This window comes from Lactuca serriola, chromosome 8 (assembly GCF_051521515.1).
Source record: "Lactuca serriola cultivar US96UC23 chromosome 8, Lser_US96UC23_V15, whole genome shotgun sequence".
Classification (NCBI taxonomy): domain Eukaryota; kingdom Viridiplantae; phylum Streptophyta; class Magnoliopsida; order Asterales; family Asteraceae; genus Lactuca; species Lactuca serriola.
The window spans coordinates 131,240,341-131,312,429 of NC_136415.1; the positions used below are offsets into that span (position 1 = coordinate 131,240,341).

General features: G+C 35.0%; 4 protein-coding genes across 8 annotated transcripts; 2 read left to right on the forward strand and 2 right to left on the reverse strand.

Annotated features, from left to right (window-relative positions):
- The first annotated feature begins 15,543 nt into the window (after nt 1-15,543).
- On the forward strand, nt 15,544-18,541 carry LOC145065756 (protein FIP1-like). Of its 2 annotated transcripts, none has more exons than XM_079012825.1 (13): nt 15,544-15,922; nt 16,276-16,363; nt 16,465-16,573; nt 16,653-16,702; nt 16,871-16,937; nt 17,132-17,204; nt 17,325-17,380; nt 17,462-17,558; nt 17,630-17,717; nt 17,795-17,857; nt 17,925-17,984; nt 18,062-18,154; nt 18,253-18,541. In XM_079012825.1, the coding sequence occupies exons 1-13, from the start codon at nt 15,867-15,869 to the stop codon at nt 18,415-18,417; spliced, it is 1,065 nt and encodes a 354-aa protein (XP_078868951.1). In that variant the 5' UTR covers nt 15,544-15,866; the 3' UTR covers nt 18,418-18,541. The 2 variants fall into 2 exon arrangements, with proteins under 2 accessions (XP_078868951.1, XP_078868950.1); XM_079012824.1 differs by having other exon boundaries at nt 15,862-15,922; nt 16,276-16,337.
- Nucleotides 18,410-22,563, reverse strand: LOC145065755 (tubulin-tyrosine ligase). The gene is made up of 15 exons (XM_079012823.1): nt 22,229-22,563; nt 21,792-22,034; nt 21,563-21,687; nt 21,264-21,480; nt 21,059-21,184; nt 20,699-20,955; nt 20,505-20,612; nt 20,287-20,428; nt 20,035-20,197; nt 19,797-19,954; nt 19,397-19,720; nt 19,257-19,331; nt 19,092-19,161; nt 18,751-18,908; nt 18,410-18,685 (listed from the first exon to the last, which is right to left on the reverse strand). Exons 1-15 carry the CDS (start codon nt 22,505-22,507, stop codon nt 18,536-18,538), a joined length of 2,595 nt encoding a protein of 864 aa, XP_078868949.1. The 5' UTR covers nt 22,508-22,563; the 3' UTR covers nt 18,410-18,535.
- A 39,123-nt stretch (nt 22,564-61,686) lies between these two features.
- LOC145070333 (uncharacterized) lies at nt 61,687-63,090 on the forward strand. Of its 3 annotated transcripts, none has more exons than XR_013689899.1 (2): nt 61,687-62,194; nt 62,257-62,590. XR_013689899.1 is itself a non-coding variant. In XM_079017272.1 (2 exons), exons 1-2 carry the CDS (start codon nt 61,905-61,907, stop codon nt 62,872-62,874), a joined length of 717 nt encoding a protein of 238 aa, XP_078873398.1. In that variant the 5' UTR covers nt 61,692-61,904; the 3' UTR covers nt 62,875-63,090. The 3 variants fall into 3 exon arrangements, 1 of the variants encoding a protein (XP_078873398.1); XM_079017272.1 differs by having other exon boundaries at nt 61,692-62,194; nt 62,448-63,090; XR_013689900.1 differs by having other exon boundaries at nt 62,185-62,324; nt 62,448-62,585.
- Nucleotides 63,091-65,062: 1,972 nt separating this feature from the next.
- LOC145070223 (MOB kinase activator-like 1A) lies at nt 65,063-67,317 on the reverse strand. Of its 2 annotated transcripts, none has more exons than XM_079017162.1 (7): nt 67,170-67,317; nt 66,216-66,264; nt 66,012-66,120; nt 65,837-65,930; nt 65,611-65,744; nt 65,356-65,519; nt 65,063-65,251 (listed from the first exon to the last, which is right to left on the reverse strand). In XM_079017162.1, the coding sequence occupies exons 1-7, from the start codon at nt 67,193-67,195 to the stop codon at nt 65,180-65,182; spliced, it is 648 nt and encodes a 215-aa protein (XP_078873288.1). In that variant the 5' UTR covers nt 67,196-67,317; the 3' UTR covers nt 65,063-65,179. The 2 variants fall into 2 exon arrangements, with proteins under 2 accessions (XP_078873288.1, XP_078873289.1); XM_079017163.1 differs by having other exon boundaries at nt 66,221-66,264; nt 67,170-67,276.
- Between the last annotated feature and the right edge of the window lie 4,772 nt (nt 67,318-72,089).

Genomic DNA, 72,089 nt, shown 5'->3' on the forward strand with positions numbered 1-72,089 from the left:
TAAGTTGTGAATTTGGTGTATTAAAATGTGAGTTGATTGTACTAAGATTTTTAAGTTGATAATATGGTTGTGAATTTATACTTTCTGTGTATTAACTGTGAATTTATGTATTAAATTGTGATTTTTGTGTATTAAACTATGAATTAAAAACATTAAGCTGTGATTTTTCTTTTTAAACAATGAATTGACTATATTATGCTTTGAATTTTTGTGTATTAAACTGTGATTGTTGTGTTTTAAAATGTGAATTGATTGCATTAAACTGTGAATTTTATGTTTAAACTGTGAATTGACTGTATTAAACTTTAAATTTTTAATGAATTTTGTATTATAATATGAATGATTTATTTATGAATGTTTGTATTAATTTTATTGTGAATATATTTATTTTTTGTGTTGTATAAATATATAATAATGTATTAGTTTTTATAGTTATTTTGTATTAAACTATGAATAAGTGAATTAATTGGTTTATTAAACTGTGAATATAATTTTTAAGCAGTCAATTAGTGATTTTATATACATATTGGAAGAAATGATGATTACGACGATGACACATGTGGTTGGTGGTGGTCTGTGGTAATTGGTGGTAGAGCTTGGGTTTGCTTTCTCTAAATATATGAATTAGTGTATAATGGATTGTATTATGTTATGTTGTAAATTTTTTGTATTAAACTAAAAATGGACCGTATTAAATTGCATATTTTATATAATTTTGTGTTAAAATATAAATGAAGGTAAAAACGAAAATATTAAACTATGTATTATTAAATTAATATATTTATTTACTATAAATATGGTATTTTAAACCGTGAATACAACTTAGAAAAAAATTGTAACATCCCGATGACAAGGTAATTTCAATTTCAACCCTAAGTTTGGATAATATTGTATTTTAGCCCATGGGATTAAAAAGGATTTCAAAATGGCCAATAGTGGCAATATGGTAATTTTTCCCAAGTATAGTACGTTGAGCGTACGTTGTGTACACTTTGAGCGTACGTTGTGTACACTAGGCGTACTAGGGTACGCCTTAGTATGTTGGGCGTACACCTCGTACGCGGGGCGTACGTGAGGATCAGCAGTCCAAGCATTTATCTGGTTGTTTCTTCAGTTTTAGGTGAGTCTCTTCCTAGTTTTTAGCGGGTCGAAGGGACCAATGTCGGCCCATGATTAATGCTTATTGGTTTGCTAGCTATCTGTGTGACCTTGCATGTGTTGTATGTGTACTGGGCAGAGCCCGATGCCAGGTAGGGCCTGATGAGTGTGTTATAGTATGATAGTTGTCACTGTACTTGTGGGTCGAAGACACCAATGTCGGTCCAGTGGATTATATTATAGTATGCTAGTTGTCTTTGTGACTCTTGCATGTCTTGTATGTGTTTGTATGTATATCGGGCGAGGCCTGATGTGTAACGACCCAAATTTTCACGACCAAAAATTTTGTTTAAAAACATTACTTTAGAAAATATTAATAGCTAAAAACATCGTTTGATCAACCATAACATAAAGTGAACCATGTCTGAAAACCAAAACATACAACCAATCAAAATATCAGAGTACAAATCCTAGTGAAGCTCGTAAATGCGGAAACCAGAGAGTGTGTGTGTGACATGCTGCTACCGCGCCGACTCCTTTCCCCTAGCTGAGGAGGTACCTGAAACCAAAACTGAAAACTGTAAGCACAAAGCTTAGTGAGTTCCCCCATCATACCACATATCATACGAACACATAACATACATACTGCCAAGCTATTCTGGGGTGCCTGACTACCCGGTACGGCCGTTCTAGGGTACCGTCCTACCCGTGTCAAGCCATTCTGGGGTGCTGACTACCCGTGTCAAGCCATTCTGGGGTGCTGACTACCCATGTCAAGCCATTCTGGGGTGTTGACTACCCATCGGTCCTAACAACCGATCCTCGGGGACTAGTCCCCTCTTACTACCTTTATCTCATATAACATAACAAAACCAGCATGCAATCATATCATCACGTACTGTCAGACATATCTGGGGTGTCCGACCTACCCTTCGGTCCTAACAATCGAACTCTACAACTATCACATATACATATCATGCCAGCATACAACATATCAGGTAGTAGCAAACCTAGATGATATCACAAAGACAATCATCTAACATACAACTCCTACTGGTGGGCCGGCATTGTGGCCGTAGACCCACCGCTACTGGAAGGTAACTCACCTCGAAGTAGCTGCTGATCTGATCGGGAACTGACTGCCTACTGCTGCTGCTGCTGCTCCGGAAATCCTCCGGCTGCAATTCCCACAACATACTAAATCAAACACTGCTCACTGACCTTTGGGTAAAATGACCATTTTACCCCTGACCATGCCCTAAGTCAAAGTCAGAGTCAACTTTCAGTTGACCCAACTCGCCGAGTCACCACCCAAACGATTGACCTAGATCCCGATCCTACTCGTCGAGTTAGGCGACGACTCGACGAGTTCTCCTTCTAAACCGATATTCAAGTCCTTCATCCTACTCGTCGGGTTGTATGAAAACTCGCCAAGTTCATCTTCATCCGACGGACACTTATGCTAAGACTCGCCGAGTTGTATGAACAACTCGTCGAGTCCATCTTCATCTGAAGAACACTTATGCTACGACTCGCCGAGTTGTATGAACAACTCGCCGAGTCTGTTCTTGATCTAAGGAGATTGCCTTGAACTCGCCGAGTCAGGGCATTGACTCGCCGAGTACCTCCATAGATGAGTTCAGCTTCCGACTCACTGAGTCACACCCCGTGACTCACTGCTCACTCGACACAACGAAAAGGGGACAAATTCGGAGACTCGCGAACAGACTCGCCGAGTCATATGAACGACTCGCCGAGTCGTTGCCATGCACCCACTAAATACACAGATTTGCTCGATTCCAGTCCATGTCATTCACAGATCTGGACTCCTAGAACACGAATCACACGTAAAGTTTCCAACTTTACGTGTAGATATTCACCAATACGGATTTTTAGGGTTCTAAATGCCTCAAAAGGGTAGATCTAGGGTGAACAAGCAACATGGGTCCATAAAGGTAACAGATCTGAGCTCCTGGAGCTCAATCTTGCCTAGATCCAGAGGCCAAACATCTTATTACGACATATAATGCACATACAAGCTTGGGGATTTGTCCAAGAAAGACCTAAATGAAGTACTAAGCATAAAATCATGGGGAAAACGGGTTATACCTCAAAGGAACTGCTGGAAGAACACAATAATGCCTAGATGGCTTCCCTTCTTCTGGATCTACTTCCTTCCTCCTTCAAAACCTTCAAAAGCACACAACAAAGCTTCAATTCTTCAAAGAACAAGCATAAACGAGGGTTGGGAGCTCTGGGGAGAGAATGGGGGATGGCCTGGGGCGGATAAGTCGCTTAAATAGGGTGCAAACCCCTGAGACTTAGGGTTTCATCCAACAGTTGTGACTCGCCGAGTCCAGGATATGGACTCGCCGAGTCGCCAACTTAAACGTGTCCCGGGTCCCGCATCCACTCGGCGAGTCGGACCTATGACTCGCCGATTCCAAGGCTAAAAGAAAGGAAATACTCAAATAACATTTACGTACCAGGAACCGGGTGCTACATGATGAGTGTGTTGGGTGGGGGCCCATCGCATGTTACTAACAGATCTGTTTCAGGCGGGGCCCGATGGTTGTGAGGTATGGCCCATTATATGTTTGATATGTATGGTATGAGGTATTTTGGGGAACTCACTAAGCTTCGTGCTTACAGTTTTTCAGTCTATGTTTCACGTACTTTCGGATCAAAAGGGAAGAGCTCAGGGTGATCGCATTGCACACACACCATTATTTCCGCCTTATATGACTTTGATGTATTGAGATGATTGATTGACTTACTTTGATTTTCCTTTATGTTTTTATGAACATGTCTGGTTAGTGGATTTAGTATTATGAAAAATGAAATTTTTGGTCTTGAATTTTGAGAAGTTACAGTTAATCAATATTACACTTAAATGGGAGAGGTTTGTTGGTGAATTTTTTCACTAATTGTTTTTAAGTGTAATGGATTGACTTGTTGACCAAAATCGATTTTAATGAATATTAAACAAGTAAGGAAAGTCTGGAGTACACACTTGTTAAGTTTATACAAGATTTAAAGGAAGGGAAAAATTGTTGGAATAGTGTCTAAGGCTGCAACTATATTTGGTAAGTATTTGACCCGGTTGTGCATGGTCCTTTTGGGTTGCCTTCACCATAGCAACTTGACAGGATGATTTATAATGAGAGAAGAAATATTATTAATATATTATGAGAATAATATAAGGAATAATAATATTGTTATTTGATTAATATAAGTCATAAATTAATTGGGAATTAATTTGGTGACTTAAAGAGATTAATTAAATAAACGGGCATAAACTGTCAATTGTATGATACTTGTACTTTGGGCTATAATTCCTTATGACTAAGGGGGTGGACGATTTTAGGGTTTAGAAGGACCTTGAAATCGTCCAAGGCTTATCAATAAGGAGATTGGATTGCTTAGGGCCTAAGTTATCCAATTAGGGTTTTAAGGGTGAAACCCTAGGAGGCTCACTAGTATAAATAGACCCATGGGGTCAAGGAAATCGGCACACTTGCAATAGAAGAAACCCTGGCCGATTTCTTGCCCTCCCCCCTCTCTCTCTCTCTAATCATCCTCTTGCTAAGTTGGTGTTTGTAAGCCATTAGAGGAGTGACATTTGTGACTCTAAGCTCCAAGGACAAGAAGATTCAAGCAAGCAATTCAAGGTAATCTTTCAGATCTGATCTCATGTGTTATTATATGAATGTTTACATTAGATCTATCAATCAAAGTCTTGGATACATTTCATGTTCAATTAGAGAAACCTAGATCCAAGCATTAGGGTTTGCATGTGCACATAGGAAAGTTCTTATGGCTCAAACTCATCAGTGGTATCAGAGCCTTGATTGGTTTCTATTGAATTGATGCATTGGTTGCTTGATTGTTGATTGCTAAATTCATTTTTGTCCTTCTGTCTGATGAACTCGGCGAGTACCACTGTGTACTCGGCGAGTAGGCCTCAACTCGGCGAGTACATTGTGGTACTCGGCGAGTTCGAGCGTCAGAAGGAGCTAGTTTCGGGATTTCTTGCTATTTATCTTATGGAAACTTGCCTTTATCTTAATGGGTCAATATAAATCCGATTTTAACATATATTTGAGTATATCCTTGACCTAATTGAAGATATTTACCAATAAATTGAATAATAATTTCCTTATGTGATAATTAATTGATTATTTTAATTAAATTGGTAAATTGTTTTGCAAGAAACAATTAAATAAATCAAATATGGATAATTAAGTGATTAAATGTTAATTTAGATTATTTGTTATTTGATCCCTTATGTTTTGAAAAGTTTAAAACTTGTCCTCAAGTTTTGAAATTTACGTTTTGTGATTAAAAGTTTAATTTAGACAATTTAAATTTCAAACCCTAGAATTTTACAAGTTTAAAATTCAACCCTATACTAATATAATATTACAAGATTAATATATATATATATATATATATATATATATATATATATATATATATATATGTATGTATAACTAAAATGCTAGTCTTACCATTAGTAGGTCTCATTCACGAAGCCGATCTATAAGGTGGGTATAAGGTTGCGGCCTATAAAATGGCGCTTAATGGGTGTACACTCACACCCACCGCTTGCTTGATCGGTGGAGGGTCGTTAGCCGAACGGGTAGGATAGGGCAACTCTATCTCCTTATTAAAAGTATAATATTAAATACAAAGTAACTACATGTTTTTCAAATTCCCAATCCTAGTTACTTTAGGAAAAGTGAATTGATGCAATCCCATGAAATTATACTTTGCACCCTTGCTAAGAAGTTAGTGGAGCGTGTGTGGTTTACTGACACACTAATTGGTTCTAAGAAAAGGTGGCAAAGGGTGATTCATTGTTTATCATAGTTCGATGGAGCGTGTGTGGTTTACCGGCACATCGAATAGGTGATTGTTACAATGAAGGCACCGTGTAGATTTGCATGGTTATTCACACCCACTTTGTGATCCTCGGTATCCCAGTCACAAACGAGAGGGGCATATCGAGATTTAAACATGCCATTGAAAAGTTCAATGAATCTCATCAAAACCTAGGAATTCTCAATACATTTAGAACTTAAAGTTAGGTTTTCATGGTGGAGAATTAGTGAATCGTCATTCACTTACCTTCAAATTGTTTGCATGTTGGATTACGGTATCCCTTTTCTAATATGTAAATAATGTTGTTGGATCCTAACCCTAATTTTTCTTATTGGGTGATAATTAGGGATTTTAAATTCTAATCAATCTTTGTCCTTTCTATTTGTAGATGTCGAACGCAAACAACGCTGCTGCTAGCTCGTTCACATTGATGAGCCTTTGCCAAAAGGTGACTTTCGATGGAACAAACTTTAGCGAATGGATAAGATACATTCGCACGATTGCTCGCTACGAGGACAAGGAGTATGTCCTTGATGAGAAGCTCGAGAAAATCAATCCAGAAATCGCTACTCCGGCTGAAATGACTGCTTTTGAGACTCATGAACGTGATGCGACGAAGGTTCATTGCATCATGATAGCCACAATGAACGCTGAATTCCAAAAGTCCTATGAGGACATGTATCCGTACGAAATGCACCAAGACTTGTTTGAGAGATACCACCAAAACGCGAGGTAGGAACATTATGAGATCTTCACTAACATGATATCTACTAAAATGGGACATGGAGAATCTCTAACCGTACACTTGCAAAAGATGCAAAGGTATGTCGATCGTCTTCGCAAGTTGAATGTCGACTTTGGGGAAGACTTGGCTATCGAAATGGTCCTTCACTTGTTGCCTCCGTGTTACAACCAATTTAGGATGACCTACCACATGAACAAGGAAGAGGTCACCCTAAGTAAGCTCCAAGGTCTCCTTAGGGTTGCTGAGAGCAACCTCAAGGACAAGTCTGTTGCACCTACTCCCAATCCACCCGCTGCTCCTGTTTTGGCCATTGGGCAAGGAAGGGGATGGAAGAGGAAGGCTCCGTCTAAGAGCCACCGCAAGGGAAAGTCCCGAGATGGTTCCTTTTCTAGTGGGACCAAAGTTGATCCTGCTAAGCCTAACCCTAACCCAAAGGAGGCAGAGTGCCACCATTGCCACAAAATAGGGCATTAGAAGAGAAGCTGCCCAGAATACATGCAAGCCATCAGGGAAGGAAAGATCAAGCCGTCTTTCGCAGGTATATACACAATTAAATCTAATGATTCATCTCATGCTATTTCTTGGGTCCTCGATACCGGGTGTGGTTACCATATTTGTTCTAAATTGCAGGGACTAAGAAGAAATAGGGATGTGGAGCGTGGAAGAATAAATCTAATCATGGGGAACAGAAGATCGTCGCCTGTGACCAAGATTGGAGTGTATTCTCTAGTGCTTAGTAATGGATTATGTTTAGATTTGAATAATTGTTGCTACTCGCCAGAAATGGCAAGAAACGTCATTTCTTTTCATGGTTTGTTTAGACAAGGATTTAGATTTTCTTTTAATAATGAGAATGGTTCAATTTATGCTTATCTAAATGGTGTCTTATACTTTGAAGCAATGCCATGTAATGGAATTTATGAAACTGTTACGATTGTAGATAACCTAGGAAATGATGTTTTATGCATGGATTCTTCCAATAGTATGGTCAGAGCATCCTTGTGGCATTGTCGTCTTGGACATGTCAATAAGAAGCGCATAGCCCAACTCCAAAAGGATGGAGTGTTGGAGTCATTCGACCTTAGGGAAGATGACACATGCGAATCTTGTTTACTTGGAAAGATGACCAAGTCACCCTTCACTAGCACATGTGAAAGGGGTGAGGGTTTATTGGACCTCATACATACCGATGTATGTGGACCCTTTAGATCAACCACAAATGATGGGAACCGCTTCTATGTGACTTTTACCGATGACTATAGTAGATATGGGTATATCTACTTAATCAAGCAAAAGTCAGAAACGTTTGAAAAGTTCAAAGAGTTCAAGAATGAAGTGGAGAATCAATTGGGCAGGAAAATCAAGATGCTTCGATCCGATCGAGGAGGAGAGTACCTAAGTCTTGAATTCCACGACTATCTCAAAGAGTGTGGAATAGTTTCACAATTGACGCCACCTAGGACACCGCAGTTGAATGGTGCGGCAGAAAGGCGTAATCAAACCTTGTTAGACATGGTCCACTCTATGATGAGTCGTGCTTCACTACCTATCTAATTCTGGGGGTATGCCTTAGAGACTGCCGCCCATATCCTTAACCGAGTCCCTACTAAGAAGGTTACCAAAACACCTCACGAGATGTGGACAGGGAAAGCTCCCTCGTTAGCACATATCAAGGTTTGGGGTTGCGAGGCTTTCGTAAGACGAGATACTCACGACAAGATCGAACCTCATAGTGAGCGATGTATTTTCATCGGCTACCCGCAGAAATCCTTTGGATATCTCTTCTATAGAACGAAGGACAATGTTGTCTTCATTGCGAGGAGAGGAGTTTTCCGAGAGCGAGAACTTATAAGCCAAGGAGACAGTGGGAGGCAAATCGAGCTTGAAGAGATTCAAGAATAATTGATGAAGGAACCTCTACCGTTGGCACTCAACCCGAGGAGGAAACTCCGATTGAACCGATTGACAAATCCTTACCTCTTAGACGTTCTGAAAGAGTTAGAGTTCAACCCCAGTTTTATGGTTTTCATATTACTACCGAAGGGGACACGTATATTAGTGATGGTACACTAATAAACATTGATGAACCTAATAGTTATAAGGAAGCCATGGCAGGCCCGGAGTCTGCGAAATGGAAAGAGGAAATGGACAGCAAGATCTAATCCATGTATGACAACCAAGTTTGGAATTTGGTTGATAATGTGCCCGGATGTAAGACCGTTGGGTGCAAATGGATCTTCAAGAAGAAGACCGACATGGATGGAAATGTACACACATATAAAGCGCGATTGGTTGCGAAGGGCTTTACTCAAACTCCCGGAGTTGACTATGATGAGAACTTCTCACCAGTTGCGAAGATAAAGTCTATTAGAGTGATGCTAGCTATTGCCGCATTTCATGATTATGAGATTTGGCAAATGGATGTCAAGACTGATTTCCTTAATGGAAAGTTGGCTGAGGATGTTTACATGGCTCAGCCAGAGGGTTTTGTTGATCCAAAGCATCCAAATAGAGTGTGTAAGCTTGAGAAGTCCATTTATGGACTTAAGCAAGCGTCTCGCAGATGGAATCTTTGCTTCGATGAGAAAGTCAAAGAGTTTGGATTTGTACGAAGCGAAGATGAATCATGTGTATATGTCAAAGCCAGTGGGAGTATAGTCAGCTTCCTCGTTCTATAAGTTGACGACATACTACTCATAGGAAACGACATCCCGACACTGCAGGAGGTTAAGTCCTGGCTCGGGAAGTGCTTCGCTATGAAGGACCTCGGAGAGGCTTCCTATATTTTGGGAATAAGGATAGTGAGAGAACGAAGTAAGAGACTAATAGGACTTAGTCAGAACACTTACTTGGATAAGGTACTAAAACGTTTTAGTATGGAAAATTCGAAGAAGGGAGAATTACCGATACAAAGTAATGCCAAGTTGAGTAAGACTCAAAGTCCGAGTACCGAAGTCGAAATAGCATAAATGAGTTGAGTACCATACGCTTCCGCAGTTGGCTCAATCATGCATGCTATGACTTGTACTCGTCCTGATGTAGCCTTTGCTTTGAGCATGGTTAGTAGATATCAAGGGAACCCTGGCAAAGCCCATTGGATTGCAGTCAAGAATATCCTTAAGTACCTTCGGAGGACCAAGGAATGGTTTTTAGTCCTCGGAGGGAGTGATAACTTGAAGGTGCGAGGGTATAGTGACGCCAGCTTTCAGACCGACAGGGACAACTACCGTTCACAGTCAGGCTGGGTCTTTACCCTGAATGGAGGAGCAGTAACTTGGAAAAGTTCCAAGCAGGAAACCATAGTTGATTCAACGTGCGAATCAGAGTACATTGCAGCGAGCGAAGCGTCGAAGGAGGCAATATGGTTAAAGAACTTCATTGGTGATCTTGGAGTTGTGCCTGCCATAAAGGAGCCTATGGAAATTTTCTCTGATAATGAAGGAGCGGTTGCCTTGACCAAGGAACCGAGGGATCATGGTAGATCTCGTCATATCGACAGAAAGTATCATTTCATTAGACATCGAGTAGAAGAAGGACACCTCGTGGTTAGGAGGATATCATCAGAAGATAACCCAGCAGATCCGCTTACGAAGGGACTGAGTAGGGTCAAGCATTTGCAGCATGCTAGGAGTATTGGACTGAGAGATGATATTAGATTAGATTAGATAGTTTTAGAAACTTGTAATAGATAAATGTAATTAACATTTGATGATTAAATAAAGGAGTATTATTTATAAGTAAAGCTACTGTCTTATGTTAATTGTTTAACTATTGTTTCACTTTGCATGTTTTGACTTCCTGAATAATTGAGTTATTTAGAATAATCGAATTATTCAAACAATCCACAATCGTTCATATGTTGGAAGTAGGTATGAATGAAGATTGTCATGAATTGGTGTGTAGATTGTCTAAATGGTATTAGACATAGCAAAAGTTTGTTGCAACGTTCATGAGTGCTTATGAACTAGTTTTGAGCATTGGAACAAACCCGCACTTGCTGGAATCACCTTATGGAATGTGACGAAAAGGTTGATCGCAAGATGATAATATCATATGGTCTTAAAACCTAGATATATGGTTTGTTATTTGTTGATTGGTTGTACATTGATAATGCGAAACCGCATCAGTAAATTGATGTTATAAAATGCATTGTTGTGTATAATTGATTAATGAATAAGTAAATGCATATAAGTCGAAGTTTATCTGTTACTTTTATCCTAAGAGGGTAAAAGCAATATCTCGGCCGCTCGATGATTTGATTTGACTTATGTGTCGGGCCCGGTCAGAACTAAATTGATGTGTTCGATTAAGTTCTATGTCAAATAAATCTGAGATCGAGAAACCAACTGTTGGACAATTGGTTCCATAGAATTGTCCGCATGATATCTAAACAGAGGATTGTACGATCCCTTATCTAAAGGACAAGATTGATAAGATCAGAGTTTGACAGCGTCTTTGAGAGCTACGATTGCTAATCGGATTATGCTTGTATATATAGTTACTAGAATTATCCAAGTGGGAGACTGTTGGAATAGTGTCTAAGGCTGCAACTATATTTGGTAAGTATTTGACCCGGTTGTGCATGGTCCTTTTGGGTTGCCTTCACCATAGCAACTTGACATGATGATTTATAATGAGAGAAGAAATATCATTAATATATTATGAGAATAATATAAGGAATAATAATATTGTTATTTGATTAATATAAGTCATAAATTAATTGGGAATTAATTTGGTGACTTAAAGAGATTAATTAAATAAAAGGGCATAAACTGTCAATTGTATGATAGTTGTACTTTGGGCTATAATTCCTTATGACTAAGGGGGTGGACGATTTTAGGGTTTAGAAGGACCTATAAATCGCCCAAGGCTTATCAATAAGGAGATTGGATTGCTTAGGGCCTAAGTTATCCAATTAGGGTTTTAAGGGTGAAACCCTAGGAGGCTCACTAGTATAAATAGACCCATGGGGTCAAGGAAATCGGCACACTTGCAATAGAAGAAACCCTGGCCGATTTCTTGCCCTCCCCTCTCTCTCTCTCTAATCATCCTCTTGCTAAGTTGGTGTTTGTAAGCCATTAGAGGACTGACATTTGTGACTCTAAGCTCCAAGGACAAGAAGATTCAAGCAAGCAATTCAAGGTAATCTTTCAGATCTAATCTCATGTGTTATTATATGAACGTTTACATTAGATCTATCAATCAAAGTCTTGGATACATTGCATGTTCAATTAGAGAAACCTAGATCCAAGCATTAGGGTTTGCATGTGCATATAGGAAAGTTCTTATGGCTCAAACCCATCAAAAATGATTTCAGAATGGAATTGATATCAGAAATGAAAATGATTTTGGAATGGAATTTATATTTGGAAGTAAAATGATTTCAGAATGGAAATGATATCGGGAACCGAAGATGATTTCGAACCTGGAACTGATTTTGGATAGAAATAGCTTCAGATGAATCGGAACTCATTGGAACGGTGTTGTTCATTTCGATGGATCGGATTTGGAACGGGTACTCTTCACTTCCTTAGAATCAAAACACATTGGGACGGTATTGTTCACTTCCGATGGATTGGAACGCATCGGAACGTATCACATTGGAACGCGTTGGAATAGTTCACATTAATTTTGTAGTTTGATGTTTTACTTGTTGGATTACTCTATTATCCAGTGGTTAAAATGACCATTTTGTAGTAGGTTTGATTGTTGGTGACAATTTTTGGACACTCGTCGGTTATGCTATTATTCAGTGGTTAAGAGCATCTCCAACCCACTCTCATTTTCCATTATTTCCTCCATTTTTCCCTCATTCATCTCCAACCCACCCCATTTATTCCTCCATTTGGGGGGAAATGAATAGTATAACACCAAATATGGTGTTATACTATTCATTTCCCCCAAAATGGGGATAAACTTTGAGTTGTCAGTTTTAGTCCATCTTTTTATATATTTATACATCTTTAGTTTATTTTTATCTACTAATAATAATTAAATGTAATATTTAATAATTAGAATATTGTGTTATATATTAAATTATATTAATTAATTATACATATAAAGTTTGTTCTTTGTTTATCAAATTCATATAAAAATTTAAATACATATTGAAATTTTAAAACACGATGATGTATTTTACAAAAGCTTATAATTAAGTATTATAAATATAATCTTATTTATTTAAGATTATTGTAATGAAAAAAATATAGATTATATATTTGTTAAAACCAAATTAGAAGAAAGGGTGTGTATGATAATTTCAGGGTCGACTCTATGTGTAGATGAACAAAGTTAGAGCTTAGGGCCCCCACTTTTAGAGGGCCCAACTTAACCCAAATGGCCAATACAATCCAATGTCCAATTGTCCATATTAGCTGAATCGTTGTCTCATTATGCACACGCCTCAAAAATTCGATTCATCGGTTCTTCTTCTATAAGCCACTATCACACTTCTCATCTTCTTCTTCTCAGGGGCGGTTCAAAAATCGGATTGTGATTAACGAAATTAAACAACTGAAATACATACATTACCTTCTGTTCTTCTTTTCCTTCTCCAATCTTAACTTCTCATGTTCTCCATAACTGATAACTCCACTCCATCAGTCCATAGTTCAAAGATTTCTGATGATTCAAGGTTGTCACTAAAAATGGTATGTGCAATTTTTTCACTTTTCACTTTTATTTTTCCATTATCTGTCATCTGAATCTCAGAAACTGATTATCTAATTAGAGTGTGTCACTGTGTTGCTGAAATTGTTTCTAGAATTGGCATACTTATAATCTGAGATATCAGATATGATTATCTAATTAGGGTTAATAGTTATTAGTTAAACCTTATTAGGATTAATACTTTTCGGTTATTATTATTATTTTTTTTTTGTTATCTGATTTTTGACTTTATTCTTCATTGGTTACAATAGATTACAAAATATACGAATCAGGTTGGAACGGATTTCAGAATTTGAGTTTTCCATTATCTTCTAAAGTTCTATTATCAAATATCAAGGCAACAGGTATAATCCAAAATTCTTAATCGGCTAATCCATATCTTCTATACTTATAGTAGTTGTCTTGGTGATTGTTCATTGTTATTATTAATCAAATAATTAATAGTCATGTCAAATAGAAAATATGAATTGGGAGCTTTAAAAAGGAAAAGAAAAATGCAACTAAAGCTTTTATAGAATCAAAAAGTGTGGTTTTTAAATTTTTTAACTACATACAAAAATGTTGATAACATTAAGTATAGTAAATGACAAAGGGCCCCAACTTTTTGGTTCGCTTAGAGCCTCCAAACTGGTTGAGTCAGCCCTGGATAATTTATATAAGTTGGAAGATTGGATATACTAGGAATATATTTTTTATAGGTAAAAATGGGGTAAAAAATGGAGCAGAGTTAAAGATGAAACACTATTTACCCTATTTTTTACTCCATTTTTTTGGAGGGGAAATAGAAATGGGTTTGAGATAGTCTAATGTCCTGTTTTTTGTGTCAGTTATCAAACTGTCTTGTGATAGTTTTAGACATAAGACATATTTAAGGAAATTTTGGTCAAAAATTCTAGTACAATGAACGAAAAAGATATCCTCTTACTTTTTCTTGCTCACAAACTTTCGAGTATTATCTAATTGAGGATTTGAAAATATCACCCAAATAATTCGATTTGAAAGTGTAAAACACAATCTTTGAATTTCCAAATACTTTTAACCCCAAATCTCTAACAACAATCTACCACAATGATGTAATAAGAACCTAAAAATATTAACCCAATTTTTATGACGCTTAACCCAAATTTATATTTGGATAGATCTTATGTGTAATGATGTTAGCATAGTAAAATGTTTTGAGGCATGTTTATTTTCTATTTGTAACTTGTAAGTTTAATCAAAATGTTGTTTAACGTACAAAAGGAACCTCATTTCAAAGTTTGTCGTAGTCCATGCACATGTTTCAGATGTATTTTAAATATTGTATTTGATATTTTGCGTTACGCGAAATCTTTACTTAATGGCAAAGAATTAGTTATCAAGACTTTTTCCACATCAAATATCTCATTTTACTTGATTTTTGAATGTGTTTCAAACATGGTTATCATGACTTAAGAAGACGTACGGATATGAATAAAATAATAAAATAATTACATATTTAAGCTTCATAAATTAGTCTGCAAAATGTAGTGTTTGGATTTTTTTTTCTTATATTGCAATAATTAAATAGTCAATTATTTTTGTGTTTAATAAGCAAAATATACATTGTTATTTATTTAACTTTAAAATATGGTAAATTATTTTCCTATTTTAAGAAAATAACATTTGTAAACTTTACTTTCCAATAATACAAAGAAATGTATGTTTGAAGATACAACTAACAAAAAGTATATCAAAGTGTATAGAGTGATTAACTCATGTAAGATTTATAGTTTAAAAGACTAATTGAGATGCCTCCTACAGATTTCTTCTATTAGATCTGATTAGATGTTGAGTCAAATTTAGATCAGATTTAAAGTCAGATTAGACTCATTGATATGCTTTCTATTAGATTTGGTTAGATGTTGGGTCATTTACGGATCACATTCATATTCTTTACTGTTTGATGTCACAATTTAAAGTTTTTTATCCGGTCTAATAACCCTGATATACCTTTTCATTGGTCATATAAGAAGAGTTTTGATCTAACTCAATTAGATATTGATTTTATCAACAACCATGACACAACTTCTAATAACTCTAAAAACAACATTGTTCATTGAATAAAAAATATAAATAAAACGATTTAAAATAATAATAATAATAATAATAATAAAAGGAAAGGAAGAAGGAGAATTGTCGACACTCGACAGAGAGTGTAAATAAACGGGGAGAATGTAAATAGAATTTCCCAAACTTATATTAGATCCTATCAAGGAGAAGAAGGAACTGTAATCAGACGGCGAATTGGGGTCATTATCACCCGACGGAAACCCGTAATAATTTTGCTCTGGGGTTTGTTCGATTTCCATCGGCGATATACTCATTCGTTCTCAGTTTCTTAACCGAAAACAGACGATCATTACTGCAAATTCAAGCACAATACTTTCTTATTCGAATCGTCTGAAAGATCGAAGTGGAATCTGGAAACCCTAATTTAGGTCCGAAGATCATGTCCACGGACCGATACGCTGCTTCCAACCTTGCATCTCCAGACGATAATTATCTGTAAGTTGTATTTATATATGATAGCTTACAGTTTATGTTTCTATCACAATGCCGATTCTCGAAGTTATGATTCTATCATTAGAGTGTTGTATCGGCGTTATGTTATCGTTTGATTGTCTCCAGTTGATTAGACAGACAGATTAAGCTAAATTATTACGAGTTTTTCTGTAATTTTGTGTTTTGGACTTTGGAGTACAAAATTAAACCTCTTCGTTGGATGATGTGTCACGTTTCTGTTGCACTTGCTTATTCAATGCGTCATGACATCGATATTAGTTACACTGTAATTACATGAACTAATCTAATCCAGTTTAGTTAGTACTATTCATGATTCGTTTCCTCTTTTGCCATAGATTCCTTGATGCATCGAACGAGGCTCCTTCGTATGGGGATCGGAAATGTACAAGCATTGCTGGTAGCATATTGTACTGTATACTTTTGGCAAGTGATCATTTCCTGGTTTTTGAATACAAAATCAGAGATTTTTAAACACTTCCATTTTTGAGTAACTTAAACTTTGGTTTGATTCTCTTCGATTCTAGTCAGGTTATGCTATACTAGGTGTTGGAGCTCCATGGGTGTTCCAATCTGAGAAATACTTGACATTACAGATACTCTGCACCTGTGACGTCACTCTATTAATCATCACAGGTGTTCTCTTTTGTTTCGTGTTATTTTATTTTTTATTTTTGGAGGACTGGTGGTTCACAAAGATTTGTTTTCCTTACAGGCATCTTCCAGCACTATATGGTTTATCAAGTCCAGAAAATAAGATTACAGGTAGTATTTCTTCTACATTCTTTAGGTTTAATCACTTGAGGAATATTTTTTTAAAATGTAGACAAGTTTAACTGTAAAAGTTCATTTTGGCTAAACAAATTTCAGTGTAATGAAACAATTGTGAGATGTTGTAAGATGATTGCATAACATTAATGTTCTTTTATGTAGGGTTACTATATTTTCAGCCAAAAATTGAAGCATGTTGTTCGCATGCCCTTTGCCAGTTTTTCATATGGTATGTTGTTTGTACACCCTTTGATGGGAGTTGTTTACTTTGAATATATACTAGAAAAATCATATATCTGAAATGTTTTCAAAAACACATAATCTAATTTATTGTTTTTTTAAGCACATCATATTTCTCAAAAATATAAAAGTGATTATGTTTGACATCAAAGTCTGATTTCAACTACTTTGTTTCATTTCCAGGTACATGTGCAATGCTACTTATCATGGTTTGGGAGCCATATCTAAGAATTCTTTCCATTCCTTTAATGCTCAGGTACCTCCCCTCCTCTTTCAATCTAAGAAACTATATATATATATATATATATATATATATATATATATATATATATATATATATATATATATATATATATATTTGTTAAATTATATTCAGGATTATCATGTTGGTTGAAGCTATCTTTGCTGGGTCTTTCATGGGAGTCTACATTGGCAAGTTTTCCTTCATTTCAATTTAATCCATGGTAGAACTGAAATAATAGTATTTGACATTTTGACTTGACACCTGTACAGGTCATGTACACCAGTACAATACACTAGAATCCCAACCTGATGTTGTCAAGTCCTTGCATTCTCCACTTCAACCATCAAACTCTCTAGAAGGATTGAGGTGGATGCACTAACAATTATTATTATTATCCCAAAATAGAATCAGTGAATCACAAAAACTACTAATCACAGGTATCATGATGGTGGTGGCTATCTCTCTGATCAGCAAATGGCTTTGTTACAGTATCAAAGAGAAAACCTCAACTTTTTAAGTGAGGAGGTAAATAATAACAGAAAATTTCCCATAATGATTAAACCTCAACCTTTAAAACCAAACCTTTTTTTTTATCAATGTAGATTCTTCGATTGCAAGAATGTTTAAGCAAATATGAGAAATCTGGTGATGGCATGACACCTCAGGTAATAAATTTGGAAACAAATTTTGTAATGTTATAGAGAATTAATTATTAGCTGCCTTGTTTTGTAGGTCGATCTTGCTCATTTATTAGCAGCTCGTGATCAAGAGTTAAGAACACTTTCAGCTGAGGTAACACCTAATTGTGTCATTTAAGTTGAATTTTGTGGGATAAGTTTTTATTAAAAAATATATATATATACATCTAGATGAATCAACTGCAATCTGAATTAAGACTTGCTCGATCTCTGGTTGCTGAAAAGGAGGCTGAAATCCAGAGTGCACGTAATACAAACAATCAGGTGTCTATTTTTTTTCATTATCTCACAGACTCGTGATATTATATATTACTTGTATTCTAAAGTCTATATTATTTATTGTGAATGAAATATAAATAAAGTATATGGAGGAAAATGAAAGACTGAGAGGCATACTAGCAGAATGGAGTACCAGAGCAGCAAAGCTTGAGCGAGCATTGGAGCTTGAACGCATGTCCAAACTGGAATTACAGAAAAAAATGACATCATTCAAAACCCTCCAAAACATGGGTCATCCACTGCGGTAACATATGATCGGAATTAATTGCTACAAATTTGTAAAATAGAAAAAATCTGTTCTGTTGTTTTTTTAAAAGAAATACAATTTTACAATATGATAATATATCTAGAGTTACTGGTTTGTTTTCATAATGCGGATACATGAGTTGTTTCATCTAAAAACAAGCAACCAAACACGTAGTTATAGAAATCTTTAGCTTTGATGATCTCGCCTCCACCTGTAATGGCTTCCATGTCATATTTACAAGCTCTAGTGCAATCCGGACAGTAGGTAACCTGTTAATAAAAACCATTATATATGTGTATGATATAAGTTTAAAGAAGAAGAATTAAAAACATACCTCCAATAACTTGGGTTTGAAAGAGCCATCAAGCATGACATCCACACCATACATAGCCCTAGACATTGGACTGTGCATCTCTGGGTGGACTAGAGTCGCTGATTCAAACACCATTCGGATCATCTGTTTAATTCTTGAATGAATTTCTAACCATTCAACTGCAATCATCAAACAAGATCATCCATAAGAACCAAAGGTCTGTTTGCTATGAATCACAAAGGAATGGAATGAATCATTTAAACCATGTAGTTTGTTATGTACGTAAAATTGAAGCTAAAAAAGATGTATTTATTTCATTCCATTCCCTCTTACATACTAGAGAAAAGGTAAGACATTCAAACCTTGATGTTCCTGCTCAAACTCTTTAACAAACTCTGGTGTGTTCATATGATTCAATTTTCCCCGGTAATTCTGATAGTTTTGAAAATAACACCACCATTAGCCATTACAGCAATTTAGAAAACTAATAAGATCAGTAAACTAGAGAAGCAAGCAAAATGAATTACCATAACAGTGAAATGTGTCTCATACTCAAACAAACTCTTCTTATCCAAAGTGTACGTGTTGTTTGCTAGTCTCACCTGAAAACAAGCTTGTATGTAAATAATGAATTAAATCCAGCAACCCTTTCGACTATTTTACATACCCAGAAAATGTCAGTGATGAACAACTCCAATGGGTTCATACTGCGAACAAGAACAATATAGCGAAGATCAAACTTCTTCCCCTTGAACAAAGCTGGGCTTTCTATATACTTTTGACATATTTTAGGGCCAGTCTCCATGAGCCGTATAATAGCAGATAAATTCCCAGTAACCGTTGTATCTATAGTTCTTGCCATATTCCAAGGCTTCAAAATCCATAAATTGTCATCCCCTTTGTTTTCACGTACATAATAATCACCAATAAACTGTGTTAATTGTGTTTCAAGGTTATAAGTAGGCTGAAACCATTCAGGAGATCCATAAGCCTGTAAAAATAAATATGTATCCATCACTCCATGTCACCAAAAACTTCATCATAAATATACACACAATTATTATCACCTTCTGAACTGTATCTGCCAAATGATGTTTCATAACAAGACATGCTTCAAAAGGGAACTGATTCATGCATTGTCCATCATTCAGGCCTACAGCCTTCTTCATTTCTTCATCCACCTGCATGCTTGTCCATATTATATCCGCTTCCTTCGGCTCACTTGCTACAAACCATAAAAAATACAAAAAATTATTAAATGAAGTGCTCGTATCAAAACCTCAGAGTAAGTAACACAACACGTACTGATTATAAATCCTGGGTGTGTCAAGATTTCTTCCACTTGTGGAATATCTGTATAAACACCAAGAGGACATCTATCACTGCGTGCCAGACTACCAGTTCTAGATGCCTTATTAACTGGTGAAGAACTTATTGATCTCAAATTCTGCCAAAATGTTTCGTACTCCTGTATAATTGATGACATGTAAAAAACATTAAAGATCGTTTCATAATTACAAAGATGATCTTAGTATAGAAAAAAAGTCAAAAACATACTTTGATAAAGTACTTCTGTGGGGTATGAAACCAAGCTGTTAGTCTAGCAGAACGTTGCTTCTTTTCTCCAATCCCAAATAAATAATCACGAGTGCATTCATCACCATCTTCAACATTCTTTATAGGCCAAAGAATCGTGAAGCTGAAAATGTAATCCATTATAATCAGATTGTAATCATGGTTAAGAGACTCTAATCATGGTAATAAGATGAGTTGACCTCACTGCTGACTCAAGTTTTCCATCGGGCATGTATAGGAATGGTGATACTCTGAAATTCGGCTCATCACTGTGTCGAAGAGCTGAACCCAATTCATCCATCACATACCTACAAATAACACGATTAAAAAAAATCATTTACGTGATATTGATAAAATGTTAAATGTTTTAAGGGTGTTGAGTTGTTATACATACCATATAGAAGTCTCATCAATCTTCTCTTCATCTGATAATCTATAAGACATTAAGTATAACCACATGGCATTCAAGACACGATCAATTAAGGGTTCACCAGAATCCCATTCAGGAAGACGAGGAAGAAGCATTGAATCAATCACGCTTTTTCCAGATTCTAAGACTTTTGATGTGTTTACACCATTTAGGAAAGAAAGATTAGGAAGAGATTCAGCAATCTTGATTGCACTGTCTCCTAGAGGTCCAGGAATGTCCACCTGCCACATACCTAGAATTAGCAAAATATATATATATATATATATATATATATATATATATATATATATATAAAAAGATGAGAGCTTTAGTGATTGAAGATACCTCAATCGAATGTAAGCTGGTAAAGGCTTTTAGATGTTCATGTAAATCAGATACAGAGTGATCATTTAATGGATTTCCTCGAAGATTTAAGTAGGAAAGAGATGGCATAGCATCAGCTGAAAACCCCTAAAAAGAGTTGCAAAGTGGAAGTAAATAATATGAATAGTTGGAAATAAATGTAGTTTGGATGATTATCTGATTATACCATGTGTAGGCTGTGAATACGTCTGTTTGAAAGGTCAAGAGAAGTCAAACCCTGCAACGAGTGGTTATCATCATCATGTCCACATCCCGGATTGTCTTTGTCATAAATTCCTCCACAGAAACCCAAAGCCCAGCCCGTGTATTTTCGGGTAAAAGATGAGTTCAAGATTTCAAGTCTTGGGAAATTATGAATAATAGCATCTGCAACATGATCATCACTAGAGGAAAAAGTACTTCAGTTTTATCTATTTTACTGTTTCACACCAGCAGCTATGATTAAAAACTTTAGCAATCACTTACAAATTCTGCATGATTGGGTTATTGTTTAGCCAGAGAGCTCTAAGGTGTTTGAACTTCACAATTTCCTTGGTGATTGTCTCGGTGAACTTAATCTTGTTGTTGCACAGACTAAGTGCAATTAAGTCCTATAGAATTTGAGCACCAAAAAGTAAAATTGATGCATCAATGGTGGAATTCTCAAGAAAAGAAATGCATGAAAGAGATGAGAATGTGAGCAATGGTGACATACAGGAAATTTGGTAGGTAAATCAAGGGACACAAAGACATCATCATCAATGTTAAGATCCTCGAGTTCCAACCACACCACTGCACCAGGCCCCTCCTTTTTCACCTTCTCCAATTCTCTCTCCACGATTTCCACAACAGTTAATTTGATATCCTCTTTATCTGCATCTTCATCGTCTGAATTCAAATCAATATCCACACACATCAATGAAGCCATTCTTTCTACCAACCCTGGAATTTCTTGCAGCTGTTAAAACAGTACATACATTTCAAATCAATGTACATAAACACAATAGAAGATGCAATCTGGTCTTAACAAAATGTAAGTTGAGTAAACAATAGAATCCCATCGATGTCGTTCACTCATAATTAAGACTTAATCGCTTAATCCGAACTCGAACACGATAAAATTATAGAAGACTGTACAGGAAGCAACTTAACCTGTTTGGGGGCATCCGCAAGTCGAAAGGACAAAGCATGATCAACGAGAAAAATGTTTGATTCTTTTCCCATGGAATTCGAGGTGGTGAGAACAAGACGCCTTTGGCGTCCATCCTCTACCGGCTCCACCTGGAAGTAATTGCCGCCATCGAAAGTTTCAGTGGACAGCTTCTCAAAGAGTTTCCGGTAAAGTGACTGAGGAATACCGGCAGCTGCAAGTAGTAGACCATGAACCTTCAGAAAATCTTCAAATGTTCGAATAGTTCCGGCGTCGGCCATGACAGAGGACGTTTTCGTTTGTGTTTTGCTGGCGAGTGGAGAGGGTTTAACAAAAGGGTTTTCCCGCAGCACTCGACAGGTAAAGGTGTTTAAAATTTTACCTGGGCTATCCACTTGTATTGATTTGGGCCTTTCTCCTAGACTCCCAAGTCTCAACGTCCCAACTCCCAAGTCTAACAATAAGCCCAAAAATGGAATTCCAAGTCCACTCAATCCAACGATTATGTCTTTTTAATTCAAAAAGACATTGCAGTAGAATGTGATCTTAGAGCAGAGACCATAGAGGCCCCAAAGTCACTCTACAATTGGTCTTTGCCGAAATGGATTTTGTTAGTTTGGTCGAGGACGGTCTTTGTTTGTCTCGGTTCGATCCAGAGTAGTTCGGTATCGTGGTTTTTTTATTTTTCGCATCCACTCCAACGCCAACTAAGGGTACTCCTTAGAAGAGGCAATCGTGAACTATTACCGCTACACCCCTAAGGCCATCAAGAATAAAACATATGTTCTCTCGAGGACCACACCATGACGATGCTATATCGGTAACTTAGGCTACTTCACAACAGAATATAGAAATCGTGATATGTTATCACTAACCTTTATATCGGTATTTATATTGTTTTGAATCTTGCATCAGATTGGGTAAGCGTATATTTGGTTTATTTCTCTATTTATGTTGCGTTATATCTCCAAGAAATGTTATATGTCATTTGCATGTCATGGATCGTTAATTGGTTAATTGGGGTTGTATCATGTATAGTGAGTTCCAAGTGTTCGGTTGTTATTTCCGATTTTGGACGAGATCGACCCAGTGGCATTGGGTCGAAGGCCTGTGGTCAGGGTTCAGCAGGTTGGTTATCCGGCATCGTCAGGATTCGGTGGTTTCAGTCATTGTGCTTGGATTGACTTATGGGGGCGCCAAGGGAAGTGGTCTATTGCTGAGGTTTTGGTATGAGCATCTGTTATTTGGACTTCAAGATTCAAGTGTAGTATCATTTCAAAGCATTTGTGGTCATCAATGTTGCTGGGATTCGGAAAATGTTCATCTAGTCTTCAGGGGGTGTGCAGTATTTTGAGTTTGGCTAGTGAGGGATCGCTTGCATTGGTAAGTGCGAGTTGTCAACAGTTTGATTCTTAGAAGGTAATAAGGATTGGGAATCCTTCAATTCTCATATGTTGTGAAGACTTAGTAAATCAAAGTGGGGAGATCCGTTCATGAATTCAAGATCAAAAGCATGTGTGAAACTAGGATGAGTTTCGCATCCCCATCGGGGAGGAAGGCGGCCCAAGTCGTTGTTTGGATTAAGGATTGTGTGAGTTGGGAGTTCGGGAAAACTTCCTAACATTGGGTTTGCGTCTTCTTGGTGTTCGATAGCAGGCCTTGGGGGGGAGGGGGGACCCGGGTTGGGGTTCCAGTCATGACTCGAGTTCAGCTTGGGTATCTGGTCGAGTGCACTTGTATCTAGTTGTGTTCGAATTGAATGATTGGCAGTAAGGAATTGGGAAGCATTTGTGGCATGGTGGAAGTGTTGTAAAACTGCGGGGTGGCCCGTAGCATTCGGTTAGTTGGCGTGGGAAGTGTTATAAGATTGTGGGGTGGCCCGTAGCATTCACCGGTCCCTATTCAATGGTGAGATTATGGCAAATTTGTGACTTGATCATGAATTTCTTTAAATGGTTTAGGCCAAGGAAGGTATGTTCGCAAGGCTATGGGAGGGCCACAACATGTTAGGCATCGGGAATTGGTAGGTCGTGGGAGACCGGACATGAGGTAAGACTACAGATGGTCTTGTAGCATTCAGCTTAGCATTGGGTTTAGTATCGGGCTGGTTTGGGTAATTATTGTTGGTCGAAGTTTCCTTTCGAAGGTCGCACAGGGCGACTGTGAAGGTGTGATTTAGCTCAACAACCGGAAAGGAACCCGATAATCCATATAGTTGGCACATAAGTTGGGACCAGGGAGGTCTCGGTTACTTCTGAAAAACATATAGGAGGCAGCGTGATGCTTCGGGTTGAAGTAGTGATTTAAGGATTCATGTGTGCAGAGTAGCTTGTTGATCGAAAGTGCTAAGTCACTTGCAGTTGGATTAAATAATATCAGAGTAATTGATCTGACTTTGTTGCACGGCTCTCGTTTGATTCTAACCATTGTAGGGATGAATCTTCTACTTGAAAGATTATCTGAGCCTTCTGACAAGTGAAAGTGTCATGCAGTTGTTTATGGTCAGTGGCTTTGTTTTCGTAGGGTGTATCAATATAATAAGGGTTAGAAGTGTTATGTTTGGTCTGTTATTCGATAAGGTTTTGTCATGGTAATGTTTTAGCATAGGCGGTATGTCGGGGAGTCAGACCATCATAGATTTCAGGTCTCGGAAAGGTAGGAGTGGTTTTGTAGGGGCAAAAAGGTTGGTTTTATTCGAGATGGAAGTTTCTGTTTGGGTTTCGGATATCATGGGAAGGTTGTGTTGTGCGCAGAACTTTCGGGTGCGTTCCTCAAGCTATTTGTTTTGATACGAGTGTTAGTAATGAGCGATTTCGAGGACGAAATTTAATTTAAGTGGGGGAGGTTTGTAACACTCAGTTTCAGATTTGCTTCCTTATTCGAGGTTGTGGCCCAATCATCAGTTGTCATAAGGTTTAAGGCATTGGGAAAGGAAGGATTTGGCCCAATTCGGATGTGGGTGTCATAGTATAAGTGATCCAAGTGTTCGATTGTGTCTTCGGAAGTCAAGGGTATAATCGTAAATTGATGTTTGATATTTTATGGATTTTGGGTTTTTTTCGGGAGGTTTTAAGGCTTAGGTGTGTCGTTAGAAGCGTAAGGCTTCTTGCCACCTTTCCGTGGATATACGGTTTGTTGGAAACGGACCTATGACGAGGGAGTTATGGTATTTTGAAGTTTTGGCATATTTAGCCCTTAATGGAAAAAGATTTGCATTCCGGTTCTATTCATCCAAAGGTGGCATGCATGTGTTTGGCTGGGTACGCCCAACATAATGTTGGAAAATGGACACATTGATGTTTGAGCTGTATGCTCAGCGTACAGATATTACGCCCAGCGTAATGTGTTGAATCCCAAAACCCTAAATCTTGGGGTTGGCTCACTATTTAAACACCTTAAGTCCCAAGTGTGAGCCTATCCTTCATCCTCCATTGTCATAAACCATAATCTCAAGTTGTAGCCTCATCCAAACGTGTTGTGAGCCTTTTTATGTGTATCTTGGTGGGTTTTAGTGTACATTCAAGAGAGGAGGTGTAATGCAAGGTGGTGAATCAATAGGAAGGCTTGTGGATTTGGACTATTTGTGACATTTCCAACTCATAAAAGGTAAAGGGTTCTTAACTTGCTCTTTAAAAGTTGAGATCTAAAGTTATGTGGGTTTTGGTTCCATTTTAACCTCGAGAGTGACATCTAGTGGTTGGACACCACTCCATGAGCTTTGAGTTGCCACTCTTAACAGTTCTAAGGTAATAAGTTCATAAAATGATTGCTTGGTGTTTAAAATTGGCCCATGCATGTTCTTGTTGGGTCTTAATGGATTAAAATGATTATTGGGTCCCATTGAGTCATGTAAATGCATAAAGGTGCCAACTTTATGCATTAAGAGCTTTGTTGGAAGGTATCCTGAGGTTTTAACGGAAGGAATTAACGGATTAAGTCATAATATGAGTTTTGGAGAAGCAGCGGGTACGCCCCACGTAAGTCCATGTATGCCCTACGTACTGACTTGAGGCCCTAATCAGTATCTTTATGTACGATGAGCGTACCAAGGAGGTACGCCCCGCGTACGTTCAGTTGTGGATTTTGGGTTTGTTCTCGTTTGGGCTTCGAACATGGGTTTGAGCCTTGTGGGCTGGGCTTATTGGTCAAAGTAATATTATAGTCTTGGACTCTTGTTTGGGCATGTCTAGTTGGGCCAAAGTTTTTGGTATTGAGCCTTAGTATGCCCAATGGGCTTGGGCCTTTGGGCCATTGAAGATTTATTATTGGACCATAAATTGTTGTGCTTTAGGATAAGGCTCATATGGGGTTAGGCCCAATTTGTAAAATTAGGCCATTAGTGGGCTTTTATGGATTTTGTAGTTTTGGGCCTTTTTGATTTTGGATTGGGCTTCAGTTTTGGTCAGGGGTAAAATGGTCATTTACCCCAAGTATGGATTATGGATCATAGTTTGGATCCCAATTGCTAATTGGGTGATATTCTGGTATTGATAGCTTGGGAAGTCGTCAGGGCAGCAACTAAGGATTTATTGCAGTGAGCTTCAGCATTCAAGGTGAGTCTCCTCATTGTTTTATGGGTCGACTGCACCAATGTCGACCTATTTGGTTTATGTGTGGTGGGGATACCCAGGGGTGACCCTTGGCGGTTTACATGAAAAACCAGGAGGCGACTCCTGGTATTTTGTATGAAAGACCAAAGTCTGAACTCTAGCAAATGTTAGTTAAGTAACTGTAGATTGTATGCTAGTTGTCTTTGTGATACTTGCATGGAAGACCAGGAGGTGGCTCCTGGCACTTGTCTGTAAAGACCCAGGGTTGTGGCCCCCGGCCTAACAAGAAAGACCACAATGCGGCTCGTGCCATAATGGCAAGACTATGGTTGGCACATAACACTCTTATTGATTATGCTTATGTATGATATGTATGGCTCATGGTTATTTTGTTATGTAAGGCTCGTTTGATAGGTATGTTATGTGGTATTTTGGGAACTCACTAAGCTTTGTGATTACAGTTTTGTTTATGGTTTCAGGTATTTCCGATTCAAAAAGGAATGGCCCGACTTGATCGTAGCGTATACATTCGTGCTTTCCGCAATATGTGATTTTGGGATTTAACTCTGATGAATATTTTACTTAGCATTGTTTTTGAATGTTTGGATTAAGTAACATGTGTGTTTTAACTATAATAAAAATGAAAATTTTATCCTTGATTTTTGAGGTGTTACACACACATTCTCTCTCTCTCTCTCTCTCTCTCTCTCTCTATCTCCCTCTCTCTCTCTCTCTCTCTCTATATATATATATATATATATATATATATATATATATATATATATATATATATATATATTGTAGGCGAACGCTCGCTCGTTGCGCAGAAAGACCTATATAGTTGAAATAGTAACAATATAATCATTATTATAGAGTTATGTTTAACTATTGTTATTATAAGTTTTTTTAAGCTACTTATTTGAAAATTTTTAACGATTATAAAAATATCTTTACGAAATATTTTAGTTAAATTGAGATTACAATTTAGTTTTTGCATTTAGTACTACAATATATCACTTTTAACTATTCACAAAATATTCAGTGGGCTTTTTAAGTGGAACTGAAATTTATATTTAAGTTGACACGATAATGTTATATTTAAATTAACAATTTAACTATTTTGTCCAAACTGTTCAAAAGTTGTAGCTTTAAACTGATAATGGTTTACATATAACAACATATTTAATTTAATAAATTAAGTATAATATGATAAAAATTAAAGTCATGTTTTTATAAATAGAAGTAAATATATTATTTTAATATTGAAATTTAGTTTATTTATGGTTACACTTTAGGTTTGATGTTTATTTAACCTTATTAACCAAATTATAATAATTATTAGAAATACACTATAATTTATCACTTTTAACTATATACAAAATATTATTTGGGTTGTTTAAGTTAAACTAAAATTTATATTTAGGTTGGCCCTGTGATATTATATTTAAATTAATGATTTAAGTGTTTTTTACAAATTGTTCAAAAGTTATAGCTTTAAAATGATGATGATTTACATCCAACAATATATTAAAATTAATAAATTAAGTATAATATGTTAAAAGTTAAAAAAAACATAACTTTATATGTAGAAGTAAATATACTTTTTAATATTGAAATTTAGTTTATATATATTACACTTTAGTTTTGATATTTATTTAACCTTATTAACCAAATTATAATCATTATTAGAAAGAAAGTGAAAAGTCATGGGAGTTTCAAATGAATATTGATGAAAGGAAAAATGCTTCATTTATAATATATGATGATGATGATGATGATGATGAGATGATATATATATATATATATATATATATATATATATATATATATATATATAGAGAGAGAGAGAGAGAGAGTTAGGTTCATATATAAATCTTAATTATTGTATGAACGTGTGACTAAATCTGGACCAATCATCAAATAAGGTAATTTAAAAATTTTAAAATAAATTAGATTATTATGTTTAATTAATAAAACCAATACTTTATTGCCAACTAAATTAATAACCAAAAATAATGCCTTGTGTTTATGGAATTTACATAAATCACGTTTTCTTCGTCACAACTTTAGATCATCATAATTCTCACCAGTGCCACCTATTTGCCACCGGTAGCCACCATAAAATATGTTTCACACTATCTAACCATGTACTACACCTTATACTAACATCATTAGCCAACACTAAATCCATCGGTGACACCAAACTACCATTTTAATTCTAGAGAGAGATGGGCAAGAATGACGGATATGTCATGGAAAGTACGATGAGTAACAGTGACAGAGGATGAAGAGGGACGTGTTATAGCAAATTTGTAGATGAAGGTAGCACAAAGAGTCACATATACTACCTTTGACGTGGAAAACCGCTTGAGATGCCCAAAGATAAAAAGACAGAGGTTATGATATCTTAAATTAAGAAACCGAGTTCATTCTCCAGCAGTTCCGAGACCTACATCGTCGGGTCGTCAAAGTAGACCTCATGTTTATGCACTTGATAATAAGGTCTCTAACTACTCTCTCATACCTTTTCCCCAATTCTTTGCGAATCTTTCTATTGAAATCTAAATTTGGTTTGTTCTTTAGCGACCAAAAGAAAATCTTTCTCTGTTTATTTTGGAAGTGTGATTATTGATTTTGTAAAAATTATTTGCGATGTTGGAAATTTGCTTTCATTTTGGTTTATTCTATGGAAATGAATTTCCATTTGTAATACATGTATCTCGTCAGCCGAATTGGAAATCTTAATTGATTTATTCCACGATCTTAGAACACATTTCATGGATTTTAGGACTTTGATGCGTGATTATTTTTTCAATTATTAGTGGCAAATGTTCATAAATTTCATACATTCCTCACAAACACATACACATATATTGGGGGGTATTCTTGAGCAAGAAATTGATGCATATATTCTTTTTTCATTAAACTTAAAACAATATCTATAAAGATAATAAATGTTGCTGAAAGAACAATATCGGTGCTCCATTTTATAATAAAATGCATGTCAATTATAAATGTGAAACTAGGAACTTGACCTCGGAAGTGCATCTCATAAAAGAAAGATTGGTTATGTTGTTCATTAGGAATGAAACCCACCAAGTGATTAGTATACAGGTTTTTTTTTTTTTTTTTTTTTTTTTTTTTACATTATCAAATAAAAAGTTTGAAACTTTCTGTTTTATTTTTCTTGACCAGAGATTCTACTTGCTTGAAATTATCAAATGAAATAATTGAATACATTAAGTGATTTTTGAAATATTCTCAATATTTGTTGTGATGAAGCTTAACAAATGTTGTGGCCTTGTATGAATCCAGCAACCAATTATGCTCTTCTTTTATAATGAGCATTCGTTGAGAATGCTCTTTCCATATTTGTAAACTGGATAATCAGAAACATAGCTTTTTCTGTGATTTAAATATTTTTCCTAATTAAAAAATATATAATCTTGATACAAGATGTTCTAACTTTTCTCTTCTTTTCTTGTTTACAGGAGGAGAGTGGAAGTTTAATGGAATGATTTTGTTGGTTTAGGTTCAAATGTGAAAAATGTAAAGATTGATCATCAAATAGATACTTCAAGAATGATGACAGATTCTGCAAGAATGATGGCAGACTCTTCAAGAATGATGACAGATTCCTCGGGAATAATAACAGATTTTTCAAGAATATAGTATATATATTATAACTTTTTGTACATTCATTAGAAATGATGACATATTTTTAAAGAATGTAATGTATTATAGAAGGTTTCTATATTCTTCAAAAATGATTTATATAAATATTCTTGATATTTGTTATAAAAATGGTTGTTTTATGTTATTAGAATGGTTCTTAATTTTATAATATTTACTTTTTATTATAATGCAATATATTTATATTAAAAATGATATGTTATTCTCTTTCATATGCATGTGTATTCTTTAAGAATATTAATTCTCAAAAAACAATCCTTGAATTAACGTGTATTCGTTAAGAATGAAAGATTGAAAATATGTATTTATATATGTTGATTGAAGACGTATTCTAAAAAATGATTTACTTTAAATGAATAAAATAAAAAATAATTTTGGATTTGATTTGTATGTATTAATTTGACTTAGTTGCCTAAAATGAAGATAATTTTCATTTCTCTCTCCTAAAAAAATAGCATATTTGTAATTATATATTAATTGATAGTCCATGTTAATAACATACACCTTAAGATCACATCCATTCATTTATTATAATCTAACGATCATAATTTGGTCACACATTCATACAATAATTATGATTCATGTTTAATCCTACCCCTATATATATATATATATATATATATATATATATATATATATATATATATATATATATATATATATATATTCTTACATTACATGTTCTTCCCTTCTCAAATTGATTATAGGGTTGCATTAATTCTAGGGCCAAAATCATGCATCTACCACCCATATTTGTTTCTCACAATCACTACAATCCAACACCATCATCATATTCATTCAACAGTCGTACATCACAACCAACAACATCGTCGGGCCAACATCTCACCATCAACCGAAGTGACAATTTGTTATTTTCGATTTTTTCAAACTTCGATTTTCGGCCAGAAAATCTCAGTGATCCCCTTTACCAACAGTGCTCCAACAGCCGCCGCCCGTCCCCCTGTTTTTCTGGCGCCAAAATGACGAGGTCACTAGGAGGTAAAATAGATTACGTAAAGTCAATTTTAAAACTGACAGTAAGTTTATTATTGCATTTTCCAAATATGATTCTAAAAGATACTATAAAGTCGAATTCTAAAGTCGATTATCAATTTCTAAATTCGACTATTGATTTATGAAATTATGGAAAAAAAATTATGTGTACAACCTAAATGGGAATAATAGAAAATTCATTTTTGGTTCTTATGGGTAGTTTTGGTTAAAGTTGTATTGACATTAAAGAATGAAAAAAGGTTTTCTCTTTCTTTTTGGTTTCTTGTTCACTTCGACCACAAGAGGGAATAAAAACAATGTCACTAGGAAAGTAATTTTGATCAGTTCATATGCAAAAAAGCAAGGGTATTATTCATCTGAATCGTATAGGTATAGTGAAAGTAAACAACACAATCTCTATCTTAATATATGTTCATTGTCTTCCTTGTTCTAGTTTTTTTTTCAAGGATTCAATTCATCGAACGCAAAAAATGGAATATGATTGGGTTAGATCGTTTGTTACTTGACCTATACCCTGTTTCTCCCCTGTTCTCATTATTGTTTCCATTTAAATCATATTATAATTCTAAAAAGAGTTTTCCTTTTGTTTCTAATATATTAATATCTATAATCATAGTATAATTCTGAAAATGTTCTTTTTTTCTTTTACAATTCATAAAAATTGAATCGATTTGAAAAGATTGAATATTTTTATGCTTGAGCTTTGATTCAGTTTATGTTGCACAATAGATGACTGCGAAAATGTCTGAAATAAAATTTGATGTTCAGATTTTTGAAGAACACAAAGTGAAATTGGTAGCTTAATGTCAAACAACCATCCACCAAATCTGCATCCTCTTCCTTTGTTATTCTTCAAGAATGCAATCTCTCGAGAACTTGTTTGTTTTTTTATGTATTTTTTCAAGAATGTGTCAGCTTTTGATGTAATTGTTTCAATGATGTATAAAACTTTTATGTAATTTGTTCAACAACATGGGAGTCATTAACCTTTGACTTTTGTTGACCGTTGACTTTTGACCAGTTTGACATTGGGTTTAACCTATAGTATTTAAGTTGTTGATCAAGGTGTGTTCCTTGATTGGGTGACCGTCGGTTTGCGGGATTGTTCAGTGTGAGAACTTGAGAGTGTCGATGTGTTATCCAGTTTTGCATTTCAGGCGAGTTTCTTCACTATACTATATGTTACAATGTATATCCTTGTGTGTTGGGATATAAGAGTAGTGGTATGCTAGTTAGAGTACCAGCAGGTGCATAATCGTCTAGTAGAGTGCCCTAGGGGTTGCATATAGTCACATAGGATAACCTGAGAACATTTGATTTGGGATTTCTTGCATGTTCCTTGTTTAGTTGTGGATCTAGAGTGGGATCACCTGTTCGAATGTCTATCTCACCTTTGGTAACATATAGTTATGCATTCCTTGGAGATCAACTGGTAGTGGCGTAATGTACAGTATGAGGCCTGGTATGCGGTAATGAGTTGTTAAATAGGTATAGTAATGTAGATAGTTGTGTGTGTTTATGTGTTTACTTGATTTCTTGTTTGTTACATAGGTCGACGTATTGGGTGGTAGGTTGAGGCGTTCCTGCTATATGCGGTAGAACAAGATACCCATGCGGGCTAACGGTGTGTTGTAGGCCATGTGTAGAACAACTGTATGTTGTGGGGGGAGTCGTCCAAGCATGTTGTGAGCCTTTCCAAGCATGCCAAATAGACTGAAAGCTCATGTGTGCATACATTGTATGTATATTGTGGTGTGTGGTATTTTGGGGAACTCACTAATCTTTGACTTACAGTTATGGATTAAATGTTTTTCAGGTACCATTGATGATTACGGGAAGGCGAACGCGTAACTATACACACTCATCAAAAACACTGGAATTTTGCGTTTACATCTTAATACTCTGTTTTCCTAATTAGTTGTAATTGAACAAATGAATTTCTTAACTTAGGGTTTTATGAAAATGGTGTTTTACCTCAATTAAAAATGAAAAATTGTTTGTGAAAATGGGACGTTTCACAATTGGTTTTAGAAAATGGAACTTCATCGTTCTTCTATGTTGAGCATGGTTGAGCTAGTAGCGATTCTAACATTATGTTCGTGTCATTCACTTTCAACTTGTTTAGTGTCTTGGCCCGACCTCGACACAACCTGTTTTCAGGTCTACATAATATACGAAATTGCTTCAAAAATAGCATTTACAGTTTGGCCTCTGTTCTTACATAAAAGTGTCATCGTTGCCACTCCACAGAGATACTCATGTAATATATGGAATTGCTACAATAACAACATTTATAGTATGGCCCCATTCTTCCATAAAAGTTTCATCGTCATCACTCTACAGAGACACTCCATTAAAGTGACGATATAAAGCATCCATAAAGGATAACATTGTTGGATTAGGTTCTAAGCCAATTACTATAATTTGTGTATACTTGAATTGATGGTAGCACAGTCCTTTTGCGTTCCTTCAAACCTGGTAATTGAATAGGATAATTTTTAGAGAGAGAGATTGATTTATTAATTTATTATATGATTAGTAAATTAATTAGAAATCAAAATAAATGATTTGTTAATATATTATGAGAACAATATATTAATTATAAATATTATTATTTAATTAAAATTTAATCAGAAATTAGTTGGAATTAATTTTGGGATTAATTGGATTGATTAAAAGTACAAGCGTTAAAGTGTAATTGTTCAATAGTTGAACAAAAAACATTCCAGAACCTTCGTATAGCCTTGGATGGTTTTAGGAGGGTCTAGGGTTTCTAGAATTATCATTGGATGATAATTAGGAAGTTGGATAATTACCAGAAGAAAATAATATTATTTTATTCTTTTTAGGGTTGTCTAGGGTTTCCAAGTTGTACTATATAAGGATCCTTATACCTAGCAATTTCGGTCATGTCTTTTAGACCTAAGGATAGCCGAAATCTCCTCTCTCTCTCTCTCTCTCTCTCTCTCTCTTCAAGTTTCCTTGGTTGCTAGAGTTTTGGTGTGAACCATTAGAGACACGACACTTGTGATGCTTGCTTCCAAGAGTATTTCAATAAGGTTTTGATTAGTTATTTACTACAACTAAAAGGTATGTAAACCCTAACTTGTTTATGATTTTCGAAATTAGCATAGGGTTCATAGGGTTCTTATTTTTCAATAGAATGTTATAAATCTAATATGTTGCATGTACCCTTAAGTGTTAAGGATTTATTCGTGTTATTGCATGTAAAACCCAGCGAGGATCTCCTTATGATATGTACAAACAAGAATAGGCTTACCAACATGATAACAGGCAAAAAAAATAACAATAACTCAGCATTGTTCGTTCACAAAAAAATAAGTAACATCTCACAAACTCTTTATAAAGAACTCATACCAATAACAACTTGATAATGCTTTGGGTTGTCATTAACAAAAAGTCGATGAGAAGCTATATATTCAACTACCGCTTTATTGTGTCGGTGATAACTTTAGAACAAGATCATAAAACAACATCATGTCGAAGCGCCTTATTAAGAGGCAAAGCACAAGCACGAGCCTAGAAGAACTTATTCTTGCAATCTTTCACATAAGAGCATGTCCATAGATCACGACACCCCAAACTACTTTTTCAGGAAACATAAACCAATCTTCAGTAGTGAATAATTGATAAAATTTCCAAAGAAGCTCCACATCCATGATAATATTCAGTGTCGCACACAAGAGCTCAAGCGCAAGAAGGCGTCAAATGTATTGGGTTGCAGTTGATAAAAGTGGATATCATGGAAAATCACCACACTACCAAAAAAAAGATGATATAAGAAGACGGATCCTTACTTATAACATTTTCACATACATGCCCGCTTTCCAAGTCCATGTTTTGGTTATGTCATCGTATTTCCCATAAGGTTCAACACCTTCTTTTTTAGGAATGTTGAAGATATCATCAAGTTGTTATCGGTTACAATAAAAGCCACATGTGTAATGTAGCGGTCGCTTAAGAAAAAGGAAAAAGAAAAAAGAATTTATGACGAAAATAAACAGTTATTATAAGGGGTAATAAAATACGACGAAAAGCCTCCTCGATAATCACAAGAAGACAATCATTGGTTCATTACATCCTTTTATGATAACTATACACACATCTAGCATGGTTGTCAAAATGGCTACAAGACATAAAACAACCCATTAATTGGTGAATTAACCAGTAAATTACGAAATAAATTGAACAACCAACAATATAAAGAACGTGACAATTATAAACGAAACATGTACAACTAATGGAGATTATTGGATGATTACGCTAGATGACCTTTACATTCTAACATATTAAAATGTTTTTTGTTTTATGAATGTGCATATGTGCACACATGTATTTATGTTGACGAAAAATATGCAAATATGTACATTTACAAAACAATATGTTTTTTAAGGTACATCCAGGCTCCAGCCACGAAATAGACGTCTATAAACACGATGTCATGGTAGGATGATTTTTTTCTCTTATTATGGTAAGTCGTGAAGGGTCACGCAAGACAACTTGGTCCTATCTGGACCCATGATGAATTGATGAAGTAACCGTAAGTACAAGGAAAATGATAATAAGATCTAATACGACTTGTAAGTTTGCATTGTGTGAGGACGCATTGCATAGTTAGTATTTTGTTTACATGAAGCTTATTAAATTAAAAAATTTAATCAATTGTTTGATAATGTTCTATTTCTAAATATATGTAATTGACAAGACAATTTTTTCTTGCGTAAGTTTTATTTAAATTTCATGTATCTCATATTCATGCGTAAAGAAATAGAAGACTATGACTTTAGCAGTAAGAATTTAAAAGATAGAAGACAAAAGTTAGACTAAGTTATGTCATATATATTTATTGTTTTACTATGGTTTTGTTTTGTATTAGTTATAACACCGAAGTTAAACGTAGTTATGTCATATATATTTATTGTTTTACTATGGTTTTGTTTTGTATAAACTGTAACACCGAAGACGTAGTTTCTGTCATATGGATGTCTTATGGAACAAACATAATTTGTTTTTGTTTTTGTGGGACTATATTTTGATAAAAGATAGTGATATGTACATAACATTTTTTAGCCATAGACAACAATTTATGTTTTAGATAATTATAATGTACAACTATATAAAACATAATTTGTTGTGTATGACTAAAAATTATTGTATACAGATCATCACCATTTAATAAATTGTGACTTTAAGTAATAAATGTTTTAAGAACCATACTATCTTATTGTTTAAAAGTTCGGGTGTTACAATATCCGAAAAACCAAATTCTAGATAATCGACTAAATTTCCGAATTAAAGTATTTTTAAACACCTCTGGTTTCTTTCTAAAACCATTCGTGTCAAAAATAATTGGGTTCTATATATGAGGTTGAACTTTGTTCATTCATGGGGCCCTATTTCATCTTTAAATGATGTTGGAGTTTATATATCTCACTAAATTATCTAGGCAAATTATAAACCAAAAGTATATATATCATACCACTAGCATTAAATGTATATTATTGTATTCTCACTTAATCCTTATTACATATGGGAAGTGATTCGTAAACAACGTTTTTTTGCCATACACAACAATTTATGCATTATATAGTTGTATAATACAATATTTTAAAGCACCAATTGTATGTATGGAGAAAAATTGTTATGTACGAATCAGCTCCCTATTCATATAACATATTACAGAAGCAAATTTGATTACTCTCTACAAAACGTTTAAAAAAATAATAAAATAAAATGTGGTACATCAATGCTATCTACTAAAGAGCCTAACCAATTATGATAAAAATTCAATGAACTCGAAACCGTCTCCGGAATTAAAGTCTATCAGTATCATAACAAGGCCATTATGATTTTGAAAACGAGTTGGTCCATCACTGGTTTTTACTTTTTTTAGGATTGGTCTTCCACCTGTCTACATGACTATTAAAGATTGTCATTTTAAAATTTTAATTCTTAAATGTTATACCACTCAAAAACGTAAAGGATTGCGTAAGAGGATGTCACATTTATACATTTTCAACTAGCATAAATAGGAAAAAAGAAAATAACAAAAGTGGAAGAATAAAGCTATCATTGACTTTTAAGCTTGACGTTCTACATATCTACATGTAACTCTTAAATATTGTCATCTCATATTTTGATTTCATTTGCATTCAGTTGTTGAATAACTTCTGTTTATATAATCAAAATATAGCAAAGTGCTTGTAAATACTTCACTGTAAATATATTAAATCAAACGAATGCCTTCAATTCTGCAAAATTCAAATTATATAATCAAAATAATAATAAGTACATGTTGTTAAATAAATCGATCCATGGGATTTTGTAGTTTAAGAGTTATAGTAGTTATAATAGATGAACACAATTCATATAGTTAAATTTGATTAATTTAAAAAAGTAAATATATATCTCGGATTACATGATCTCAATGCATCCACCACGGGTTGTACATGAACAATTATATACATTTTTCGATTTAATGTTAAATTTAAATATTGCAATAGTCAATTATTTTAAAATTTACTTATTTAATTATTTTTCAAATCCAACAATTATACTTTATCATATACCACCTGTTATTTTTAAATTAACACCAAGTGTAAATCTCTGCAAAAGGTAAATGTGGTTCCTTATGTAATATTATTTATATTTTAAATACTATTATTTTTATCAAATTAAAACTATAATTCTTTGGATTTTTTCAATAAAAAATAAAAATAAAACTAATATTTTCAAGAAAAATATTTATGTTATATATATATATATATATATATATATATATATATATATATAACCCATGCATGATACAATGTTGTTTTTATATATAAATATTTATGTTTTTATGTTACCAGTTTTTCTTCTATCCAAAAAATAATATATAGTGTGAGAACGTAAAAACACTATTTTTATGTTATTATTCTGTAATGATTTTGTATCCACGGTTTTATGTTATTATTCAGCAATGAATATATGAATAGTCACTTGTTAAAAGTAAAATTAGAATTTACTATAAAAATATATATATATATATATATATATATATATATATATATATATATAATAGAATAATAACATTATAATGAATATATAAATAATTAAATATTAATATTTATATTAGAATTACTTCAACAATATACATATAAAACATTCATTATAAAACAATAACATAAATACTATTTTTACATTCTCATATTATTTTTTATTTGAACTTACTTCTATATATAACTTGATTTTTATCTACTAAAAAATAAATAATTTTTTTAAAGAAAAAAATATTTTATAAAAAAATCTTTCAAAATTTTGCCAAAAAGTTATTGTTATGAATTTATGATGCAATAATAAAATTAATAGACAACAATAGTCAAATTTAGTAGAAACCCACGACCGCTTCCTGGATTTAATTCTATGATGACGTAACCTCCATGGTCCCACCATCGTCACGTTACCAGTTTTTCTTCTACTCAAAATACTCTTTTCGTTTTCTTGTGTGCAAATGCAATGCCAGCTCACTACTCACCTTCCACGTCACCCCACTAAATTCTCAAGGGCTTAAGTCTTAATTAACTAATCAACGGCCCAAACAAAGCCCTAACCTAACGTCCGCGTTACTTGACGGAAACTTTAAAAGTAAACGAGGTTTATTTTTGCAAAATTACAAAAATATCCTTATGCTTGTCGAAAATATATGGTTTTAGTCCAAAAATAATAATATTACATCTTTGTTGTCTCTTTGGATTTTTTTTTAGTAATTTTGGTCCCTACTGCTTTATCTCTTTTATTTGTTTTTCTTTACTTTTTATTTAAGTTTATGTTAATGTTTTTTTAATTAAATAAAAATAAAACAATGCCCACCTCACCCCACCGTCATCTTTATCATCTACAAAACATCACATCCTATTCTTCAAAATTAGGTGATATTTCGTACGTTACACAGTTATAATTAAATCTTGATAAGTATATGTTATTAAAATAAATATATTCTTGTTAGTAACTTTAAATTAACAATTCTTACATTAATTCATTATAAAACATTTTAAGTATTTTAATAAATTATAAACATTATCAAACATGGGTGTACGAAATTACTCTCGTAATAGATTTATGAGTATTAAATAGATCTCGTTTTATTTTATTTAATGTCGCATCATTTCAGTAGCCGCTACCCGTGAAAATAAAAATAAACCCAATTTAGATAAACATATTTTATATGATATTATTTGAATGAAATATATCTGTAGGTTGTGTGTGAATTTGAAATTATGACTTCAGATCGATGTTTGAGGGGCCAGCTTGTTCGGGCTCAGTGCATGACGTGTGGGAAGTAGCACGATGGGGTTTGTCGTTCGTGGGGCATGGGTTGCTACAAGTGTGGAAGGGTTGGCCATGTCAGTCGGGATTGTCCTCGGGGGGCAAGCCCATTATGTTTTAACTATAATCAAGTGGGTCATAAGAATGTCGATTGTCCGATGTCGAGGGATGGAGTAGTAAGTGGACCTGCTCCGGTTTCTTTGAGGATCTTTAATGGTTGTGAGGATAAGGCAGGGGCCCCAGTAGGAAGGAGTCGAGTATTGCAGTGTCAGTCAAGGGAGTCCAGGGTTCCATCAGGTGCTTTTGCAGATATGTTATATTTTGCTTTCTTCTTGGTTATTACCAAAATTTTTAGTGCTTTGGAATTTTGCATTGGTTTGGGTAAGTATTATCTCTGGTTTGGTTCTCTGCTATTGTTTGGGTTATATCATCAATAATTGTTATAAGCTTTTCTACATGCCAAGAGTCTTTAATGAGTCGTATCTTGTTGAGCGGGTTTCAATTTGTTCAATTGTTGTTCATATGCATTGGTAGGGTCAGTTCAGGGGGTATCGTTTGGAGGATTTATGATCAGACTAGCTGATTAGTTCTCCAATAAAGTCAGATTTCAGTCGTGTTAGCATTTGCTCTAGTATGATCGGCAGTTATCCATGGAAGAACCTTTGGGTTCTCTCACTACTGTTGCTAGGAAAGGAGCGGTAGCAAGAAGATGGTGGTGTCAGTTGCATAAGTTACTTGGTCATTGGAAGTGTCAGGGGAATTTTATCATCGCGTGGGTTGTATATGGTTAGAATTCAGTGATTCTTGGAGGATGGAAATTGGGGTGAAGACTCGTCAGTTCAGAGCAAGGGTTATGATCTTTAGTTGCCAGCATAGAGGAGTTCAAGGTTTGGTGTTGTATCATGGGAGGTGATTGAGATTATCAGACCTGCTAAGATTTTGGGGAGTATTCTTCAGGATTCCAGGAGTGGGGCGATCATCGAGTTTAACTAGTAATGAAGCGCTAGTATTGGTAAGTGCAGGTCATAGTCGATTCATGAATATGAAGATAAGATGGGCTGGGAATCCATCAAGTCTCGTGGGATAGGAGAGCTTCGATGAGTCCACGTGGGTGAGAATCGATCAGAATTTTTGGGAGTTGGATCGGGTGTGAAACTAGGGTAAGTTTCTCATCCCATCCAGAAGGAGATATGACCCTAATGTTCGTCGGGATTGAAGTTGTATGGGTTGGGAGCTCAAGAAAGGCGTCTTCTGTATTGCAGGCTTGTGGATGGATCCAGACTGAGGGTTGTGTTAGAGTCTCGCTTCCTGTTCTTGTATGATAGATGGTTTGGGGTTCGAAGCATGACCCGAACATAGGGATGCCAAAAAGTCCCGTGGGACCCCGATCCCGTGGGGGCCCCGTCCCATATGGGGGTATTTGTTGAAAATAATCGGGGACAGGGGCGGGGGCGGGGGCAAGGTTAACCCCCATTTTAATTTCGGGGGCGGGGGCGGGGGCGGGGGTTGGTAGTCCCGTCCCGAAACCCCCGTGGGGGCCTCGTTAATAAGTTATATAAGTTGACATATATTAATTATATAAATATAATGAAAAATAAAATGATTTTTACGTACAAAAATTCAACAAAAAAACATGTTTTAAAGTTGTTTGTAGCATGTAAAATTATGTTATAAATATCTATTTGATACCCAAAAAATAGTTTCTTTTAGACCAAACAAAAACTTCTTTTAGCCCAAATAAGGTAGCCCAAAATCAACCGGGGGCGGGGGTGGGGGTCAGAAGGGGAATTCGGGGGCGGGGGCGGGGGTGGAAAGGATGGAGATTTCGGGGGCGGGGGCGGGGGCGGGGGATGCAATCCCCGTCCCGTTTGCCCTCGTTGACATCCCTACCCGAACGCCTGATTGGATTTTAGTTGGATGCAGGTTTTGACTCAGGATGAGTGGGGCTGTGATAGGTTGGGAATGGTAAGACAATGGTTCGTTAGCAGTGCAAACCATAACTTCTACATACAGACTCTGTTTTCATCTGTCTTTTTATTGTTGAGTTCTTATTAATGAGATCTTCAACTCTCATTTAGGCCGCGTAGGCCAAAAACCACTCGAACCATAATTCGAGTTTTGGGTCGTGCATTGCTATGCCAAATCTTAGAAAATTCATAACTTCGTCATACGAAGTCAGATTTGGGCGTTCTTTTTATGGACACTCTCAGTTTAACGTATACTACAACTTTTGTTTAGATCACTAAGGCTAAAAAGTCATTTATCAAAAATTCACTATTTACATCTCTCGGTGTCGTGCCGGTTTTGCCGTAAAACTTCGACGTACCATAACTTCTTCGTTATAACTCGGATTTTGGCGTTCTTTATATGTACGGAACCCTTGAGACATATTATACAACTTGGTTAAGATTATTTATTCTAAATAATCATTTGTAGAAAAGTCGTTTTCGACCCTTATTATCTCTAAATTAACTAGCCCGGATCTACGTGCGTTACAATTATCTCCCCCTTAGGATGATTACGTCCCAGAATCATCAACGAAACAAGGCTCGCATGATGACTCCATACGTTATCTCTTCATTCTAAGTAATAACCGTAACTTTGATGTTTATTCGAACGAGTATCTAACTCTAAGACTTCCTGATTGTAGGCGGTACCCGATCTTGGACCCGCTCTCTATCTCATGTTTGACTTCCAATCATGATCTTCATGTCACGATCTTGATCTTTATTGGAGAATCCTTCTTTAACAAACTTGAGATAAGTTTTTTCCTTTGATTATCATAATAGACCGATGGGTCATGTTCTAATGACCTCTCATTGTATGATGCATTGCTTGGACTCAGGTCTTTTAGAGTCAAATTCCAGAAAAGACTATACCTTCCTTTATGTTCTAATCACATTTTAAAATGTAGCATTTCTAGCTACAAGCAACTATCGCGATACCTCTAACGATCGCTTTGATTATCTTGTATTTCAATCTTCCGGCTTAAGTCACATGCTACATCAAACTTGGTTCTCTGAACCACGTAACATACTCATCGTAGTCAGGATCAATTCGATATGACCACTAGGGTTGGAATAACAATCATCATCTTAGTCATTACTGAAATGATGGTAACAACATATTTGAATAAAACGGTATCAATTACTAGCTTCTTGGTAACCTTGTGACTTTTCTTGATCCAAGCGTGAGTCATGTGCTTCCGGTAATATAGGCCTCTACTACCATTCACAACTACTAATACTCGTCCCAAGTATTGTCTCGCAGTTCTCCAAGTCATTATCACAAAAACAATTTTAACATATACAAATGTGTCCAAACAATCATATAACTTTCCCTATACTCTACTGGGACTTCTTCCATGCGTATCTTCAATTATCAATTCTGCTTTAACTCGGTTGGTGATCGAAATGTTAGACGATGGGATAACTTCATGGATTACTGGAGGTATTACCTATTTAGATGCATTCTAAAGGCAAGATATCACTCTTACGATATCTTCCGATAGGTACCACTCAGTATCGTAAGCCTTCTCATTTCCTCCATTTACTCAATTCACTACGAGTCTTCACCATGATGTTTTGCACACCAAAGCAGTCATTTGGTATGTCGAGACGAGAATATAGATAGAGGAAGGTTTAGACGCGTATTCCTCCTTATTATTTCGAAAAATTACATGTCAGCTCTAATATCGTAATTAAACGTTTAGAAATCTGAACACATAAAGTTTCTAGATCCGGTCGGCAACAGACCATAGATCTGATCAAACGATAGCATCATAAAGCATCACAAATCATTTAGCACATAAAAGCAATTTAGAAATCTTCCCTAAATGAGCTAGTGTCCGTGTCTATTCAGGTGTACTTCCTAAAATATATTATACACACTCCTCACGATCATCGCTTAGCATTCTAAGTTTAAGTCTAGAAATAAATCCTTATTCCTAGTTCGCTTAAACTAATGCTCTGATACCAACTATGACATCCCCATTTTCACGGCCAGAAAAGACCAATTTTGTTTATGCTTTATAAAAATCAGAGTACCTCTTTTAATACAAAATTTGCGGATTTTGTTCCCAGTAAAACATGATAAATATGTTATCAAAGCATTTCCGAAGAAAAATACTTTTATTCATTTTAAAACATTTGGGATGTCATCGTCAATACAGAAACATAAGCATAAAGAGAACTTACATTCATTATTGCTAGCGATTTATATCTCCTTAATCTCTCAGTGTAATGTGACTTCATATCAACACCTGTGATATAAATAAACTAAGTGGGTCAGGTTGGGAAACCTGGTGAGTAGATAGGGTTTTCAACCCACAATAATATAATTCTTATGTTTAGTCATCAAACAATTAACCCAATTACCCATCCCCATTATATTCTTTACTCTTAAGGATTTACCCTAAGAATTAGCTATTCCTTGTTCATTCTTTCCTAAGGAATAGGCATGAAATCCATCGTTATCAGGGTTTACTCAACAGACACGAAATCCATAATTGCCAGGTTTTGCTCAATAGGCACTAAATCCATAGTTTCCAGGGTTTGCTTATTAGGCACTAAATCCATAGTTGTCAGGGTTATCTCGTTTATCGATAATATCGTTTCCGAGAATCCACTCGCTATACATGTCAATGGGTTTTTATCTCGTTTATCGAAAGTATCGTTTCCGAGAATCCAATCGCAATACATGTTAATGGGTTTTTAGAGTACAACTGGTGAATACACAGTTCAAATAACACCTACAGGTTGCGAGCCTTCTAGTGTTCCACTAGACTATCTAGAATAGTTTGTGGTTGTCATCCATACTCTGCTAGATGACGGGGCCAACACTTAGGGTAAAAGGCTTCTCTCATGATTCACCTCTCACCCTTATCTCATGGTCTATATCACCTGATATCATTTTGTTTTTGTCATACAACAACTATTTCATCTACCCATGTTTTACCCAACACATTTTATAGATATAAAATACATATACAGTTTAAATCATTTAAAACATGTATAAAAATCTTTCACCCAACATAGACGACAAGTATATAGACAATATGCACACATAGCATGTAATTTATATTAAATACTTCATATCTATCTGTAAGATGAAAATAACTATGCACTCACTTGAAAAGGTGGTGACTCGGCACTCGGACAGCACTTCGTTACTCTTAACACAATTTTCCTTTAACAAAACCTAGTATCATTATCACTAGAGTTTAGTCTAATATTCACCGAGACTAATTAATAGTATTGGTATTATTACTATTATAGAAGCACGAAACAATATTTCTCAACCACTATATACAGACTGGAGCCAGACATAAAACACCTGAGGACAGAACCATTTTAGCATATAACACTTATGAAATCCAACAATCCTATGCGGCCCTTTAAACCAGATTCCCCGTACCGCGAGTAGTTAAAAAGATATTATAACAAAACTTATATAACTCATAACAATAGCCCAAATACTCATTATAAGTTCCTAATAATATTACTATATTGAAACATAAGTTATACTAGAGATAGGTTAGGTGTAGCTCACTTACAGCGGGTTTTCTCGAAAACCAGGCTTCACTGGATTAGCGTTCCGGAGCCGACAGACTCTTTTCTCGGGGATTTGGGAGCCTCGGGGCTTCCTTCGGGTGCTAGGGGGTTTATCTAGTCTTAGGGGGGTTTTGGGGCTTAGAGAGAGAAAGTAGAGAGATAAAGCGAAGTTGGGAAGGTGTGAAGAATGAGGGAACCCGAAACCTCTATTTATAGGCTGGAATCATGCTCTACTCATTGAGTAGGAGGTCCTACTCATCGATTCCATGGCCAGGTGTCACCATCTGGTGGCTTGCCTTGGGGAGAAAGCCTTGGCCCATAATCAACCATGTCACCCGATTTCGCACAACACCATGATGACTTCTAAACCCCGTAACTTTGCATACGAGCTCCGTTTTCGATGTTCTTTATATCCACGCGTAGGTAAAAACAAAATATACAATTTTCATTTAGACTTTGTCGGCTAATACTCGACCGATCTTAAATATAACAGTAGGAGGAGTTTATACTGTTAAATGTTCGCGTAAAATTCATAACTTCTACATACTGACTCCGTTTACGTCTGTCTTTTTATCGTTGAGTTCCTATTAATGAAATCTTCAACTCTCATTTAGGTTGCGTAGGCCAAAAACCGCTCAAACCATAATTCGAGTTTCGGGTCGTGCACTGCTATGCCAAATCTTAGAAAATTCATAACTTCCTCATACGAAGTCAGATTTGGGCGTTCTTTTTATGGACGCTCTCAGTTTAACATATAATACAAATTTTGTTTAGATCACTAAGACTAAAAAGTCCTTTATCAAAAATTCACTATTTACGTCTCCCGGTGTCGTGCTGGTTTTGCCGTAAAATTTTGACGGGCCATAACTTCTTTGTTATAACTCGAATTTCGGTGTTCTTTATATGTACGAAACCCTTAAGACATATTCTACAACTTGGTTAAGATTATGTATTCTAAATAATCTTTTGACGAAAAGTCATTTTCGACCCCTATTATCTCTAAATTGTCTAGCTCAGATCTACGGGGGTTACATCGGGCTTTGATGGAAATTGGATTCTTGTTCGGGAAATTTTAAGGCAAGTATGAGTTAAGAAAAGCGTGGAGCTTCTCGTTACCTTTTCGTGGATATAAGGATCGTCGAAACCGGACTTATATTGAAAAATTTATGGCCTTCGGAAGAATTTAGGGTTTAAGGATAACCCTAGTATGCGGGGAGTACATAGGGGGTACGCATGGAGTACTAGTGTGAGGTCCAGTACGCGGAGCGTACACTGGCGTACGCTGAGCATATTAAGCAGGTTGGTTGCGGATCAGAGGCCTTGTACAACAAGCGTACGAGGTGGATAAGAAAACCCTCTTTTGGGGTGTTGCACCCTATATAATGTCCCTAAGTCCCTAGGTTTGGCATCTTTATCAACCTCCATTGCCCTAAAACCTTAATATCGAACCCTAATAGCCTCTTTGAGTGTTCTGGAGCTTTAGACTTGATTTTTGGTTGATTTGTGCTCCTTGAAGTGATAGAAAAAGAAGTAGAAGACTCAATCATTGGAAGGAATCTTTGAGATCCAGACTTAGCTCCATCATTTGGTGACTTTTGAGGTATAAAGTTTGAACATTTGTCATTGTATGTTTAGATCTCTCCATGTCATAGTTTTTATATTTTTGGTTCCTCTTGGGTTATTTTGTTGAACTAAGTCCTTTGTGGAGCCTATTCTTTTAGATATGGGCACATTATGAGTTTCTTGAGCTTAAAGGGGCAAACTTTATGGTTTTGGTGGTCTCATGCATGCATTAAGTCATTTGATTAGTCCTTTTGAGTTTTAAGAGCTTCTTTAAGCCATGCATGCGCTAATGGGTTAAGAGCTGGAAATGGAAAAATGGCCAAATGGGGGAGTACTTTGGCGTACAAACAGGTACGCTTAGCGTATAAGCCCTAAAGTGAGTACGTTGCGCATACGTGTTGGGTACGCCCCGCATACTCAGCCAGTTGGTCTTTGGATGTTTTGGGCTTCGGTTTGGGCTATAGTTAGATTTAGATGCTTTGGACCATGTTGGGCCATCAGAATTCAAGTGTTTTTGGGCTAAGAATATTTCGGACCTTGGTTTAAGGCCCATGAAAGGGTTTGGACCCAATTTGGAAAATTGGGTCATATTTGAGCCTTGGGTTTTTATATGGAAGTTGGAAATTTGTATTATTGGATTGGGTTTAGGCCTTGGGCCAAGCATAGGGAAGGGTAAAAAGGTCTTTCACCCTAGTTTAGACTCTTAGTGTGGGTCAGGATCCGATTATTGATGGATAATTATTTTGGTGATTGATAGCGCCGGGATTTTAAGCGGGCCAGCAACCAGAGATTCTTTTTGTGAGATTCGGCCTTGCGAGGCGAGTCTCCTTCCAGTGTAAATGGGTCGAAGACACCAATGCCAACCTATTACTTGTTATGTGGAATGCTAGTTGTATTTGTGATACTTGCTTTGAAGACCCTGGGGTTAGCCTGTGGCATTTGTATGGAAGACCATGGGGGTAGCCCATTACACTTGGATGTCAGACCATGGGGGCAGCCCAGGGCATTTCAAGGAAAGACCATAGGGTAGCTCATGACACTTGGATGTCAGACCATCGGGGTATCCCATGGCATCTCAAGGAATATACCATGGGGGTAACCCATGGAAAATGTATGTATGACATGTGTTATTATGGGGAAACTCACTAAGATTTGTGCTCACGGATTTTCATTTTATGTTTCAGGTACTAATGTTTTCAAAGGGAAGAGCTCGGGATGATTGCAGCGCACACACCACATGTTTCCGCATTTTTTGATTTACTCTGATATATATATATATATATATATATATATATATATATATATATATATATATATATATATATCGATACATTTTGATAACTTTGGTTTTAAGAAAATGATATGGCTTGATGTTTATAAATCTAAAAACGAAAAATTTCATGGTCTTATTTTTGGGACGTTACATTTTGCGCACTTATTTTTTAGAGTAAATGTTGACGTAATTAAGGACGAAAACTTCAATTATATTAAAATATATCGTGTGGTTACAAGGGTTTCTTTATTACATCTTTATGTCCTATCGTTAAATATTAACTGCGATTGGTGACGTATTCTATGGGTTGTCAGAGGAACTTCCTAATCATAACCACCTCTGACATCAAGAATCCCATGCAAATGCATATACAATAATTATGACCGACCATTCATAGCACCAATTCTCTATCTATAAACCATGGACTACCACACACCTCACCTATAAATCCCTAGCAAACAATTCACCGCGAGCATTATTCATAAATACAAAGAGCACAATTTTCTTATTCAAGGTACATCAGAGAAAACAAGAGTTGTCATTCTCGATTCACTTCCCTGATTGCCTGAAACAATCAACAAGCACCTGACTTAACTAAATTCAAAGAAAGCAGACCATTGATCTCATCTTGAGGCAACCATACCATAAGAATCCTCTTATGTATTCTCACACTGCCACACTTGTCGCCAAAGAAAACTGCTATTATCTAGTCTTATGTTGGTTCTATACCCCAACTTTGAAGACCACATGTATGCTTTCTCTTTCCTCCAAATGAAAAAGCTGGAAGTACATAACCCCCATCGAAGTTAGTGACATCCCAATATGTCTGCCAATCACTCAGCCTCCAGCTGCAATCCTTGAGGCGATCATTATAATTGCTTCCTTCTTAAGTCGTGCGACTTAACTGGAACTACCTTGGGGAACGCTTTGAAGACCTCAAATTCAAATAACTCATTTAGGTATGCATTATTCAAACCCAAACTGACATGGCAACCAAGGCCCCAACAATTCGCCAAACCCATCCTCAGTCTGAATAACCATAACCGTTAAACCGATAAGAATAAAAACACACTGTAGTGAATCATGATGCCAAACCATACAATCTACCCTCCATCAACATCTTATAATCCCCGAAATCCTCCTCGGTTCGAGTATGGAATAGTACGAGCCTAATACTACCTTCCACACCTATTTGTACTTTCCTCAAGAATCATTTCGAATCCTCTAAGTAACTATTCATGTCCACTGCCATCCGATCCAACCACATATACCCACTCTCAAACGAGAACATACTACTAACCTTCCTAGATTCTCCTTCTAGGATTCCTATTTCGAAAATGCTCACACAAGCACATTCTAACATTCTTCCTAGGATGTCCTAGGGTTCCCTTCACACTACTCTCCGCTATCAGCTCCAGAAGAGACTCCCTCTAATACCTTCTAACTACCTCACAAATACAATTACATGCCATATGCACTAAATAATTCTTCGACTGCAAGGTCTCACATTACAACGATCGGACTCAGAAAAGAGTTACACAGTAGAGTTAAACCTAACCTTCTAAAATTATCTAATCCCTGCAACACGTAACCTAATGTATTCAGTTAATAGTTAGCTGATATTATTGGAGGTCTCTAAAAGCACATAGCAAGCAACATTCGAGCATCAAGTAGTCTAAACCGGTGCCTCAATTAATTTGTCCATCATATTCAACAATCTAAAATCCAGACTGGCATGCAGTTTCAAAAGCTCAATCAATAGCCATATAAAGCATCTATCCTAGCATTCTATCACGCAATTCATGAGCAGATCCTTAGCCTTAATCTAGCATGCAATTACCATATACTCATACCAGAACAATAAGCATAACACATGTATGGGTATTTTAGGAAATACTTACTTGAGCTTGGCTGATTGCATGCATTACACCACTTTTCTTTGTAGAAACATTTTTAGAAAACTATTTTACTTCAAAAAAAAAGTTTACCAATTCCTTAGTTTGAATACAACCATGCCCGAGAGTGTACCTGAATCCCTCAAACCAAGGCTCTGATACCAACTTAAAACGTCCCAAAAATACTAAGTAAAACGAAAATTATTTTTAAGTTAACCAAAACCATCAATCATTAATTTCAAAATCATAAGAGTATGACAATGTGGAAAATAGTTTTCAGAGTACAATCCAAAATCATAAAATGCTCAAAATTGGTGGATGTTATGCGATCATGCCATACCCTTCCCATTTCGAACCAAAAGTACCTAAAAAACATTTTAAACATACACCATAAGCACAAAGCTTAGTGAGTTCCCCAAAATACCACATATCATACATACAATTTCCATGGGCCACCCCTATGGTATTTTCCCTGAAATGTCATGGGCTAACCCCATGGTATTTCCTTGAAATGTCATGGGTTTCCCCTATGGTCTAACATCTAAGTGTCATGGGCTACCCCTATGGTCGTTCATTCAAATTTCATGGGCTACCCCATGGTATTTCATACAAATGCTACATGTTACCCCTGAGGTCTTCCATTCAAGTATCACAAAGATAATTACCACCCTACATAGTATAGTGAAAAGACTCGCCTCGATCCGATGATAAAAAAATCATACACTCGAGCTGCTGTTACAATGTCTCCTCACACTAAACATATCCAAAACTAACCCTAATTAATAATTAGGGTAATAACCCATAATGAAAGGTCTATTTCATATTCTCTCTCATTAGGGTAAAAGTCAATTCTACACTTTCCAAGCTAGAGCCAACCCAACATGGCCCAAGGCCCAAAAATGGCCCAAGTACACTTCTGGAAGTACACCATTCATACACCTTTCTTACGCCCTACGTACTGAGTTTCCACAGAAAAGAATACAGGGCAAAACCCGTTACGTGCTGCATACTCAGCGGCTACGCCATGTTTAACCCTCTGCTATCCAAAACCACTTTTAAGCTCTTAATACCTAAAGACTAAATGTCCAACTCACAAATCTTAATCTTGGGTTTTGATACGATATAAAAGTTTGTTTTTTCATAAAAAAACCGGCAACGAAAGACTTTAAAAATAACAAGTTTATTTTAGTTCATAACAAAACCGAATCATCATGGATCCATTTATAGAGGTTAGAATGAAATAAAAACAACCATAGGATGTTTTAGAGATAACATTTTAAGCCTTTGAACCCACTTGGTTTTCGGGTGTTGATGAAGATAACAAAATATCAAAGTGTATGATATTCTCTACAAGTATCCACCATCAAGAGTAAGGCACTTGGAATGCTAGTTCCTTCTTGTATTCTTGAGTGTTTAAAGCCTTTAAGTGCTTAACTCAATTAAGCACTAAAGGTAACAACTCAAGAGGTCTTCTAAACTACCAAACTAACTTCAAAAGAAAGAGAGGGAGAGGAGTAGTAAACCCACATTTTTAGAGAGAAAGAAAGGAAGAAGAAGAGCTTAACTCTTGCAAAAATGCAAGCCTCATACAACTCTTATATAGCCATGAAAATTAAGGCCTAACCATTAAAATAATCTAAAGTAATGGTAGTCTTTAGAAGCATGGGAGACAAAAGGTGGAAGGTTGAAAAAGCAACCTCCAACACCATCATTATGCCTTTTAAAAAGTAAGATTCTTTATTTTTTATGATCTCCAAGTTTATAACATATGAACTTTGTCTTTAGGTAAAAGACAAAATTATCCAACTAGTCCAAAATATTGTGCATGACTTATTAATTCATACCATATGAAATAATAACTAGTAATACTCTCTTATAATTATTATTTTCACAAAACAATAACTATTCCTTAATTAAAGTACAAGAATCGATATTATTTATTAATAATCATATAAATAATAAATATACAAAATATGCCAACTTGATAAAGGTGTGACCCTATAGGATCATATATTATTAGCAATATCACTCCATAATGATTCTTAGGCATATAAATCCAACAGTTAACTGATAATTTCGTCAACTTTAATCTTTTCCATGGCTTAATAGAGTCCAACCATGGGACCAAAAGCTTGCAAATTAAGGCTCTAACCTAGATCTAACCATAGAACCACAAATGTGCGAGCTTTATACCTCCATAAGCTTACAAAGGTGATGAAAGTTCTGGATCTTCAAGATCTAAGCCCACCAATCTTTAATGATGAACTTCTCCTTCTTCCACAAGGCACCAAGCACACTCTAAAGGTCCAAAACAAGCTCTCAAGTATTAGGGCTTCAAAACGGCCATTTGGAGAGAGTAGAGGGTGATTATGTAGAGGCCTCAAGGGACTTAAGGTGTTTAAATAGGGTCTCAACCCTAAAATTTAGGGTTTTAGGATCAGCACGAGTACAACTTGCGTACCCTTCGTGTACGCCCAACGTACTCAATGGGGTCCCTGTTCATCTTAATGATCTACACCCTGCGTACACAATATGTACGCCCAACGTAAATCAAAATCTCCAAATCCCACTTCAACTTCAAACGACTACAACATCTTTGTTTTAACTCCGATTTCTGGGTACTTTATATGCACGAAAAGGTGTTGAAGGGCCCCATAATTCTATCTAATTACTTTTGTCTTAAAAAAATATTGAAATAAAGTTATTAGTTCACAAAGGAAGCCCGATCTATAACTCTTCCCCTCTTCTTCCCTTCGAGTCCAGCTTACGAATCAAGGGCTTAGGCCTCACAACCAATCTTATCAACCTTCAATAAGGTCCAACTTATTTTCTTCAAGCCCAAAGCCTTTTCATGATCGAGATCTGCTCCACAACCCCAAATTTAGGAACAACCCGAAAACAGGGTTTTACACACACACACACACACACACACACATATATATATATATATATATATATTAATTGCTCAAGTTTTAAATTTATAAAACTGGTTTGATCGCAACCGGACTAATACACACTAGGTAGTGAACCTAATCGTGCAATAGTATAGTTGTGATAAGACCAGGTGTCGAACACTTGGGGAACGGTAGTGAATTAATTAAAATGTTTGATTATAGGTTGTACTAAACACACGAAAGCAGTAAAAGGTTTTTTTTATTATAAAATCTTAATTAAATCACTAAATTAACTAATTATATAAACTGAATGGAAACAAATCACTTCGGGTACTTTGGTTTCGACAAAATTACATATCAAAATTATAGATAATTACTAAAACATTGACATTTATTCTTTATTCACTGATTCCTAATATGACTAGTGATGTGAACCAATTATCCTAGAAATCAGTGCTCAGTTCGTATTATGGGAGACTTGAATTATTGGCGTCAAAATCATGAAGCTAGTATACATTAATGGTCATCATATGTATATATACACATTAAAATTACAAACTATCACACCCCCAAAACGGAACGACGGAAACATTCGGGGGCATAGGACGTCATGTTTAGTATCACAACACATGTATCATAGCAATCATAGTAACAAACAACCATTGTATTAATATTAAAGTGTTTACAAGTAGTGATTCACAAAAGATCAAATCCAAAAGTAAATAACAAAACAAGACATGAAGCTACTATGCTCCATCTTCTGAATCCCAGAGCGCATACCTGTTTACTAGTTTCCTGAGAATACAAGTTATTTTGAAAGAGTAGATCAACATTTAAGTTGGTGAGTTCATAAGATTTTAGTGATGTAAGTAAGTTGTAAGTTCTTTTTAGAAAAGTTCGCATGTTCCTCCAGAATATCCTATATCTTTTGATATGATGAACGTAAAGTAAAAATGACTCTACAATCCTTTCTATGAGTACTAAATGGATACAAGTTATATAAAACCCAGAGTAAAAAAACAATCGATTGTGTGCATCTGCTCTAAGCCCACAACCAAACAAGGAACAGGGAATGAGGCGAAAGGCACACATCCCATTGTTTGTTAGATCATCGTTGTATATAACCCTGGCGTATTCACTTGGTACTCACAGAGTTAGCTGCAATAGTTCCTTTATATTTGATGAAAACATTCTTTAAGAAAACCCTTGTTTCTTTTAGCAAAAATGGTAACCACAATGGTTCCTTCTATAATCACTTAGTTTATACTAGCTATATATAATCTAATATCGAATGGATAGTTAATTGTGTGAATCTGCCCTAAGTCCACAACCAAACAAGGAACAGGAAGCAAGGCGGAACTCACACATCCAACTACCTATCGGATATTAATTAAATATAACCCTAATGTATAAACTAAGGTATTATAGAATTGACCACCTAAGGTCCTTTAAATTATACTGGTTTAATAAAATGGATTAAACCCCTTACTAGTAAGTTTTTAGTTTTGTCTACCAAATGTTCTAATTGAAAAGTATGTTTTGTACTAGAAAACGGTGTATTGAATTTGTATACTATGACCTGGCCCATACCTGGTACTCCTTTTGATTACTTCGTGTATACGAAATATATATATATATATATATATATATATATATATATATATTCGGGTAGATAGTAGGCTGGGTAAATCTGCTCTAAGCCCACAACCAAACAAGGAACAGGAAATGGAGCGGAAAGCACACATCCTACTACCTGTCGGATCCGATTAATATATATCCCAGATGTATAAACTAAGGAATCATAAAGCTAGCATTGTATGCCCCTTTCTACTGAATGTACTAAGACTCGACTGTTCTGTTTGTCTTTTGAAATGATGTGAGTTTTCAGTAATGTTTGTAAAAGTGACTACCGAAGCACTAACTACCTTAAAACCAGTTTGTTAATTAAGGTTGAAATGTGATGTGATTATAACCATACTGATATGACACGTGATTTACCACGACGACCTAATGGCGCCGAAACTGATGTGACATTTGTCACACGTAGACTTGAAAGTCCCATTGTAGCTAGCAACAACGCGTGGGGTGTCAATCCCATATTGATCTATACACAAACTCATGCTCTCCCTCCAGGAGACTCTGGTTACAAAAGCAACCTAACAAGTATATTGATAAGTCGTTAAGTAGCGGCTCACAATAATGTTATAGTATTCTTGTATTAGTATTGTATGTTCTCTCTATTCTAGTGTATTGTATGTTCTCTTTGTATAGTGTATAGTAGCTTCCTCCCTATTTCTCATTATAGTATGTTCCTCCCTGTTTCTCATTATAGTATGTTTGAACTCCTAAACTATACCTATTATATTTTACTAGTATGTTTACTTGAATTGTTACTAACTTGAAGAAAAGACTCATTTATCTACTAAGTTATGATTGTACCTTAAAAACGGAGTTTTGTAAATATATAAAGGCATATATTTGCATGGATATAGTGTTTAGAAGGAACTACATGCAAGGAAACACCCTTAGGGACTAGGAAACACTTGGATCAAGTGTTAGAATCACATGTGATTCATATAATGGGTGTGTACGACCACAAAGAGGAGTGTACGACCATGGAGTGTACGGCCGTACACTCACGGTAAAATGTGCACAAGAGGGTGTTTGAATGATAGGGAAGCTTGTGGGACTATTGCTCAACATGAATAGGATCTAGATTCTCACTTTGGAGGCCCTTTTGGGGTGTTTTGAGGGGTGTACGACCACACATGGGTGTACGGCCGTACAATCCTTTGGTTCCAGTTAAATGTCGATTCTAGGATGTTTAACATGAGTATCTAACATGCACTAAGCATAGGGAAAGGATACTTACACTTTTGAGGCTCAAAAGGATGTTCACAACCACCAAGAACAAGTGTGTGTTCTTGCTGTTCTTGATGAAAGATGAAAATATTGAAGATCTACCCAAAAAGATGATTTTCATGGATGAAATCAAAGGGTGTTATGTAACGCCTGTAGATCCGGGATAGTAAATTTAGAGGTAATAAGTGTTGAAAACGACTTTTTGACAAAATATTATTTAGAATAAATAATCTTAACCAAGTTGTAGAATATGTATCAAGGTTTCTGTACATATAAAGAATGCTGAAATCCAAGTTATAACGAAGAAGTTATGACCCGTCGAAGTTTTTTCGGCAAAGCCGACACGGCACCGGGAATCGTAAAAAGTGAATTTATGATAGAGGAATTTTTGGCCTTAGTAATCTAAACGAAAGTCATAGAATATGTTAAACCGAGAGCGTCCATAAAAAGAACGCCCAAATCTGACTTCGTATGAGGAAGTTATGAATTTTCTAAGATTTGGTTTAGTAGTGCACAACCCGAAACTCAAATTTTAGATCGAGTGTTTTTTTGGCCTACGTGACCTAAATGAGAATTGAAGATCTCATTAATAGGAACTTAATGGTAAAGATACAAACGAAAACAGAGTCCGTATGTTAGTATGTAGAAGTTATGAATTTAACGTCGACATTTAACAGTAAAATCTCCTCGTACTATTAAATTTAAGATTGGTTGAGAATTAGCCAATGGAGTCAAAATGAAAGTTGTATATCTTATTTTTACCTACACGTGGATATAAAGAACGTCGAAAACGGAGCTCGTATGCGGAAGTTTTGAAAATTGGCTGATTTCCACCCTATGTACGATGCCACGTGTCAGCACTTGACTCGGATTTGGAGCCCAAGCTCACTCACGACGTGAACATCAAGAAATTCATGACGTGAATCTTCCTCCAGCCCCCTATAAATAAGAGGTGAAGCCATCTTCATTCCTTACACCTCCCATCACTTCCCCTATCTCTAGAACCTCTCTCTAGCCCTGAAACCCCCTAAAAAGCCTAGGGAACCTCCCTAGCAAGAGGCGGAAGCCCTGGAGCGCCCGACGGCTCCAAGAAAAGAGCCTTTCGTCTTGGGAACGCTGCTCCTGCGGAGCCCGGTTTTGAGAAAAACCCGCTGTAAGTGAGCTACGCCTAACCTATCTTTAGTATAGCTTATGTTTCAATATAGTAATATTATTAAGATCTTATAATGAGTATTTGGGCTATTATTATGAGTTATATAAGTATCGTTATAATATTTTTTTAACCACTCGTGGTACAGGGAATCTGGTTTAAAGGGCCGCTTGGGTTGCTGGATTTCAGAAGTGTTATATGCCAAAATGATCCTGCCCACCGGTGTTCCATGTCTGGCCCCTGTTTGTACATAGTGGGTGAAGAGTATTGTGTTAACGCTTATATAATAGTAATAATAGTTAGACTATTAATTAGTCTCTGTGAATGTTAGACTAAACCCTAGTGGTAATGATACTAGGTTCTATCGAAGGAAATTGTTTTAAGAGTAACGAAGTGCTATCCGAGTGCCAAGTCACCACCGTATCAGGTGAATGCATAGTTACTTTAATCTTACACATAGATATGAAGTAATTTACCCTTGAAATTGTTAATCCTTATGAAAAAGTATGATTGACAACATCAACACTAGATGCTATGATACTCATAATTTGTACATAATCAAATTCATTATATAAGATTAATGTATTTACAATTCGAACTAAGCTTTAAACTAGTCGTAAACAAGAACCATATGTTATAAGATTGTCATGGACAACCTCCTAGAATTGCAATTGAAGAAAAATAAACACTTTGAACTAATTAGGTTTAATTCAAAACCTTATTACATGGCACCGATTGGTACCCATATGAGAAAATCCATCTAAGACTATAACCCTAGGATATACGATAATTAAACTATACTGAGAAAACTAGAAGAATTACCATAGGTGAACATATAATTAATCTTCCACCTGACTTTTCTTGCAGGGAAAATTAATGTGTTGTCATCATCGGCGAAGGCTGAAGAGGTTGTTGATGGGGATGGAGTCGGTGGCCTTCCACTCTGGAGGGGGAAAATTGGATGATATCTTTTTTTGATAAATATGAGTCGTCGATTGTTGGAGTGGTGGTTTCCAATCTGATGGAGCGGCTTCTAGTGGTTATGGATGGATATGGAATCGACGTTTGGTGGTTGTGGATGAATATGGGGTCGGCGGGATAGTTGGAGAGAAAGAGACGTGATATAAAATAAAAAGAAAGAAAAAAAGATATCGGCGAAGGCTGAAGAGGTTGTTGATGGGGATGGAGTCGGTGGCCTTCCACTCTGGAGGGGGAAAATTGGATGATATCTTTTTTTGATAAATATGAGTCGTTGATTGTTGGAGTGGTGGTTTCCAATCTGATGGAGCGGCTTCTAGTAGTTATGGATGGATATGGAATCGACGTTTGGTGGTTGTGGATGAATATGGGGTCGGCGGGATAGTTGGAGAGAAAGAGACGTGATATAAAATAAAGAGAAAAAAAAAAAAGAATGAGTTATTTAAGGATATAATTAATCAGTTACCTAACTTAAGGGATTAAATTAAAAATAAAAATGATTAATTGACTATTATGTCAAATTACTATATTGGCCTTTTAAAATGATTGGTTGATATCGAGTTGTATATGATTTCAAATAACTCATTTTGGTTACTTATGGCATGGTGCTTATTTATTGATCAAGAAGTATGCATTACACCTAAAATCCCAAATTTTTTATATAAGTTAGTAAGACCAATATCCAATGAAAGGTAGCAAAATGTATACCAATAGAAAAAGGAAACACTTTAACTATATTGTGACGGGTCTATTACACATAAGAAGATGTAAATAATATAAAGGGACAGACCTAACCTAATAATAGAATCAGGGTCGATCTATTGTTATTTCATGCCCTAGGCAAGAAGAATTAGTAATGCCCATACAATTGTAACTTAAAATACACCAAAATGATATAAAACAAAATTTATAAGATAAAAGTGCAAAATATTTATAGAATTACACATTATCCTAAAAATACTAAAAATACAAAGAAACTTGTAAACCATATCCATATCAGAGATAAGGATTTCATATACAACTTTCAATTTAGAAACAATTTTTTTTACAGAAAATGGAACTTTTGAAAGTCGTTCTACACAAAAGAAAACATAGTTATTCTCTCAAAATGGTTAGTTTTGCATGTTGATAGGTCTCCTGCTAACAAGAAGTGAATAACAAAATAATAAAACAGAGATGAAAAGTACTCCTTTTAGCAACAAAAAAGGAGGACCGATATCTAAAACGAAAAAAAAAAATCAAACACGAAGTAAATAGCAAAATAAAAAAAAAATATGTTGAGATTCAATTCAAGTTGGAAATAAACACTTTGCTGGTATCAAGTGAACTTATGAAGTATGAAAGAAATACAAGTTCTAGTTGGAAACTTACTTTCTTCCATATCAAAATTAAATTGTCAAATTTGCGTCCACGTTAAGAAAGGGATACAAATTGCTACCAGTTTGAGCTCAACTAGCTCAACTGCCAAATCAAAACACAATAAATATATTTTGAAAGGGAACTTTCTCTATATAAAAAAGAAATTGATTCCTTATGAGGAGAAAATGAGGAGAAAATGTAATCAATATAACAACATCCTTAGCCTAGACTTGACCCCCAAATATATCTGCACCAAAATAGAAGTAAATTAATGCATCCATTCACAAGAAAAAAAAAATAAGAAAAATAATATTTCAAAACATACATTCAACTCATTTCTAAAACGGTAAAAAAGGATCCAATATATGATATATCATATGTCGGAAACCATTAAAATAACATTTTGTTTAGCCACTTTTGTTTACTAAAGAAAAAACGGTTCTTCCATGGTTTTTCCAATCACTATCCACAACCCACAAATTCCAAAACCCTTGAAATATAACTTCATGCCTAAACGTATTATAACAAATAATATCACCGTGTAACCGCAATATGAGTACTATTAACAAAGATTGAATTTGTTTTTAATAAAAAAACACTAAAAAAAACTACCACATATAGAAGATGCTTATACGTCGCAATGATAGACACCGATGGATTGGCTACATAGGTGTTTAGAAGAAAGAATCAGACATCGGTTTAAATTAAATAACTAATGAATGTGAAAAACCTCATTGATCTCCTCATAGTACTCCCAGACTCATCGTCTTCTCAATGAAACATGCACTTTTTTAGCTGATCAAAAGTTGTCGCTTCTTTAGTCTTTCAACATTTACGCCTTTATCTTTAAATTACTAGCTGAACTATTTTCATGGATCTAAGTTCTTGGTGCAAAGTAAAATATACTCATGGGGGGCTTAGAGGGGGGGGGGGGGGGGGGGCAAAGTGGGCAGCTGCACAGGGCCCAATTTTTTTATTATATATTTTTATTTAAAAATATAAAATTATAATAAGGATAAGGACTGTTTCTTTTCTTGTTTATTCTGCGCCTTTAAAAATATTTCATTTTTCAGGACCGACCCTAAATATACTCATAAGAGTTCTCCAAAACATGATGCCCATGATTTGTTGCTACCATGGGCTAGCCCAGTTCATCTTGGGCCTACCGTGAACAAAATGGAAGTCTAAGATTTCATATAGGCATGTTGGTTTATAAAATCATCTGAAAACGGATTAAGAATTGAATAACTGTATTCTCCATCTTCACAATGATAACCGTATTTGTTGGTATTGGAGGTTCTTTTCTTTTTTTCTTGGATTTCTTCAATAACCTAACAAACATTTTTTAAACATCAACGCTTGTAGTAAAACTTTTAAAGTTGAAGGAGATAGGAAAATGATGAGGAATTTGTTTGGTAGACATATTAACTTATAGACATATAGTTGGAGAGGGTGGGTACGAATTACCTTTTTTACATTATAGTTGGCGAGTATAAATTAATTTTGCGGAAATTATTAGCGAGAAAACATATAAGTTGGTTGAAACAGAAAAAATTTATTTGTTAATTTGCGAGTATGAAAAATGGTAAATTGTACCATAGAACATGTCCCAAAGCTCATCACATCTAGGATAACTCACGAATCACTAGTAATATATCACACTTATCAACGTTTGAACCATAAACATCTTATGTGGAATTATGCACCTCAACTATTTAACTCTTATCATGATGACTCTTTTAAAAGAGGTGCAATACGAGAACTTCTGAAAGGTCACCCATCATAATACTACTTTCAACTAAGCACGTTTAACTGTAAAATCATGATAAGATCTGATGCATTAGTGATGCGTATGCTTCATGATACTAATGATTATTTAATGAAAGTTGTTGAAAAGCTTAACAAGAGATGACACATCGACCGAATATATAACATTTCTAGTTAATATTGATTTAATTATATTCACATAAAATTCTTTAAATTTTAGCTTTGATTAATCAAATTGTCATTGACAAACTTGAAATTTGAGTACTCAATTCTGAGTTACAAATATTTTGTTTTTTTGGAACAATGCATCCAGATTTAGTTACATATCTAGTAATAAGTATTAGTATAATTTATCTATATACAAAAAAATAGTGATTCTTATTGAGGGGTATTTTAAGAATTAAATTTATTATATATAGCATTTAGTTGCTTTTGGTACAAGAGTGGGGAAATTTTGGTAAATGAGAGGATGGATGCATGAAAATGAAGTAACAGCATAAACGGGAAACAATTTTCCGTCTATTAATGAGACAGATATATAATATAATGTTTAATAATCAAAATTGATTAGTGTTTCACTTTTTTTTTAACAGATGAGAAATGAGGATAAGGCATATCTCTCTCTCTCTCTCTCTCTCTCTCTCTCTCTGATATGACCTCATCAACTTTCTCTCTCTAAAAACCTCCCTCTCTCTCTCTGTATCCGGTTTTCATTCATTTTTGTCTCTGTATAATCTGTATAGAGTTATCTACAGCCCAACCTGTATAAATTGATCCATTTTTCACACCCAATACTTCCGATGTGTGTTGCTTTCGTGAGTAATAGTTGTAGTGATAGTAATCGGATCAAATCCCAAGGGTTTTCTGACTGGATGGGGATCTATAACATTTCGGACTCCACCCAATTCACCGGAGGTAATCCATGGACCAGCAGGCTGCCGGCTGTTAAGGAGGAGGATGATTCATCCAGTTCTTCATCTATCGGCAAGAACAGTGACGCCGGAGGAGGTGATTCCGATGACGAAGTTCAGAGCACGGATAATGGACCGCTGAACCAGTTAAACGACTTGGAGAAAGTCTTGCCCATCAAGTATGGCTATAATATTCTTCATTCTAATTATCGAAATTGCTAATTAATGCTGAATCTTGCAGATTGGTGTCGGTGATTGTATGTCATTTAGACATGCATGTGCGATTCCAATTGTTTTTACACCGCTTCGGTTAGAATAAATTACTTTTTTTTTTTACAATTGAGTTAAGTCTTTAATCATCAAAGTGGTGGAATTGGATGTTTTTGAAATGAATTGGTTAATAATCTATCTGACAAATGTTACTGAATTCAGGAGGGGGCTATCGTCGTTCTATGCCGGAAAATCAAAATCATATGGAAACCTAGAGGATGCGTCATCTGTTCAATCCATTCAAGACATTGTTAAGCCGGAAGATGCTTACACCCGGAAACGCAAGAACATGATTGCTCATACTGTTTTATTTGAAAAGCTTCGTAAATCATCAGCTTCCTCATCAAAGCGACTTGCTAACTCTACCACAACTGGCACCCATGCTCGTTCCCTTCCACCCTTGCCCCCAAACACTACTAATGAATCATCAGCTTCCTCATCTCCATCTCCATCTCCATCTGCATCTGCATCTCCATCTCCTCGAATGTATTATTTCCCATGGAGATCATTATCTCTCTCAGATTTGCACCATGCTTCGAGTATCACTGACTCGGTGATTAACGAACGAGACAAGGAGGATGAGCATTAGGTCTGTGAACGAATTAAGATAGAATCTGAAAAATAGTTGTTTCTGCCTTTCTGTGTAAAGTGTTTATGCTTTTCTTTTTCACAATTTCTGGTCTTGCCCGTGTTGTACTTCTTAAAAAAAAGGATATGGGCATTTCCAGAAATCATAGGATGTTGTTAGATGTAGTCCAAGTTCTATCAGGTTGGTGTTAATCAAGATGAAGAAATGTTCAGTTTTTTTGTTTTTGTTTTTTTTGTTTTTTTTTAATAGAAAAATGCCAAAGGTTCACAATTCGTACCATGATCCGATCCTCTTTTAGATCTATGATACTATGCAAGTATGCAAAGACTGATTACTACTTACTAGAAAAAGAAGCTAGCCCAACAAACTAAAACAAATAGGTTTTGGCTCATATATATATATATATATATATATATATATATATATATACTCGTCTTTGGCTCACAGATATATATTAATTCGCCGTTAAAAAATATTAAAAAAAGAAAAGAAAAATAAAACCTTGCTAGAAAATGAAAGCGGTGCTACTTCAGAAATAACATAAACTTTTGTATATGTGAAGGAATTATTATTGTATACAGAAGCCCACTTAGTGATTTATACATGAGTTAATTCTTGATGGCTCACATTTTACTACATGCAAATTAGGCCGTGGTTTGATAGTCTTGAAGAACTGTGTAGTTGTTGTGTACAGGGAAACAAATATTTGGTACTATGGTTGCAACAAGATTTGTCTCGAGTACATTGAGTTCAACACATGCCACAACATTTTCTGTGATATTGTTGTTCTTCCTAACCATAGTCATCAGTTGTTTCCTATTGATATGTCCGAATCAATGCAAGCTTCTTTACCTATATTTCATACGTTGGACGTCATTGCCAACAAATTTCTGATTGATGTTTTTGGTATTCTGTTCCACAATTTTCTACTACGTGTCTACCATGATATCGGTATTTCCACAAACTCTATCCACAAATCTTTACAAATTATTTATTTACTAGGTGTGAGACCCATGTATTACAAGGGTTTATTTTAAAAAAATTAAATATGAAATTTTAACAATTTGAAAAGTTTGAATTTATATAAAAAATGAGAAAAAATTTAAATTATTAAAATTAATGAGGCTTTAATGTATTGAATACAATACATATATAAATCATTTCTAATAAATACCTTTTATATATATATATATATATATATATATATATATATATATATATATATATATATATTACGTTACATAATAAATGTGAAATTTTGATTTAATAAAATTAAAAATACAATTAACTGACAAGTGGAAATAATAAATTTAAAAATTCTAGAAAATTTCATGTTTCCAAATGAAGGAGAAGAGGACATGTGGCAAAAAAAACTTCATTTATTGGAGTATATATATATATATATATATTTAGCCTATAATTTTTTTTAATAAACCACAATACATTTTTACCCTTTTTGTAAAGAGTGTCATTTATAATAAAAGTAAAGTAAAATCTTGAAGAAAAAAAAACACTCACCTTTTTATAAATGTCAAACAAATTTATATTAAATTAAATACCGAGACTTTTTATTATATTTGTTGACCAAACATACTCAATATTGATCTTTTTCATGAAACTATAAATAAAATTCATAAAATTTTAGAGAAAACATGTTCTTATTGAATGTGTTCATGAGAATATTTTAATGGTGTGTTTTATCAATTTACATTTTTTTCATATGTAAAAGCAATGGATTATAGTAAACATTTAAATAAAAATTATACAAGTGGTGGGGTCTGTTTTCAAGTTCAAAGTGAGTCCATGAAAAAAGCTGTCTATGCCAGTATGCCACCTAGCCATGGACCCATTATGGAGGAAATTTGCAGTCCATCATTTGTTAAACCTTTGCAAATGCTCTAAAATCCCAAACAAAATTGACCCCAGAAGAAGATGGTGATGTGTCTATAGGAATGAACTGATGTTGTCAGAGATAGAGAAAGCACATCTCAGAAGTTGGTTGCACCGTGAGTGCTTGATCACAACAAAAACATCTAATTTTTCTCAAAAAGCCGGTTTCTCATTCAACTCAACCCTAGTATATATTTGTCCTAACAGTAAAAATATCAGAATCTATAGACGAGTTTTTTTGCTTTTTTGGGTCTAGTCGAGATTCCATATCGACACTAGATCCCAATTTTGTTTAAAATTGAGAATGTGATGTTTGGTATTTCAAAAAAAAAAGAACAAATGAACAAATAGTCGCTAACAAACCCGCTTACGAACTACCGATTACAAGTAATAACATTCGGATTAAAAAAGACGACTACAGCTTCAAAATAGACTCAACAAGCTCATATAAAGGTGCAAGCTCACCCTGATCAATCAACCGAAATTCCTACACAATACATACACCATTAATCAATAATACAAACACAAGAAAGATTCTTCTTTCAAACTCATAATCATGTAAGTAGTAATGAATAATGATTGATGACTCACCCATGTGAAGAGGACAAAATGCTTGAAACAGGTATTAAGATGAGCTTCTTCTTTCAAACTCATAATCATCTGAAAATGCGAATGATAGATATGAGCATAAACCCTAAACAACCGCTTAAACACCGTCTTCACCACATCCAGGAAATAGTGAGGAAATGGAGCGCCTATAATTATAAAAAACATAAGCAACATTAAATAACAAAAGTATAAAACTATTTGGACTTATATTTGGTAACAATATTGATTATCATTTACCAAGTCTTTGAGGGAATATTGATTCGTTATCAAGTTGAGTTTCGATCCATTCCATTAAATACTCCACGTATTTAGGAGCGGATACTTCTATGGGTTTCTTAATAGTAACTCCATCCGCCCACCTGTACTCATATCTGTAAAAAAAAATACAAGAAATAAAAGTTTGAACCATTTTTAATACTTAATATAACATCTTGAAAAAAAAATGAAGGATTAGGCAACGTACTTTGCTCCAGCTGTCATTGTTGGACATGTTGATGGTGTGCAGAATTCAGTAAGAGTGCCATAAAGGAGATTCACTTGATTAAAGAAATCAACAGCTGCAGAATTATATATATTAAAAAAAAGTTATGGGTAATATAATTCAAAATCAAGACTCAAGAGCATAGAATCATTATTACCATTTATAGCAAGCCACTCGTTGAGATCTTCTCCAGGGGGTAGGCGAACAGCTTCACGCAAATTTCCACTACCCAAAGTTGCGTCTATGTGTTTTTTAAGTTGTGCACCCTAAATTCACCAAATCGAATGAGTTTGACTTTGGCCAAAGGGAATAGATATGGGAAACACTGAGAAAATTTATAAAAGTTTTGTAGGGAACAAACCTTACTTCCTGATGGAGCACTCTTTTTTGGTCGAAAAGTCTTCTGATTTCTGCAAATACAGAAGGATAAACATTGGTTATATGAGATTGAAGAAGACTAAGCTTACTATTTAGCTAAAAAATACATGTATGATTGAAGTGATCAGATCATGTAAGGTGGAAACTTATTGATTTAGATCCACAAATAGTTTATACAAGTCCAACATATGTATATAACCAAACATGTAAGCCCTTGATAAATCAAGAATTGATCAAACATAAAACATCACCAAAGTTATAAAATTACACCATCAACATCCAGTTTCAGTTTCTCTTGCTATATTCACAGTTGACTATAACTGTATAACTGATAAGAATTGGTGTTTTAGAAGGAAACTTGTAGTTAATACATTGAAAAAACTTAAACAACTACTATAAGAACATATTGAAGTTCAAAACTTTTATTACAGTTCTAGTTTGTGAAATTGATGGCAGCAAGTAGCAGATATACTGTATGAATCTTAGTTCTTTCTAGCACAAACACCTCATGCGTGTTTGTGTAATTGTTAGCTTTGAAATTTGTAGGCTAATAAGTCACTCCCCTAAAAGATACACTAGGAATTTCCAATAGAAATCTGTACGTTTTCACTTTTTCACTGAATACAACTTAATTGCAATCAAATTGCCTAATATAAATCGAGTTCTAATAATGATTCACACTTATGTTTGTTAATTAATTAAAACTAGACAAAAATAACGTAATAAGTTAGATTCATGTTTGTTAATCTGATTAAAATATCTGTTTGAGTATAAAGAGACGTGAATCTACTGTCATCAATAATTAATGAAGATATATTCAAACTCAAATAAACTCAATTTCAAGCAACCGACAGTTGGATTGATGAAACATACAGCCAACACAACGAATCAATCGTTATCAAAAAATACAAAAAATCTGAAAGCGAAATCGAAATACCTGCTGCCGAGGCCAAAGAGACTCATGGCGATTTAGGGTTTCGAGTACGTTTTGTGCGTGTTTGCGTCCCGTGTATATATATACATGAAGCAAGAAGAAAGAGGGATGTACCAGGTCGATTTTTTGCCATTGCCATCTTGAGCTTACCTGTCATGGCCGATTCTGCCGCCAACGCCAACCTTTCCATTTTGTAATTTACACTTTCGTCCTTTTACTATTGGATTTCTTCGCTTCCACTCCATAAAGCGTGAAAGTTGCTAACCCTTTCTTTAGGCATCTTTAACCGACATATTTTTTGTAAAAAAGATATTTCTAAATCTTGTTCTTAATAACCATTTCTTATGTACAATTTAGTGTTATGGTCCTTATGGATATCATTAAAGTTTTGATATTCTGGTTCGTTAATCTGGTGATAAATTTGAACTTTTTTTTTAAATTTAAATTTATAGATATCTAGTTTATTTTGGTTTATTATATTTCTATATTTAAATGTAATATTTTTTAATTATATATTTTAATAATTTAATATTTGATGTATTATGAATTAATTACAAATTTGGTTTGGTTATACTTATCACAATTACTTTGATTGACTTTGAAAATGTTCCATCTACAAAATCATCATCAATAATTCAACACAATTTAAAATATGTCAATATATATTGAATTACTAATTTATTAATCATATCATTTATATTTATTTCAAAACATTAATTTTAAAAATGTTTAATGTTTACACATTCATATTTAATTTTATTTTTAAAATCAATCACGCATATAGTATAAAAGTCTCATACCTAGTTATTAATATACAACATTTAACTTATTATATAACAGAAGGTTGATATTTAATAAATATTTATTTATAAACACTATTAGATAAATTTCATATATTATATCAATCTTATTTGTATATGATATAGTCATTAATTGTAATAATTATACTTGAACTTTTAAATGTTATTTTCAATCGGTTAGCTCGTAAACCAATAAAAACATGAATTCCAAACTACATGAAAAGTTTTACATCAATGAAAAAAAGATAACAAATTGTGTTCTTAATCTTTCCCATTTGAACAAATATAGAATGAATGATTTATCTTCTCTCGTTCTTTTGAACTACTTAAAGTATATCTTGTTACCTAAAACAACTAAATAATTGTATCTCTATTTTTACAGAAGAGATAGGGAATGTGTACTTCAGGTGTGGCATGCCTGATTACCAATTTCACAACATCGACGAAGTGATGAATTTTATAGCTCAATGGGGGACATGTTCAAAGAAACGAAAATGCTTAACCAACATATGTTGTGGAACCATTTGACATATCTGGAAGGCAAGATGTGACTGAATTTTCAAGAAGCTTAGGTCCTCCCTGCCAAAATTGGTGACTTGGTAAAAACTAATGTATTGTTATGTACTAAGTATAGGAGGAATCATTGCCCTCTTCATTTGTAGAATGGTGTGTTAGCCTCTTTAATTGTATGTAATTCCTCTTTTATCTTGTACCTTTTTCCCTCTAGCATCTTGCTAGGCGGGGTTTTTGTTCTTGTTTAATAAAATTTGCGGGTTCCAAAAAAATATAGTTACAAAATGACCATATTTAATATTAATTTTATATCATATTTTTTGGAACATTATCAAGGTTACATCTTTTGAAACAACATACTTTAAATAAAAAATCTAAGGTAGTGACGGATGACCATTCACCTCTGCTGTCCTTGTATCTTTTTTTTTAAACAAGTTCTAAAATACGGCACCCACCATTTCTCGAAGCCATATTTTTGGATTTCATCTTCTCTCAACCACTTCAAAGACAACATCGGACTCTATATTTTGACAACTTTAGGGTGATCCAAATAAGTCGTTTATCGTTTTAATGTTCACGTTGGTACCAAATTAGGTATTATGTACTATGCAGTTGAATATATAAAATAAAGACACCAAAACATAAGAGGTTTTCAAGAACCGGAAAAACATGCTCAAAATAAAGATTTTTAGAAATAAAAAATTTATTTTGTCATATATTAAAATATATACAGATTTTTGGAAATAATCATTAGCTCAGAAAAATAAATGATATCTTCAACAACAACTCAACAAGGATATGTGTTTAACTCTTGGTAGGGGGTGGAATTTAGCGACGATTAGCTGTGTATGATTAGGAAATACTGAAATAGGAATGGCCCCCGGGCCCCTCTTTGACGCACTAACGACTCTCACTTGCTTTCCCATGAGTTAAATTTTAGAATTTAAACCCACATTTTCTTTAACAAATTATGCATAAGATAAACACGTTTTCTTTTAACTTTTATTGGTAAAGAAAATATTTTCATAATAAATTTTTAATAATTTATGTAATAAACATACGATCAAATATAATAGTGGATCAAAAAACATTAAGTTTTCCTGTTAGTTAGGAAATACTTACATTACATGCTAATGTAAAATTGGACCCGCATAATACAATTGAAAATATAATCGAACGATATGAACCAGATTGTAATTGTATGTCGAGAAGATGTTGATTTCTGCATACACCTTCCATAAAACTGAGCCCACCGAAGTCCGAAGGCGATAACACATCCATCCCAACATGGTGACAAGCAAAGCTGCAACGACGACAACTTAATTTTTCCAATTTTTTTTTTTCCCCGGAGACGATGTGGCATTTTTCTTGCAATCTCTTTTGGACTTTTTTTTTTCTTGTGAAATTGGTTTCATCTTGATTTGGACTAATCAACTTATGCTCACTCATAAATTGGTTTTTCGGGCCCGGCAACACGATATGTTTTTATTTTTATTTTTTATTATTAAATGTATATGATGTGACTGTATGTGTTTATAATTGTTTATGTAACAAATAAGAAACATTAAATGTAGGTTTTAAATAAAGCAGTTTATTTGGAAAATCTGAAATTGGTTTTAGATTAAATTTCGTTCTAAAGTTGGTTTTGATGGAAACACATTTTGTTTTATATTTTTTTGTATGAACGTAATATAATATATTCGTCACACATAATAAGGTTTTTATATATGAAGATTAGACTAAATTTTTGAATGGTCAAATTGATTTGTCGAAGACTGCAATTTTAGCCTTATATTTCAATTTGTATCAATTTCATTTCTATAATTTTCACTTTTAATGCAATCGTACCATCTCTGTTGTCAACTAACTTATTTAGTCTAACTAATGGTTAGGTTAGAGATATCTTTAGTCATTTTTTTCTTTTTTTCGTTTTGAATAAACTTAATAATAAGTAAAGAGACAATGGGTTCTACAGCCCCCCTCCCCCCACCCCCACCCCCACCCTCTCTCTCTCTCTCTCTCTCTCTCTCTCTCTCTCTCTCAAGAAAACCTTTGGTGCATACTCTTATTCCCTTAACTCTTGATCTCTCATTCCATCTCATCCCATATCCTCTCGCTCGTGATCCTACCATCGTTACATGAGTATGATTATTACTAAGGGGCTGTTTGACAGGATCTGAATTTTTAAGATCTGAACTTTTAACATGTTGTTTGGATGGAACCTCTGAATTTTAATCTGAATGATGAAAATGACAATTTTATCCTTTTATAGTCATGTGTTGTGCTAATGATAAATACATAACTGATAAAAATTACAAGTGGTCATACAATAACCAAATTAAACATAAATTCTTTCAAATTTACTTTTTTCAATCTATTGAAACCTACACATCATACAATTTAACCAAATTATACATAAATTCTTCCAGATTCATTTCTTTCAATCCATGGAAACATAAACATCATATAATAACAAAAAAAACACCACCACTAATAAATACCACCACCAATCCCATATGTCTTGAACCCAAATGTCTACAAGTTTTTTGAACCAAATCCTTTTACTTCCTACACACTTAAGAAACAATAAAAATCACATGAACTAATGATTCCCGATAAACAGGTCATATGAACTATTGATTTCAGCAACAAACTTTTCAACACATATCAAGAGAAATCATACCATAAGATGTGGAGAAATTAGACCATCAAAATTTTCATAAAGAGAATATATGACCATCAAATGAAATCTGCAAACAATTCCATCAAAAAATCATCAATTTCAGCAAGAAATTGTCGATTAGCAACATGTACACAAGTTAATAATCAGTTTATAGGCAAAGAAACTGAATTTGATGCTCCTAATAACAGTTTTATCAAAAATTATACATACACCAACACTTAAAACCCAATCCAAATCTGGTATAAGCTAAACATTCTAGAAAAAACATATTCAACTCTTATTATCGAGTTTTAGGGTAAAGAGGAAGAAAGTCTCACCTGCAACCGGAGGGATTTTCGACAGCAAAGTCGTTGGTGGATGGAGCAACTCGTTATCTCGGAGAAGAACGGAGTTGGTTCGGGGAATAACGGTAGCGACCGGAGAGAGACGATGTAGAGAAGCGAAGAGTTGATTATGCGATTATGCGCACAGCTTGAGAGGCGAGAGAGAAACAACCGATGAGTAATGGGTTGGAGAGGTTGATTGTCGTTGGAGATGGTCGCACAAGCAGTGGCGGTGGTCAGCTGATGTCGAAGGGATAACAGAGGGTTGTAGTCGTACGATCGAAAATGCAGTGGGAAGGATGGGTCGGCATTTGTGAAAGAAGGAGAAGAGGAAAGAAGTGGAGTAGCAGGGCAAAAGACGAATGTGCGTTGTTGCTTTTTTTTTTTTTTAATTCAGACACGCCCCAATATCTTAAAAATTAAGAGGCAAATCCCAAATTAAGAGCTATAAATTCAGATATTACCAAGCGGTCTGGATCTTAAAAATTAAGAGGCTGCCTCTTAATTCTCCAATTAAGAGGCTACCAAACAAGGCCTAAGTCTTAGTATGATATTCCTTATGACTAGTAATTGTCTAGATTCCTCAACAATCTTAATGTCTACA

What these genes read in the sequence shown, in the direction of transcription:
- LOC145065756 (XM_079012825.1), top strand. Translation starts at nt 15,867, where the DNA reads ATGTCCACGGACCGATACGCTGCTTCCAACCTTGCATCTCCAGACGAT. An exon ending in TCCAGAAAATAAGATTACAG is followed by an intron (nt 16,703 to 16,870) that starts GTAGTATTTCTT and finishes TCTTTTATGTAG; the next exon opens with GGTTACTATATTTTCAGCCA. An exon ending in TTTCATGGGAGTCTACATTG is followed by an intron (nt 17,381 to 17,461) that starts GCAAGTTTTCCT and finishes ACACCTGTACAG; the next exon opens with GTCATGTACACCAGTACAAT.
- LOC145065755 (XM_079012823.1), bottom strand. Translation starts at nt 22,507, where the DNA reads ATGGCCGACGCCGGAACTATTCGAACATTTGAAGATTTTCTGAAGGTT. An exon ending in ATTGATGAGACTTCTATATG is followed by an intron (nt 20,613 to 20,698) that starts GTATGTATAACA and finishes TGTTATTTGTAG; the next exon opens with GTATGTGATGGATGAATTGG. An exon ending in ACACCCAGGATTTATAATCA is followed by an intron (nt 19,955 to 20,034) that starts GTACGTGTTGTG and finishes TATGGTTTGTAG; the next exon opens with CAAGTGAGCCGAAGGAAGCG.
- LOC145070333 (XM_079017272.1), top strand. Translation starts at nt 61,905, where the DNA reads ATGTGTGTTGCTTTCGTGAGTAATAGTTGTAGTGATAGTAATCGGATC. An exon ending in GAGAAAGTCTTGCCCATCAA is followed by an intron (nt 62,195 to 62,447) that starts GTATGGCTATAA and finishes TACTGAATTCAG; the next exon opens with GAGGGGGCTATCGTCGTTCT.
- LOC145070223 (XM_079017162.1), bottom strand. Translation starts at nt 67,195, where the DNA reads ATGAGTCTCTTTGGCCTCGGCAGCAG. An exon ending in GTGCTCCATCAGGAAGTAAG is followed by an intron (nt 66,121 to 66,215) that starts GTTTGTTCCCTA and finishes TGGTGAATTTAG; the next exon opens with GGTGCACAACTTAAAAAACA. An exon ending in ATTTTGTCCTCTTCACATGG is followed by an intron (nt 65,252 to 65,355) that starts GTGAGTCATCAA and finishes TGTATTGTGTAG; the next exon opens with GAATTTCGGTTGATTGATCA.